This window comes from Triticum aestivum, chromosome 4D (assembly GCF_018294505.1).
Source record: "Triticum aestivum cultivar Chinese Spring chromosome 4D, IWGSC CS RefSeq v2.1, whole genome shotgun sequence".
Classification (NCBI taxonomy): Eukaryota; Viridiplantae; Streptophyta; class Magnoliopsida; order Poales; family Poaceae; genus Triticum; species Triticum aestivum.
The window spans coordinates 451,178,788-451,250,876 of record NC_057805.1 but is presented as its reverse complement, the minus strand read 5'-3'; the positions used below and the strand labels follow the sequence as shown (position 1 = coordinate 451,250,876).

The window sequence follows — 72,089 nt, the reverse complement described above, 5'->3', positions numbered from 1 at the left end:
GTGATAGCCTGGCTTATTAGGGATGATAGACTACTCATATCAATAAAGAATTCCTTTTTCGGAAGCCCATTTGGACAGAACTCCAAAGTTAAGCATGCTCAACTTGGAGTAGTTTCAGGATGGGTGACCAACCGGGAAGTTGCTCCCGAGTGCGCACGAGTGAGGACAAAGTGTGCAGAAAAGACTAGTATTGATCTGTGGGGCCAGTCTAGATCCCGCCAGGAGTAACGACCACCGGCGGGAGTGTCTGGGGCGTTACATGTAAACTACTAGCAACAGTATCAGTCTATGTTTCTTTTAAAAAAACATCAATTGGTGAGATTTGCCCTGTTTCATTAATGGATCTTCTAAGAAGGCAAGTGTGGCAGCTTTATTATGGTAATTATTGATCCTACTAATCAGTGGGGTTACATTTTCAAAAGAAGATAAAAAAATAGGAGCTAGAAATCAGTAACAAAAACACATAAGTGTCAACCGAACCAAAACTTGCAAAATCATCTTGCTCTTCCCGGTTCCTGTATCCATGAACAAGGTCAGTAGTTGCTAAAACAAGAAGGACGTACAAACAGGATTAGGATCTCTCAATAGTTAAACTAATCCTTGAGTAAAATTGTTTTAGAAAATTACTTGACAGATTTACAAGGGCAACCTACTTTTTATCATTGTTAGGTTCAAATTATTTTTTGCAGCTTCTCTATTAGTCTCATACAAGCTAAGTTTCACAAAAGTTTCTCTTTCTCCAGCCCTATATTATGTGCCACCTCTGCAGCTTGGATATCAAATTCTGAACAAAAGGTTTGACATCTCTGCAGCTTTACAACAAAGGACAGTATATACTTAAAAGTTTGAATTGATTAGTATCTACAAAGGAAAGGCGCTAAGCATCATACCTACCCATTGCCTTAGTTGCTATGACCGTTCTTGACTATATATATGCTAATTAGATTTGGACGGTGTAAAAAACAAACCATGAGGTAATCACACTGATATCATGCATATTTCTCTGTAAATTTTGGACCATTAAGTTCGTGCACCTTTTCATACAGAGACATGGGGTTTAATTTTCTTCTGTTATCAAATGGGTAGTGAAAAACTAGCAAACAACAACTAATTCTATGAGTAAATCATCCTCCGTCGTAGCAGCTACTAATTACTAGTAAGTGACTCTGCATCATGTTTGACTAATCACCCTTTTTAGAACAACACACTTAATTTCTTTCTCTTGTGTAGCAAACAGAGAGCCTACAATGGAATAGGAGCTTCCTCCTGGGGTATAATTTTACATGGTTGAGCCGGTCATCACTTGGTCGATCGACCAGGGTGAAGAATAAGTCTTCAACCTGGGTCCTTAATAGAGTTTGTATATATAAAATGGATTATGTTAACCTCTGAGTCCTTCATTTTCCATGCACGTGGGATTTCCCATGATTTATGCAGGGGCTAAACTATTGCTTTTGGGTCACTATCATACTGTTGAGCACTAGAATCATTTTGACCCTGTGTAATGTAAATATACACAATAATCCTAGCCCCTGCCTTCGGTCCTCAGTTTCACAGGAAGAAATTCATCTTATGACTGTATAAGAAAATTCAGTACATACTAATAAAGCAAATTTCACTCCCCAACTAAGATTTTTAATGAGGCCATCTTCGATAGTGATGCTATCAAGCATAATCAAATATTCACAATAATAGCAGGCAACCAACAAGTTGCACCATCAAAATGCATTTTTGGAACTACAATAAGGCGCAGAGAAATATGAACTAGGGAGTGGAAATTCTGCTCTTCAACTACAAAGGGTTAACAGTTAGTACTTAATAGCATCTAAGGCCTAATATAAAGGCTTGTGTGACTGACAAGTAAGAACAACCAATCAAAAAATATATTATTTTACTACAGAACCTAAATACTGTACAAGGAACATCTTATCTCTCATGTGAAGGAGACCCTATGCACAGAAGGTTAGACAAATTAAGTTTATATCACCGGAAGTAAAAGGAATGCACCTTTAGTTAAATGGGGGTGTTATGGCGCTGCTAGAAGGAGGCGCGAGAGGGCCGGCCGGGGGCCTTTTTGCCCACGGCCGGGCAAGAGGAAAGGGATTTCCTTCTTAATTCTTGCTTGATTAGATTGATACATCTCCTCTCTTTATATAGAGAGGTTTACTTGACTTCCAAGCAAGGCTTTATTTCACCCCTAAGCAAGCGACCCTTATCTCTAATTAACCCTAAGACTAACGGGCTATACCGCCAGACCAGGCCCATTAGGCCCATTACGTACTCTAACACTACACCCCACCTGGACATGCAGCTTGTCCTCGAGCTGCAGCCTAACCAACCTATAACCATGACTCGACGCAACACAAACCTAACACCTAAAAACAAGCCTTTTACATCTCGGCCTGTGTTATTACTCTCAACCTGAAATGGACCGGGACGCTTTATTTTGGACCCCTTAACAAAAAGTGGACACCATCCGCACGTCGAATGTGCACGTGTACAGCCACCTGGATCCCATGGACACCACCTAGACAAAAGGAGTGCATGTGTATAGCTGTTGGTCTACACCGCACAGGGAAGAGTGGAGGGCTTGCAATGGAGAATGACGAGGAGGGGTGCGGCCCCCCAACCGCCGATGTCGCAAACTTTGAGGTCGCTGCCCGCGGGGAAAACAGCATGCCCGCCGCCCGTGGGGGAAACCGCATGCCCAAGATCCCCGATGCAGCGGACGAGATCGAGGTCCTTTGCACAGCGAAGGGCAATTTGGAGGAGCGGCAGCTGCAGACCACGCATCTCCCGCACACGCCGACGCACTAGGAGGCCGCGCGAAGCAGCCTGCAGCCTCACCGCCGCCGACACGTGGCGGGCAGAGATCCAAGATGGAAGCGGTAACGGTGAGGGCGGGAACCGAACCTGGTGGATCGGGACTCCCGCCGGCGCAGGCGATGCGGGGCCGGAGCTGACTGGCGATGGCTGCCGCAGCTGCAGCGACTGCTGCGGTGTCGCGCCGGGCGCGGCGGAGGCCGCCATGAGCGGCGGCTGCGACTGCAGCCAGGGCGGGGTGGTGGTGGCGGTGGATGGCAGCTGCAGCGGCCCGGCGAGAGCGGCGGAGGCCGCCTGGTGCGGCGGCTGCCACGGCAGCCACGGTGGCGCGGCGGAGGCCGCCTGGTGCGGCGGCATGGTGCAGGCCGCCAGGAGTGGCGGCTGCCACTGCAGCCAGGGCGGGGCGGTGGTGGCGCTGGATGGCAGCTGCAACAGCTGCTACAGCAGCCTGGCGAGCGCGGCGGAGGCCGCCTGGTGCGGCGGTTGCCACAGCGGCACGGTGGCGGCAATGGGCAGCGCAGCCGGGTGTGGCCGTAGGACCCGTCCAAGATCAGGCGGATCTCCTGGACCGCCTGGGTTAGGTCCCGCAGCGCCCGGACACCTCCCTCGGGGTGAGGACAGCGGGGGCGGGCGCGACGAAGAACAGCGGGAGAGACGGGTTGGGCGGCGGTGAAGACATGATCGAACCAAAGCTAGCTGACAACAAATTGTTATGGCGCTGCTAGAAGGGGCGCGAGAGGGCCGGCCGGGGGCCTTTTTGCCCACGGCCGGGCAAGAGGGAAGGGATTTCCTTCTTAATTCTTGCTTGATTAGATTGATACATCTCCTCTCTTTATATAGAGAGGTTTACTTGACTCCCAAGCAAGGCTTTACTTCACCCCTAAGCAAGCGACCCTTATCTCTAATTAACCCTAAGACTAACGGGCTATACCGCCAGACCAGGCCCATTAGGCCCATTACGTACTCTAACAGGGGGATATCTGAAAAGCCTGCCTTACAGGAAGATTCAAAAGAATTATCAGGAAACCTTGATTTAAATCTTTTTAACTTGCTGATTGCTGGACTATCAAGGAGAACAAAGGAGAAGAGGGTCAACCAAAAATGGAAATAACTCCTCTTGGTTTGTGGGTTGGTTCAACCAAAAAAAGCAAATATTAACAGCCGTTCTCATTGCAATGGAAATAACTCTAACTGTAAACAGGTACCAGGAGCCAAGCATTGACAGCATGCACACAGACCAACATTTGAATTACTCATGTCATCAGATGGATAATCACAATAATTTTACTTATGCAGTTGGTTGAAGAGAGAATGGCAGGTTACTTCCATACACAAACTAATGGAGCCTAGCTATAACCATATGATCACTCAGCAAAATAACACATTCCCATCTAGTTTATTCTATAGAAATTAACAGGAAATAACCTGAATGAATAATGGGTGAGCGTCAGTATGACACTCTGTAGTTCAAATAAATCTAACTCGAATTCTGTGATTATCTAGCTAGTGGCAACTAAACAAAAGAAATTACGTGATGCATTGTATCTGGAATTCTGGTGTGAGAAGAGATTTGGGAGCATTACTGAAGAATACACACGTAATGAAATTAGATCCTTGCCAGAATCTCATACCAGCCTGGCCTGACGGTAGAGGATGGAACTGCAGCAAGGAGGGCTAGTAAAGGACTTGTGGGGCTGGATGCAGGTCTTCCACCGGTAGGAAAATGCCCAAATCCTCTGCAGTAGATTTCACACGCTGCTGCCCACCGCCAAATAACCTCAGGGCAGAAGCGGTGGCAGTGGAGACGCTGTAACTTGTCGTCGTGAAGCCGAGACGTCGATTCCTCCATGGCTGAAAGCCAATGCCGACGAGGGCGCCCAACGCGAAATCGCCCGCTCGCCGCCGAAACTGCTCAGCCCTCGCCTCCGATCTTGATACTGCTGGTAATGGAGCCCACGTTTTCCAGAAACTGCGGGGAGGGGGTAGGACTAGCTCGCAATACCTGCACCAAAAAAATTCATGCACAAATCAGAATATATGTGTACTGAAAGTTGAAAGAGATTCAAGCTACCAAATGAAAAGCATCGATAAAATAACTCAGGATGTTGCAATCAGCTGACATTATACTGCAACCTAGTGCTGCTGCTCACCATGAGACCTGTACTGAACCATGAAACAAAAAGAATGTGCGACCTGACATTATACTACAGTTTCTTGTGACCGGCAGATTAGGAATGCCGAGCATAAAAATATGGTGGATATAATGATAAATTGAATGACTGGAGCTAGCAAGAAGGGTCGTGGAATATGCATGTGCGACCTGAAAGTAGTTGTCATTTGTAAGACCACCCCTCAGTGTTCTGGTATGCATGTGCGACCTGGACATTGTTATGACGCTAAACATATTTTTCTTGTTAAAAAGATGAGTGGTTCCACAACTCTTGTATATTTATTTGAGTGGATGTCAATATTTTTTTAAATGAGACCAACCCAAGGGCTAACCCACGTTGGTATTTTTTATAGGAGAAAGTCCGCGAGCACCATGCGTCAAAGCTGGGGCTCGAACTCGGGTGAGGCTGGCAGCTACCCCAGCTACCCAGCCAACGGGTCGACGCCCCGTCCTCGATGTCAATAATTTAGATAGTCACTGTCTGGGAATAAGGCAGCTCAAATCATTAGTAAAATGTAGTAGCACAACTGATAAAAAATGCATTAAAACATCTCTGTAAAAGAATCAGAATCTGTTGTTCAAAGATATGGAATCTACTTAAAAGATAATCTTGGCTCTTGTAGATTGATTGAGGAGAGTAGTCATTAGAGCTCTACCCTGACATAGTGAACTACTTAGTTCTGTATCATATAGCAAAATCTAGGCATAATAGTCAGGCTACAAAACAACTATGAGGTGCACCAACTTCTTTTTGGAAAATACAAATACCCACTAAAGAACAACGAAGTTGCACTCGGCCAGCAGGGCATTTAACGGAAATGCATTGGCTAATGCCAATGATGTCTGTTTGTTACCTAGGATAGCCATGAAATTGTTAATCGTATGAAAGTACAGGGATGCAAAGAAACCATGATCATTCTACAATGGTGGAAGCAAGTTATTATGTTTCAAGAAATCCTACAGAAAAGAAGCAATGTAAAAAGGGGAAACAGCTAGGCACACACTAAGAAACTGACGAACAATATCTATTCAACTAAACATCTACACCTGATGAAATCAATGTCCTTGCGGAGGGCCCTATACAATTGGAACAGATTTTTTTTTCAAAAACAGTGCCCCTCTGTTATGACCATACTCTAGCAGATTAATTTAATACAATCTCGCTACTTGTGCTTTCTGATGCCTTGTGGCATTGCTAATGAAAATACCTTGCGAACCCATTTAAAGGAATTTGTACACTTTTGTTGATTTGGCAAAAGGAACATACTGTAATAACCAGGACAAGCACCTCTACAGAAGTTGGCATTAGAATAAGCTTAATGACCTTTCGGAATAACCTCTGTGGTACAAAAAGAGCTACCCTGCAATTACAGTCAACAGTTAATGGCTTCATTTTTAGGGGAGCAAGGAAAATAGGGAGCACAGATGAAAATGCTCATACAGGAAGATCGTCATCCATGGGGAGTGGGAAAGTGTTCTGCACTTGGAGAGCAAAGCCTGCAAAAATGTATAGAAAGAACATGAACTATTGACCTGTTGCCATGTCGTCGGCAGAGGCCATCGCCATGACCGAGTAAAAAAATATAGCCTATCCCAGCTTGACTGGATATATAGATTCCCAAGGAAAATTACAAGCCTATACTATACTAATATAGTGAATATCAAGATTCTTAGGAGAAATGTGTAACCTAAAATACTACTCCCTCCGTTCCGAATTACTTGTCGCAGGTATGGATGTATCTAGTTGTATTGTAGTTCTAGATACATCCATTTCTGCGACGAGTAATTTGGAACGGAGGGAGTAAAAAGGAATCATCATAGCCCATTCCAAAACGACTGCATATACATACAAAGATTTTCAGGAGTAGATATGATTCTAGCATATGTTCAAACCAGGAATACAAATAGTGAAAATGTTTAACCTAAAATTTGCTCTAAAACCTGACATATGTTTATTTTACAAATAGTAAAACATAAACATAAGCATTCCTTTTAGCATAAAAGAGGATCGAAACAGTTAAAGAAAGAACCACCTTTTTTGGTCAAACCATTCCTTTTCTGGGAACCTTTGTTAGGCAAGCCTTGTGGCATCTGTAACCCTGAAACCACACATAACTCCCCATCAGAAAATTGAAGTTTCAAGCTCCTATAAAGGGGCATTTGCATTCCTAACATACCCAGCAAAAATAATCAATCGTGCAATCAAGATATGTAGGTAAACAAATGAAAGAAAGCTCTTCACTGCAAATCTCATCTAACTTTGTCGTATTCTCTTCTCTCCCTCATGTAGTCATGTTTATAGCATTAAAATGAGAGAACAAATGTTAACAAGAGGGAGAAAAATCACCTTGATCTTCTTCAGTTCTTCTTGATGTACTCACTGAAGTGAGATTGGTACTTATTAGGTTCCTCATCAGCTATTGACTGAAATAGGGTAGGGCAGAAGTTAAAACGAGATTCAGTAAGCTGCTTCAGAAATAAGAACAAAGTACACTGCTTTAGGATACTTTATATGGGTGAATCAGGCCCAGATATATCTTCCAGAAAGAATTCATGTATACAACAATGATAGCCCTAGGGAATGAAGAAATGGCATTATAATACCATGAGGGCAATGGATCGAACTCACCTTCATGTAGTCAGCAACATGACCTTCATAGATGTATTTGAGATGAATCTCAACGCCCAGCTGTTTCTTATCCTTATTGAAGCCAGCAATTCTCTTGTCACTGTGCGGAAGATCAAGACCACCATCCAAAGCTCCCTGCAGTAGCCAACAGATTGAGCGGGTCTCAAACGGATAAACTGTATACTTCCTAATTCAATAGCTTAGAACCCCCCAAATATAGAATAAAAGAAACACACCTATGACAGGCAATAAATGTAGTCCAAGATTAGGCATACTTCAGGTCCATTGTAAGTAAGCTATATATTTTTCTTGGCTTTCCATGTTTACCAACTAAATCCTTTAAAATGTCTATAATTTAGATTTCTAACCTATCCAACAAAATTATCAATCGTGCATTCAAGATCTGTAGGTAAACAAAATAAAGGAGACTTTTCACCACAAATCATAGCATCAGAATAAGATAAAAAAGTTTAAAAAAGTGACAAAACAAAAGAAAATTAAAGCATTACAGCAGCAGCTCACCATGGCAATCCTGGAAAGCAAAGACTTGTCAGTGTAGAAGAGGTGTGTGAAACCCTCTCTGCCTGGTCTTCCTACTCTTCCTCGCGACTGCAGATGAAAAGAAAAACAGTGAACTTGAGGTCCAGATCTCAGATTCATACATCCAATTTTTTTGCCAAAAAAGGCAAAGTAAAAATCTGAGAACTAAAACCAACTGATACAGCTGTAGGAGCCCAAATAGTTCTGCATACAAGAATCTTTATTTCCCTATAAGAAAACTTCTTCATACCAAGTTGTATATTCTTTGACACTTTCAGTGGGAAAAGTATTTAGCAATAAAATTGATCATTGAAGCTAAAGCACCATTCACCTATGCAACAAGAACATAAATTAGTATCAGAGTTCTAACATCAAATGTAGGTGTAGTCCGTAGATAGGCTAACTACCTGGAATACCTAGCAATTTAAAATATATGCTTGAATGAAGCTGCAGAATGAGACAGAAAGGGGAGACCAGAGTGAGAGAGGGGGGAGAGAGGAGGTGAAGGCAAACCTGAACCGCCTCGGCATCCTTGCTCCTGCTCCTGCTGTGCCGGGAAGGAGAGGGTTGCAGGGCGCAGGAGATGCGTGGAGTCGCCATTGCGCACGAACCCCCGCACCACCACACTACACATGCTCCTCAAGGAAGAAGCGGAGCGCCGCCAAACTAACTCTCATAATCCACCATAAAATTTGATCCAAGATCACAGTCAGATAACTAAATCCAAATTGTTTCAAACTAATTAAATATTTGTTTATCCACCAATATTATAATCACCATGCGCATCTATTAGACCTAAAATCTCATAACCCATCAAACATCTTTGATTATCTTCTCAAGACACAATCACCTAACTAAATCCAACTAAAATCTCATGAATCACGAAGAAATTTGGTTCAATATCACAATCACCTAACTAAATGCAAATTGCCCAAGATTAATTAATACACCGAACATCTTTGACAATCTCCTCAAGATTACAATCAACTAACTAATCCATCAAAATTCTTATAATCCACCATAAAATTTGGTTCAAAATCACAATCACCTAACTAATCCAAAATTTTCCAAGTTTATTAAAAAATTATTTATTCACCAATATAATACCCAACATGCTCACCTACTAGACCTAAATTCGCGTAATCCACCGAACGTCTTTTACTAGCTCGTCAAGATCCAGATCACCTAACTAAATCCAAATTGTTCCAAACTAAATTAAATATATGCTTATCCACCAATATAGTAATCACCATGCTCATCCACTAGACCTAAAATCTCATAATCCACCAAACATATTTGATTATCATCTCAAGACACAATCACCTAATTAAATCCAACTAAAATCCCAAATAATAGAGAAATTTGGTTCAATATCGCAATCACCTAAATATATTCAAATTGTTCAAGATTAATTTATCCACCGAACATCTCTGACTATCTTCTCAAGATCATAATCAACTAAATCCATTGCAAATCTCCACCATGAAATTTGTACTAGATCACAATCGCCTAACTAAATCCAAATTGCTCCATGTTTACTAAAGACCCATTTATCCACCAATATAATAATCAACATGCTCACCTACTAGACCTAAATTCACATAATCCACCAAAAATCTTTTACTAGCTCGTCAAAATCACAATCACCTAACCAAATCCAACCAAAACCTTATAATCCACCGTAAAATTAAGTTAAAGGATCACAATCACCTAACTAAATCCAAATTGCAAACTAAATTAAATATCAGTTTATCTGTTTATCCACCAATACAATAATCACCATGCTCATATATTAGACCTAAAATCTCATAATCCACCAAACATCTTTGACTATCTTCTCAAGACACAATCGCCTAACTAAATCCAACTAAAATCTCATAATCATAGAGAAATTTGGTTCAATATCACAATCACCTAACTAAATCTAAATTGTTCCAAACTAAATTAAATATTTGTTTATCCACCAATATAATAATCGCCATGCTCATCTACTAGACCTAAAATCTCATAATCCACGGAACATCCTTGACTATCTTCTGAAGACACAATCATCTAACTAAATCCAACTAAGATATCATAAATCACCGAGAAATTTGGTTCAATATCGCAATCACCTAAGTAAATCGAAAATATTCAAGATTAATTAATCCACCAAACATCTTTGACATCCCCCAAGATCACAATCTACTAACTAAATCTATTGAAAATCTCGTAATTCACCGTGAAATTTGTTCAAGATCACAATCGCCTAACTACATCCAAATTGTTTCATTTTTACTGAAGATCCATCTATCCACCAATATAATTACCACCATGCTCACTTACTAGACCTAAATTAATAATTCACCAAACATATTTGACTATCTTGTCAAGATCAGGCACCTAACTAAATCCAAAAAAACTCAAAATCCACCGTAAATTTGGTTGAAAAATAACAATTACCTAACTGAGTCAAAATTGTTCCAAACTAAAATAAATATTTGTTTATCTACCAATATAATAATCACCATTCCGATCTACTAAACCTAAAATCTCATAGACTAGCCAACATCTATGACAATATTCTCAAGACACAATCACCTAACTAAATCCACCTACAATCTCATAATCCAGCGTGAAATTCGGTTCAGTATCGCAACCACTTAACTAAATCCAAGTTGTTCAAGATTAATTAATCCACGAAACATCTTTGACTATCTATTGAAGATCACAATCAACTAACTAATCCATCAAAAAACTCATAATCCACCATGAAATTTGGTTCAAGGTCACAATCCTCTAACTAAATCCAAATTGTTTTAAATTTATTAAAGATTTATTTATCCATCAATATAATAATCAACATGCTCACCTACTAGACCTAAATTCACAATAATTCACCGAACATCTTTTACTAGCTCGTCAAAATCACATTCACCTAACTATATAATAATCACCATGCTCATCTACTAGACCTACAATCTCATGATCCACGAAACATCTCTGATTATCATCTCAAGACACAAATCACCTAACTAAATCCATATTCTTCAAGATTAATTAATACACCGAACATCTTTGACTATCTCCTCAAGATCACAATCAACTAAATCCATTCAAAAATCTCATAATTCACCATGAAATTTGTTCAAGATCACAATCGCCTAAGTAAATCCAAATTGCTCCATGTTTACTAAAATCACTACTTCCTTGAGATTGAGGTTTCTTCTACCTCTAATGGTTTCTTTATTTCCTAAGAGGAGTATGTCCAGGATCTTCTTGCTCGTGCTGCTCTTACTGATGAGCACACTGTTGAGACTACTATGGAGCTTAACATCCACCTTTGTGTCCACCTCCGCTCCCTGTAAGTCCGGATGGGCGTCTGTTGCCTGGTGGCGGGTTGCTATGTGTGCTATCTTGATCCCACATCCCGTATTCCCTTGCTGGGCGGCACAATGGCGAGCAAGAGCTCAGACAATCGACGCATACCTGAATTTTACCCACGGGACGCGCCTGAGAACACGACGCTACCTATCGTCAAGGCCAAGGGCGCACATTAGGAGAACGTGGGATGCTTAATCAAGTGCGTGACACAAATCCGCAAACAGGACAAGGACACCAAGCGGGATCAGCGGGGAACGGAGAGTGCACTGGCAAGTAGGATGCTGGATCAATGTCCATCTACTGCCATCACCCCCAGTCTCTCCGCTTCTCTTGTCGTGTTTACCAGTTATTTTCAGTAGTGGCATCATCGCCTTGAGTCACTCGTGTGGCCCTTATTTCTACCCACCAATATAATAATCAACATGCTCACCTGCTAGACCTAAATTCACATAATCCACCGAACATCTTTTACTAGCTCATCATCAAAATCACAATCACCTAACTTAATCCAACCAAAACCTTATAATCCACCGTAAAATTAGGTTAAAAGATCATCATCACCGAACTAAATCCAAATTGTTTCAAACTAATTTAATATTTGTTTATCCACCAATATAATAATCACCATGCTCATTTATTAGACCTATAATCTCATAACCCATCAAACATCTTTGATTATCTTCTGAAGACACAATCACCTAACTAAATCATACTCAAATCTCATAGATCACAGAGAAATTTAGTTCAATATCACAATCACCTAACTAAATCCAAATTGTTCAAGTTAATTAATAGATCGAATATCTTTGACTATCTCCTCAAGATCACAATCAACTAACTAATCCATCAAAAATCTCATAATCCACCATAAAATTGGTTCAAGATCACAATCGTTTAACTAAATCCAAATTTGTCCAAGTTTATAAAAAATATATTTATACACCAATATAATAATCAAGATGCTCACCTATTAGACCTAAATTCACATAATCTACCGAACATCCTTTACTAGCTCGTCAAGATCCCAATCACCTAACTAAATCTAATCAAAACCTCATAATCCACCCTAAAATTTGGTCAAAAATCACAATCACCAAACTAAATTCAAATTGTTCCAAACAATATTAAATATCTATTTATCCACCAATATAATAATTGCCATGCTCATCTACTAGACCTAAAATATCATAATCACCGAACATCTCCGACTATCTTTTGAAGACACAATCACCTAACTAAATCCAACTAAAATCTCATAAATCACCGAGAAATTTGGTTCAATATCACAATCACCTAACTAAATCCAAATTGTTCAAGATTAATTAATCCACCGACCATCTTTTACTATCTCCTCAAAATCGCAATCAACTAATCAAATCCAACTAAAATCTTGTAATCCACCATGAAATTTGGTTCAAGGTCACAATCGCCTAACTAAATTCAAATATCTTCAAGCTTATTAAAGATCCATTTATCCACCGATGTAATAGCCACCATGCTCGCTTACTAGACATATTAATCCATCAAACATCTTTAACTACCTTGTCAAGATCACAAGCACCTAACTAAATCCAACCAAAACCTCATAATCCATTGTAAAATTAGGTTAGAAGATCACAATCCCCTACCTAAATCCAAATTGATCCAAACTAAATTAAATATTTGTTTATCTACTAATATAGTAATCACCTTGCTCATTTACCATACCTAAAATCTCATAATCCACCGAACATTTTGACTATCTTCTCAAGACTCAATCACCTAACTAAATCCACCTAAAATCAAATAAATCACCGAGAAATTTGGTTCAATATCACACTCACCGAACTAAATCCAAATTGTTCCCGTCGATCACGTGGCGCCTACGGTGACTTCGTAAAATCTCAAGATGATATGCCGGCTTAGTCTCTCGAGGGTGCTCATAGGGGTAGGGTGTGCATGTGTGCGTTCATAGAGGTGAGTGTATGCACGTTTATATAACACTTGCGCTTGTACTGTGTTCAAAAAAATATTAATTAATCCACCAAACATCTTGGACTATCTCGTCAAGATCTCAATCAACTAATTAAATTCATTTTGACTATCTTCTCAAGACTCAATCACCTAACTAAATCCACCTAAAATCAAATAAATCACCGAAAATTTTGGTTCAATATCACACTCACCGAAATGAATCCATATTGTTCCCGTCGACTACGAGGCGCCTACGGTGACTTCGTAAAAATCTCAAGATGATATGCCGGCTTAGTCTCTCGGGGGTGCTCATAGGGGTAGGATGTGCGTGTGTGCGTTCATAGTGGTGAGTGCATGCATGTTTATATAGCACTTGTGCTTGTACTGTGTTCAAAAAAATATTAATTAATCCACCGAACATCTTGGATTATCTCCTCAAGATCTCAATCAACTAATTAAATTCATTTAAAATCTCATAATTCACCATGAAATTTGGTTCAAGATCATAATCGCCTAACTAAATCCAAATTACTCCAAGTTTACTAAAAATCCATTTATCCACCAATATAATAACCACCGTGCTCACTTACTAGACATAAATTCTGACATAATCCATCAAGCATCTTTGACTATCTCGTCAAGATCACAATGACCTAACTAAATCCAACCCAAACATCAAAATCCACCATGAATTTGGTTAAAAGATCACAATCATCTAATTAAAATCAAATTGTTTCAAACTAAATTAGAGGTCTATTTATCAACCAATATAATAGTCCCCATGCTCACATACTAGACCTAAAATCTTAAAATCCACCAAACACCTTTGACATCTTCTCAAGATCATAATAACATAATTAAATCCACCTAAAATCGTCGTGAAATTCAGTTCAATATCACAATAGCCTAACGAAATCTAAATTATTGAAGGATAATTAATCCATTGAATATCTTTGAGTATCTCCTCCGGATCACAATCAACTGACCAAATCCATCTAAAATATCGTAATTCACCATGAAATTTAGTTCAAGATCACAATCGCCTAACTAAATCCAAATTTTCTTAAGTTTGTTAAAATTTACTTATTCACCGATATAAGAACCACCATGCTCACCTACTAGACCTAAATTCACATAATCCACCAAACATCTTTTACTAGCTCGTCAAGATCACAATCACCGAACTAAATCCAACCAAAACCTCATAATCCACCGTGAAATTTGGTTTAACTAGAACCACCTAACTAAATCCTAAATGGTCCAAACAAAATTAATGATCTATTTATCCACCAGTATAATAATCACCATGCTCATCTACCATGCCTAAAATCTCATAATCAACCGAACATTTTACACTATCTTCTCAAGATTAAATCATGTAACTAAATCCACCTAAAATAATTCATCATGAAATATGGTTCAATATCACAATCACCTAACTAAATCCAAATTGTCCAAGATTAATTAATGCACCGAACATCTTTAACTATCTCCTCAAGATCACAATGAACTAAATAAATGCATCATAAACTTATAATCCACCATGAAATTTGGTTCAAGATTATAATCGCCTAACTAAATCCAAACTGCTTCAAGTTTATTGAAGATCCATTTATCCACCAATACAATAATCACCATGTTCATTTACTATACATAAATTTTTATAATCCACCAAACATCTTTGACTATCTCGTCAAAGTCACAACCACCTAACTAAATCTCCACTTCATCTCCATTTTATATAACCTTATTTTCAGAATCATACCATGGGCATTAGTGACACCCTTAGGTTTTTGTAGAACATTTATGAGTAACAAAGATTCTTCCCAAGTCCTATGATTTATGCGACTAGCATGGCTAAGCATTACTGTCAAACTTGCACATATGACCCACATTTATTTGTGACCACTACATGGTTAGGAAGGAGGGGTTATCAAAGGAGGGTGTCAATATCAAGCACATAGAGCATAGCTAAACCCTAGCTAATTTACTTAGCATAAGAATGTCAAAGGGGTGTCAATATCAAGCACATAGGGCATAGCTAAACCCTAGATAATTTACTTAATAGCAATACTAGTAAACAATACTTTATGCATGAAAAATAATTCTAAGTGTAATGCAAATATGGGTTCAACATGATCAAAGTAGGTTGCTTTCCTCGCTCAGCAATGTCTTCAATGGTACTGGTCACTCCTCTAACTTCCTTGAATCTTTCGAAAGATAATGATTTCTACTCATTGGAAAAATAAAATTAACACACAATCAATAAACAATATGTGCAAAGGGCTCCAAAATTTACAGAAGTAGTATCATTGGAAAGAGGAAACTTTAGATGAATTTTGGAAGTACCCTGGATTTTAGAAAAAGAGAAATGGTGTTGTGGGCCAAAGATGTACAGAAATAGCAAACAAAAATTTGATAGGACAAGACCAGGTATATGAAATCCAATCATATAATCCAAATACAAAATAGTTCCTTCTGTTTCGATATAGAAAGACCAGGTATGTTCCTGGATGTATGTATTATATTCAATGGTATACTCCAATGGTACACATGAGACTTTTATACCAAAACAGAGGGAGCAGTTCATAATTTCATCTTTCATCCATCAGCGTCAAGTATATTAACACTAGGTAGTAAAAAATCTGCCTCCGGGATTGATGTGTGCAGCCCTCAAAACTAGTTACTGACACTAATTTGGCCTTATGTCAAGATAATGATCAATAGACAGTATAGCCTGCGATATATGGATAGCACCACAAGCACCGGTATGATATGTGGTGAAGACGTATAGGGTATATAAACCTCCCAATGGAAGTATGGATTTGCCAGTATTTAACTATGATTGTTCAAAGATTTCTAGTATCTTCATTAGAGAGACTACACAGAGTATAGCAGCTAATAACAAAGAGACTGCGCAAATTACAAATATAATTTCAGATTTGTTGTGCGTCTCTGAACATCTCAGAAGCAAGCACACAATTGTATAAAGTATACAATCATGTCAAAGCCATACTGCTGCTGCTCCATGACCACCTTGTTTTACAAGACAACCCGTTGAGATAACGTTTTGGACACGTACATTTTCACAAGAATATAGGGTAGATCATAACTAAAGAGATGAGTTTCACAAGCAAACAATGGAAAAGGAAGGTCAAGTAGAGAAATATAAATCGAGACAAAAAATACAGTAACATAAAAAATTTGATAATTAAACCCACATAATTTTAACAACACTGCAAGAATGCAAAAACCAAACGAGTAAACTCCCAAGTAGCATACCTTCCATTTGGGATATTGTCGGGGACATACCCCGCGGTATGACCCGGCCGGAAGTATGACCCGGCCGGACATGGCGCTTCACCGTGACCCGCCGGAGGCCTGGAGACTCACGGGTCTGGCGGCTCACTGTCAGACGACTCACGAGCCTGACGACTCACGGATGACCCCGACGGCGGGTCAGATAGAAGACTAGGCCCAAGGCCCAGAAGGCCGGCTCACGTTTATGATGGGCCGACTTAAGAAGAAAGGGATGACGAATATTTCCTCTATGAGGAAGCAAGACCTGGACTTGTAATTAACTTGTAAGAGAAGATAGACTAGTCCTAGTCCTACTAGGACTCCACATGTAACCCGCCCCTCTAACTTATATAAGGAGGGGCAGGGCACCCCAAAGAGGGACGAGCAACAAGAAACAATCTCTAGGGCTAGACACAAAGAGCCGGCTTACCGGCGACTCTCTCATAAGCATAATGAGACCTAGCCACAAACAGCATGTAGGGTTATTACCGGATGATGTTTCCCGGGGCCCGAAGCTGTCTAAACCCTTGTCTTGTGCGTTGATCCGCCCTGCGTCTCTCATCCCAATCAAACCCTCTCAAGCTACTACATAGATGCGTTGGCCTCACGACTAAGTCCTTACACCTAGGACATCTGACGTGTTAATTCCTCGACAGTTGGCGCCCACTGTGGGGCCTGCGCACGGTGGTGTTGAGTTCTGGGAGGGATCTCTCCAGGGATCGAGAAGCTTGCAATTTTCTGGATGAGCCAGTTTGGAAGGATCTACATCGACTACATGTTCATCAGACAAGATTGAAGAAGAAGAAAAAAGTTGCCTTTCTAAGTTCGTCGCTCGAGATGGAAAAATTATGCGGCGAAACAAAGTTCTGTTCGGATCTGTTGTTGCTAATACTGCCAAGCATCGACCGAACAGACAAAAGTTTTACTGCAGCCGATATACACCGTGTGGTAACAATCCTTATACAGCACGCGCCAAACACATGCACGGCTGCCACAATGAAGAGTAACCACTAGAGATATTCAAAGGAGCCGCTGGCGTTGTTTAAAAAAAAGGGTGGCCACGTCCTGAGGATGTGATCGTGGACTAGTCAACCACCCACGAGATCAAGTCGCCCAGCCTCGTCACTCCGTCCTTGCCAGAGCCGCCTCGCCTCCAGGAGCCGCCCTCGCCGGAGCAGTTTCGCCGCCAAGCCACCGCCTCGGCTTCACCTCCAGTTGACCGAACCGCCCTTGCGCCTCGTCACTGCACCGCCGCCCGTGGCCGCTGCTCGTCTCGAAGCCGGCCCTACCTCTGCTTGCGAGCCATATCCGACCCAGAAGATGCGGGGATGGATTTCGCCTCGCCTCCTCGACCACGACCTGGAAACGGAGCCGGCCGCGACCAGGAGTCCTCCATGTTGGGACCCCCCTGAGTGCCCCTGCCTCTGCAGAGTCGTCTGCGCCTGCTGTGTGCAACCCGCTTTAAGCTGCCGGCCTATCGTCTCCTTCACTGGTGTTGCCTCTGAGCCGCCACAATGAGCTGCGCCCTTGCTTTAAGTCGCCGGCATGTTGAGTCGCCGCTTCGCGCCTGTCCGAGCTGCCGCGGGTTTGCTTCGGCCGGCACTGTAAACCGCCGCCGTCTCAAACATAGCAGCGCCCATCTGCTGTCTGCCTCAAGTTGCCCGAACGCCGTGGCCTCGTCTGCGAGCCGCTGCTCTCGGCACCTGAGTTCACCAGTGCTCTAAGCCCTCTCTGCCTCCGCCCGGTTTCACTATTGTAGGTTGCCTCGGCCCTGAGCCACTGCCCAATCCCTGAGCCGCTCCGCCTTGCCTGGCCTGCGCCGCCCTGCCGCCGGCGCTCCGCCTTAAGAACCATGGCTGGCGGGTCTCTAGCGGATTCCTGCAGGGTGTTGTACTATTTGCGAGAAGATAAGCAGTGCCAGGCGGGCAGTTGTTGTAGCCCGCTGGTTCGTCTGGTTCTAAGGTGGAATATTGATGCTACTCACAGGGCGTCATTCAGTCAGATTGATTTGGTGCTGATCCAGCGCCAGCACAATTATTACATTCACCCAAGGTATTCTATGGGTATGGACACCAGCGAAGAACCAAGGACCAAGGGGTTTTGTCTGAGTAAAAAACTGGAATGGTTTGATCTGCATGTCGAAGCTTGGTTTGCCTGTTTTTGCAGCCATCTGACAAAAATATCAGGTGCTATCTTCACGTTTATTTAATTAAAAACACCTTTTTCCTCCGACAAACAAACTACTCTGCTATGTGGTATTTTTTTGCAGGACCATTATTCATTACAACAGTGTCGCAAAGGGGCCTGCGCCAATATCATTTTTGCATTAGCTCGTCCGTGCTGTGCTGCTGGACGGATACATGCGCACGTCGCCGCCCCCGCTACATCAACACACGCGACTGACTCATCGTCCGCGCCCGCAGCCGAGTCGCTTACAACGCCGCTGCTGATTCTCTCGTCCGCACCGTCTTACAAACGCCGCTGCCGGCTCTCCCGTCTGCACCGGCTCACAAATGTTGCGGCCGCACCCGACTTTCTCGACCGCGCCGACTTACAATACCGCGGCTGACTCTCTCGTCCGCACTGGCTTACAATGCTGCGTCCGACTCATCTGTTGTCCGGGCGAATCCGGTGACATCCCTCTAACAAAGGTGGTGCCGTGGTGTGCCTCTGAAGTGTACGTCAGCACCATCACGCACCGGCGTCTGCGCCCGCTTACTAATGGAACAGGTGTGCGTAAGTCACCACCCGTGCAGCTTAATTTACATCAACCCGCCGGAGCCGCGTTGAGCCGCCCTTGCCTCTTTGAGCCGCCGTGGTATATTAAGTCACCGGTCTGCCCGAGCCGCCGGAACTATATTAAGTCGCTGGTCTGTCTGAGCTACCTCTGTCGTGATAAACGGGTCATCCGTCGTCCAAACAAATCAGGCAATTATTTATGACATATTATACCGCGGAGATGGAGGCATGCCAACATCTTTGGGCATAGGTGGTCATCGTTACTCAACGGACTCCCGCACCGGCTTACAATGCCGTGGCCATTCTCTCGCGACCGCGCCGGCTTACAACGCCGTGGCAGTCAACCGCGACCACGCCGGCTTACAACAAGGAGGACAACTTGCCCATCCGCACCGGCTTACAACGCCACAGCCGGTTCATCTGTCTGTGCCGCCTCAGATGTTGCGGTCGTCTTTTCCATCCGCCTCTCGCGGCCTGGTCTGCATCAACGCACCGAGCCGCACCTCTCTGCATGAGCTGTGTATTGAGTATGAGCAGGTCACTACTTGGGAAGCCCGGTTTTCTTCCAACAAATTGGAGGCAAATTATCATATGTTATCAGCCGCCGTCTGCACTGGATGGTTCAATGGGCAGGCGCACAAATCGCCGCCACTATAGTTCGGTTAACTTCAAACAGCCAGTTGGAAGGAACCATTGGCCGAGTTGCTGACACGGCTCATACGGGATCATTTATAACCCGCCACAGTCACTTTCAACCTTCTGTGGATTCACATCGCGCTATCAACGCCAATGATACACAGCTTCTGCTATGGTCAAATATGGGGAATCTCAAGCCAACTCCTTGAGTCGTCTTGAGACTCGGGGGCTACAATGACATGACTCAACAAATCGTGCCAGTTTCAGCAGGCTCAAGAATTCCGGGTCATTGGAGGAAAAAAATAACCCGGCCCTGGAGATTACTGCTCTATCGATGCAAATTTAAAGGCCGTCAGAAAAATATCCGGCTTAAAATAAAGATTCCGGTTTAAAATCCGGTTCAAGAGACATCTCTCTCCCGCAAAGCTTTGAAGCTCTCAAATCCGGTTCAAACATCCGGCTCCAGGTAAATTTGTCTCTTACAAAGCTTTTAAGCTCTCAAATCCGATTCAAAGTTCCGGTTCAAAAAGAATTAATCTCTTGCAAGATTTGAGTTCTCAGAAAAAATTAAAGGTTGCCAAAAAGAACTTGCTGCCATGATGCGCGGTTCAAACATAGGTATCCTGCCTTACGGCTTATCTTATTATGGTCACTTGGGGGTTTCCTGCTCATCGGGCATAGCTATCAGTCCCCTCTTGATCGGTGCAATGCTTAAACTTATATGGTCATTTGGGGGCTTCCTGTTCAAACATAGGTCGTATTCGAACCAAAGAGAACATAGCTATCGATACCCTTTTGATTGGCAAACTGCTGAACCTATTTGGGGGCTTCTTGATCGTATCCGAATCATAGCTCAACCCCTTTGGGAATCGACGTGGAACGTATTCGAATCAGCGTCGCTAAACAACTCTTAAGGTCATTTGGGGGCTTCCTGTTCAAACATAGGTCGTATTCGAACCAAAGAGAACATAGCTGTCGATACCCACTTTGATCGGCAACGCCAACGCCACTGGGGGCTATATGATCGTATTCGAATCTTAGCTTAACCCCATTGGAACGGTTTACTGATCGTATTCGAATCAGAAGCCTAATTTTTTTTATCTGTTTCTCATACAGTTTTTGTAATCATAAATATTTGAGTTGTCACAAATATCATGTGTGCCGGCTTTTACAGAATTGGGTTCTCACCCTCACTGTCCGGGTCACATAAACCGGCGGTATTATTCAAGGGATCATAGGGATCTTGTGATCTACTTGTGTGCAGGGTAAGACTACATTTGGGTGGTTACCCGCCCTGGCTTTTGACGTTAAGTCGCCAGGGCATATGTTATTTAAACTCTGTGCAGGATTTATAGAGCTATGACTTACATAAATGATTCAATTCAAGCCCATCATCGAAAGATTGACATTGGTGTCTCAAAAGGGTTATCAATTCTTGATTTTCTCAAAGGCTATAAATAGCCGGGTTATAAAAATTCCGGCTTACAATGGAGGCGTAATAAATCGCCATCGGCCAAGAGCCGCCGGGTATTTAAACTCCGGATTTACTTGTCAACAGATAAGGTATTTGAAATCTTTAAATAGCCAAACTTGGCTGGATTTTCATTATGATTTGAATGATTGAGGTTTTCCAACCGGGTTAGTCAAATCTTTAATAGCCAACATGGCTGGATTTTTATTATGGTTATCAGAAACTAATATTATGATTGAGGTTTTCAAAGTCTCTTCAGCGCAATGGCTATTATTTTATCAATGGATATGATTTACTCTACAATGGAAGGAATAGTCCCGAGTCGCTGCAGGCTTACAACCCGGCACTTGGGGGCTACATTATTCAAGTTGAGATTACATCAAATATGCAAGTCCCATGACACTGCCAGCATGCACCATGGCACTTGGGGGCTAATGCAAAGTCATTTTTTGCTCACCTCATTGAAGACCCGACTCATCACATCGTAATGAGCCGACCCTTGGGGGCTACCAATTGCTCCTGTTAAAATTCAAGATACACAAGCCTTATTACATTATATTGAAGGATCCACTGCTCAGTTGGTAAAGCACAAAGCTAATAACCTTGTGGACGTGGGTTCAAGCCCCAAGATGGGGGTTACATCATATGATATTATTTCCAATGAAAAGTCCCAGCTAAGTATTATCTTACTAAGCCGGCCCTTGGGGGCTACACGTTACTGCTCAAATTTACATCATCATATTTACAAAGTCCCTGCTCATTATTACATAATGACCCGACACTTGGGGGCTAATGTATATTGCTCTCTGCTGAAGACAATTCTAGGATGACCCGGCTACACTACTATGACTATAGCCGACTCATGGGGGCTACACAACTGGATTTTATTTAAAGCCATGGTGATAAGTTCCGGATTATTCATGCTGATTAAACCGGCTCTTGGGGGCTACAGGTAATATGGATATAAGGGAGAAATATCTTCAAATTCTCAGTTTTGAGTAAATCAGATTGACCTGGTGTCTGCAAAAATCATAAACCGGCGTCGGCGACAATTATGACTTGGCATCATCTATTTATAACCCGGCAATTTTGGTACTCATAAACCGGCAAGTTTTATATCTTTAAGCCGGCTGAATATAAGTTGAATATTTGAAGACCAATATTTTTGTCAAGTCAGAGTATTGAAAGCCGACTCAAGTGGATTATCTTTTACAATTCAACAAGAGATCAATGTCAGCAAATTGACTCTGAAGCTGGCCTGTTGACCCGGATTTTCAAAGGAAGTATCTGGATTTTTTGCATTGGCAAAATTTGAACATATCTTCTAAAGAGATTTGCTATGAGATTATGGATACATATCAAGAAGGAAGATGACAAGGACTTAAGGATGATCAAGTGCCGGCTTACAAATAATATTTAACTCGGAACACAACCTGTCAAATTTGTTCTTGTGTTTATATTGCAGATTAGTTTAATATGGATAAACCCAAATTAAACTGGGGGCTAATGTCGGGGATATACCCCGCGGTATGACCCGGCCGGAAGTATGACCCGGCCGGACTTGGCGCTTCACCGTGACCCGCCGGAGGACTAGAGACTCACGGGTCTGGCGGCTCACTGTCAGATGACTCACGAGCCTGATTACTCACGGATGACCCCGACGGCGGGTCAGATAGAAGACTAGGCCCAAGGCCCAGAAGGCCGGCTCACGTTTATGATGGGCCGGCTTAAGAAGAAAGGGATGACGAATATTTCCTCTACGAGGAAGCAAGACCCGGACTTGTAATTAACTTGTAAGAGAAGATAGACTAGTCCTAGTCCTTCTAGGACTCCACATGTAACCCGCCCCTCTAACTTATATAAGGAGGGGCAGGGCACCCCAAAGAGGGACGAGCAACAAGAAACAATCTGTAGGGCTAGACACAAAGAGCCGGCTTACCGGCGACTCTCTCATAAGCATAATGAGACCTAGCCACAAACAGCATGTAGGGTTATTACCGGATGATGTTTCCCAGGGCCCGAAGCTGTCTAAACCCTTGTCTTGTGCGTTGATCCGCCCTGCGTCTCTCATCCCAATCAACCCCTCTCAAGCTACTACATAGATGCGTTGGCCTCACGACTAAGTCCTTACACCTAGGACATCTGACGTGTTAATTCCTCGACAGATATCAATCTTTTTTGTTGTACTACCACTCTGGTATCCACCACCATATGAAGAATACTGATGTGTGTTTCCTTGAGAAGATAAGGGTGGGATGGAAGAACCATGCCTGGAAACAAAACAACAACTCATTATATTACTGATAGCTGTAGATCTGTTTAGTGAGAAAAACCTTCATGTGGACAACATAAAACAGGACAATAATGTCAGTACATAAGTAACAAACTAATAACATTCAAAGGTGACTGAAATTATTACTGGAAATCACATCATCTATGTACTACAAGAGATAATCAAATATTTGGCTCTATGCCGATAGACAATCGTCAATGCAGTATGTTACCATTTTTTGCATGTTAAAAAGGAACCACAGAAACTATTGTCATTTGTTGCATCTAGCAAACAGGGCCAGTTCCATGAGACATTGAATAAAATATTGCATGATATAACAAAATGAAACTATGGATACTATTGATCATCTACACAAGATATACTTGCCAGAATTATTAACAAACTCTACTAGCCATCCTTATAAGCCCGTAATAATATTGGAGCTCATTATATGGAGATCTAGACTCCCTAACGAGGATAAAGGAATTGCTAGGCGTTTTCTTGTTGCCTAGATCCTAGTACGGTTAACCTTCGCATAGGCGGGCTATTTTCTTCCACTGCTTCCTAAACATATCGCTAAATCGCATGGATCGCATAGCAGTACTCAGCAGCTAAGGCCCACTTGGTGGCGAGAGAGAGAGAAAAGGGAGAGGATGACGGGTGGGAGCCAGCTGTGTAGTATGTATATGTATAAATTTCATGTAGATTTGATGAGAAACTAGTGACACTATCTTTTGACTTGGGTTGGGTTTGATTTGTGGGGTACGGACAACGGTAGCATCAAGACCAAGTTATTAAACAGGAACTCAACATGTATATAATTTGACTGCCATGCACATGCACATACTATATTCAAACTCAGCCTACAAGAACAACCTAAACCTCTGTTTTATTCTACACAAGAGTAATCAAACTTCTAGTCATGTTAAACTCGGCGCGAAAATAACATATATACACTGAGAAAAATACATGTAACTGTCATACTTATTAAATCTTGTCACTTGCTGGGCACAAACACTGAAAGTCATATACTGTAAATTTATACAAGAATATTTTCACATGGTATAATTTTTGTTGAGCTTCTCAGGGATGAGCATGCAACTAAAAATTAATTAATGTGCAGTGTTAAGTTTCATACTTTCATTGTCTGCCAGGACCATCATCGTACTATTCCCAAACCAATACAACTATATTAGTAGGAGAGGGTCGATAACAGAAACTTTATATGATAATGCAGCAAGTTTGCAGCAAAATGCTGACCATCAACATGCATATGGGTAATTGGGATATTCTAAGAAGCATGTACAACTACACGGACTTTAGCGTCGACTCTACTAAACCTTAGTATCAGGGACTAAACAAAAAGGGGAGAAGAAGCAGGAGGAGAACATTAAGGAGCTTACTGTGGTTCCATGAGGTTGGCCAGTACTCCAACAAGTTGAAGATTGTGAGGTGGCAGAAGCTGTGGCATGCGACATGCTAGGACCGAAGTCATGGGCACTGCGACCAGGGGTATGGTGGCACACAAGAGTTAATTAAGTAGTATGACACCAGGTCGACCTCACAGAATATCGTAGTTGTTGGAATCACACTTGCTTATATTCAACCTTTAGTTCCGATGCTTCTCAAGCCAACATACTTGCACCTGAAACATAAGTTTTATGGTAAGCTTCACATGAACATCATTTGGAAAGATGGAATATTGAAGTTGACAACATGACACATGCAATCAGCTATAGCCTTGTTATGTTCCTCACTTACAGAAAATAGAGACCGTTGAGTACAATGATTTCTGTTGTGCATTGCATCAAACACATGATGTGTACATTGTTAAGGAAATCAAAGCCTGAATTGTTTACAGATTTTTTATATATAAAGTATGAAGACTTCACCGGGAAGAGAGACTTGCCTAGAGCAAAGAATGGAGCGTTCAGACACACATTGTGGCCGTCTTCTCTGCTTTTCATCATGAATGCTCCCTCTAGTACATGAATGAAAGCTTCTCCCTACAATGAGAATGAGATACTAAGTATAGTTAACAATCAGTATAATGAACACCAATGGAAGCCATGGCTGGGCTGCAGCCTCACCATGGTCCTCCCCTAACGAGCTAACTTCTTATTCCCCTACATCATTGTAATCATGAGAAATAAATTTTATATAGTGTGCATGCCATAAATTGAAGAAGAGAAATAAGACATATACATTCAAGAAGAAATCTGAATCGAGCATTTCATCGAACACAAGACTCGGAAAATCTCGAGCAAAAGGGGAAATCCAGTAGCATGAAGGAGAAGCAATTACGATTGGACTGTTCTTAATGCTGAGGTGCGAGAGAGACTGAGCGACACACACATGCACGGGCGCGAGAGGCACGCAGATGACGCCGAGGAGCAACCGGAGGTCGTAGTGGGCTGCATCAGCGCCAGCCGCCTTGCAGACACGACGCCGGCGTTCGCGTGAGATTAACGCCGACCAACCGCCCCAACCTCCCTGTCAGGACCTAACAAGATTCAGCACAAGTGGGTTCAGTTATCGTACTGTCGAAAGCAGCTCAAGCTACGAAGATCTAACGGCTCACATTCGCTCACCGTTACTGTACCGTTTCATTTGTCGCCGTTACTGTTCTGTTTCTGAGAAGGCTATATATAAGCCAGCGCAGTGCGCTTGTAACCATTCATTCCGGTTAAGATCATTCCAAAACACTTGTATACATTAAACCTCCCTCTGTGAGGAATATACTTGGCATATTCGAGTCAATACAGCTCAGATCGAAACCCTAGTTCCTATTCATCCGCCCAAAATTCCCCTGATCTGGTTTGGGTGTGACAATTGGTATCATGAGCAAGGCATTTCCTCGGCGGCGAGATCGATCGGTGTAGGTGAAATTTTTCCCCTCCCTTTCCCACCCTGATTCGGCGGCGGCGGTGACCGGTGGTGCAGGCGGCGGTGAAATTCGACGGCAACTCGGACGGCAGTGATGGTTACTGGGACATCCTGTCTCAGTGGTAAAATCCCAGGTACGTGCACGAGTGGTGATGTTTGGAGGCGATCTTGTGGGCGGCGGCTGGTTCGGTTGCGTGGATCGGGTTGCCGTAATTTGCGGTGGTAAAATTCCTCTCCGCGTGATTTGAACATGGGACGTTCGAAGCCAAGCATCGATGAGGCAGATCTGGCCGAAATCATGCAACTCAAGGAAGATTTGCTCGCAAATCGTGAAGAAACATCAGATCTCATGGCGAAGTGGATTTGTTGCGGAAAGAAGTACATGGCACAAATTCTAAGCAGGAGGAGATGACTACAGTGATGACAACAGTGCAGAAAGCAGTGTTTTCACTTCGCGAGCAGCTTTCTACCATCACTGATGTGTTGAAGACGCTCAGTACTCCAGGAGCCTCAAGCTCTAACCCAACAACTGGTAGAGAAACAGAGCAATTTGCTCCTCGAGTGGAACAAGCAAATGGAATTCAGACGAACAGTGACCAGCAGAAGGAGGTACCAGATCAGACAGCAACAAGACCCTCAACAGAAGAACTGAGAAAGAGACTGTTATTGGAACATGAGATAACTAGACAGTACACTCAGATAAATGCAAACAGATTACCTCCTATTCAAGTGGGACAGAAATCAGCACCTCCAGGATTCCATAGGGGCAACACTCAGGAAATACAATCTGAACAAGTCAATCCTACTGCCCTTATGAAAACTGCTCGCACTTCAGCTTTCCCCCTGTCAAATCCACCTGAAGTCAATGTTATTTGGGATGAATACTCCAGGAATTATGAAAAATAAATGAGAACCCAGTTTCTCAAGAACATTACAAAAGGTCCTAGGATGGATTTCCCTAGGTTTGATGGGGAAAACCTTGGTGGATGGATTAGACAGTGTGAAAGATATTTTCAAATGTCAGGGGCTCCTAATGACTATAAGGTTTCATTGGCCCAACTCTATTTTGTGGACAGAGCTGATGTTTGGTTAAGAAGATCTGGATTGCTTAAAAAACATCCAACTTGGCCACAGTTCTGTGAAGAAGTACTGAAGAGATTTTCTCCCACCAGTTCTTATGATTTGGCTGACAGGTTTAATGCTTTTAAACAGGGAAACTTAACCATTGCAGAATATAATGACCAATTTGAAGTGCTGATGGAAGAAATGCAGGAAGAAAACCCATCTCTGTCAGAACAATGGTTCATCAAGTGTTATGTAAATGGAATGAGATCTCATATCAAATTCCAACTCAGGCCCCTGAGACCTCCAACACTTACTGAAGCCTATTGGTTGGCAGTGGACATGGATAAATCACTTTCTCCTAAGAAGACCTCTTTTACTTCCAACAGTGGCTATCAGAAAAACAACTACAATGCTTTTAAAACTACTGCTGCAGAAACAAAGCTACCTGATCAGAAGTTACCAGCCAACACTCAAAGACCAAGAGAACCAGGAAAATGTTGGAGATGTGGAGATGTTTGGTTTCATGGCCATAAGTGCAAGAAAGCACCTGTGATAAACATGCTCACTGGGGAAGAACCAACTGAACAACCAGAGGGCATTGACACTGGTTCAGAAGAGAAAACAGAAGAACCCCCTGAAAAGCAAGAAAAATGCATGAAAATTTCTGCACAAGCAATGGATCCAGATAGTGTAAACACCATATCTATACTGATCCAAATAGGAGGAAAACAAGCAGTTGCTTTGATAGACTCTGGCAGTAATTCCGCCTTCATGAACTTGCAATTTGCACTAAAAACATCTTGCACCATCCTCAAGGACAAAAGCAGATCTGTATCTGTAGCTGGTGGGGGCAAGTTGTGGTCTGGAGCTTATATTCCTGACACATACTTCACTGCAAACAAACACCAGTTTCTGCAAACTTTCAGAATATTGGAGCTGCGAGGGCATGATGTGGTACTAGGTTGTGACTGGCTTGCTAAGAACAGTCCCACCTCTTTTGATCATGTACAAAGATCAATTACTGTATACAAGGACAGGAAGTACCCTGTTACCTTACCAGCATGTGACACTATTGCTAATGCTATAGAAGTGGATGGAGAAGAAATGAGCAAAATTCTGCAAAAAGGGGCTACAGGTTTTGCTCTCTACTTAATCAACACAACGCTGGAAAAGCCCAAGAAGTCCAGTTATATAGCAACAGTTACATCAGCAAAACAAGCTAGCACTGTCCCTATAGTTACTGGAAACAGTGTTGTAGCAGAAATACCAACTAAACAAAAGGGGGCAAAAACAATAACCAAATACCTACAACTGCCATTTCCACCCAGAAATAGTCTGATTGCAGTAACTACAAGTTTTTAGGAAGTACTGACATTCCCCTGTCCATAAGTGAACTGCTGCAAAAATATCCTCAGGTATTTGCAGAGCCTAAGGGCCTCCCACCTGTTAGATCTTGTGGTCATGAAATTCCTTTGCAACCAGGGTCAGTACCACCTGCTTCCAGACCCTACATAATACCTCATAAGCAAAGACATGAGATGGAACACCAAATACAAAAACTCCTGATTAATAGAGTTATTAGAGAGAGCCAAAGTCCTTATGCTGCTCCTGCCATTTTAGTTGCAAAAAAGGACAACACCTGGAGGTTGTGTCAGGATTTCAGAAAATTAAATGCCCTGACAGTGAAGAACAAGTTTCCAATTCCAGTAATTGAGGATTTGTTGGATGAATTACATGGAGCAAAATTCTTCACTAAATTAGACCTCAGATCTGGATACGACCAAATTAGGATGAGTGAAAAGGACATCCACAAAACTGCTTTTATTACTCATTTTGGGCATTTTGAATATTTGGTGATGCCTTTTGGACTGGCCAATGCACCTGGAACTTTTCAAGCTCTCATGAACAAAATTCTAGCTCCTTATCTCAGAGTTTTTGTCCTAGTTTTCTTTGATGATATCCTCATTTTTAGTGCTACTTTGGAAGAACATGTGAAGCATGTGGAAATCATCCTGGATATCCTCAAAAAGGAGCAGTTATTTGTGAAGATGTCCAAGTGTCTGTTTGCTGTCCAACCGGTGGAGTACTTGGGGCACATCATATCTGGTGATGGAGTTGCTACTGACCCAGCAAAGATTGAAGTTGTAGCTGATTGGCCCACTCCTACTACTGTCACTCAACTGAGGGGATTTCTAGGATCGTGTGGTTATTACAGAAGATTTGTAAAGGATTTTGGCCCTATTGCTAGACCATTACATGATCTACTCAAGAAGGACAATTTCCATTGGACATATCTGCAAGATCAAGCATTCCAAACTCTCAAACAAGCCCTAATCACTGCACCAGTCCTTGCTCTGCCAGATTTCTCCATTCCTTTCACACTTGAAACTGATGCCTCTGGTACTGGATTAGGAGCAGTGATTATGCAAAATGGAAAAGCCATTGCTTACTATAGCTCAAACCTCAGCCCTAGAAATGCTGCACTTTCCACATATGAAAAGGAAGCTCTGGCTATAGTGGAAGCTTTGAAAAGATGGAGACACTATTTTGTGGGACACAAATTAGTGATCAGAACAGACCATCAGAGTCTGAAGTTTATGACTGACCAGAAACTCTCTACTGGCATTCAACACAAACTGATGCTCAAACTGCCTGAGTTTGATTTCACATTGGAATATAAAAAAGGAAAGGAGAATATTGTAGCTGATGCTCTGTCCAGGAAATATCAAATCAATGCAATATCTCTGGTTACTCCTCAATGGACTAGTGAGGTGGAAAAATCCTATCTTCAAGACAGCAAAACCAAGGAACTTTTGGAAAAACTCCTGTTAGCACCTCAAGTGAAAGTGGAACATGACTCACTCCACAATGGACTGATCAGACATAAAGGGAAAATCTATATTGGCAATGTGGAAGAATTAAAATATAAACTCTTTCAAGCTCTACACTCCTCTGCTTTGGGTGGCCATTCTGGGAGGAAAAGCACTTATGAGAGAATCGAGAAGATTTTCTACTGGCCTGGACTCAAGAAAGATGTGGAGAAATGGGTTACGGAATGTCCTGTCTGTCAGAAGAATAAAGGTGAAACATGTCATTACCTTGGCTTGTTAGATCCTCTGCACATACCTGACATGGCCTGGACACACTTGAGCATGGATTTCATTGAAGGCCTTCCCAAATCTGAGGGAAAAGATGTCATTTTCGTGGTGGTCGACAGATTGACCAAGTTTGCCCATTTCCTGCCTCTGTCTCACCCTTTTACTGTCAAAAGTGTTGCTCAAGTTTTCATTGACAATGTTATTAAGCTGCATGGTCCTCCAATTGCTATTGTTTCTGACAGAGACAGAATTTTCATAAGCCAATTGTGGAAAGATATTTTCTCAGCTATGAAGATTGAACTGCGATTTAGTTCTGCATACCATCCTCAGTCAGATGGCCAGACTGAGCGTGTCAACCAGTGTATTGAGAACTATCTAAGGTGTTTAACTTCAGAACATCCTAAACAGTGGGTCCACCATCTCCCAATGGCAGAGTATTGGTATAACACCTGTTTTCACTCCTCATTGCAAAAGACACCATTTGAAGCCCTTTATGGTTATCCCCCTCCACAACTTAGCGAGTACATTATCCATGACAATGAGGCCAAAGAGATGTTGACTGACAGACAATAGCTGTTAGCTACATTGAAGCAAAACCTACAGCTAGCCCAGCAGTGCATGAAAAATTTCGCTGACAAGAAATGTGTGGAACGTTCTTTCCAAGAGGGCGACATGGTGTATCTTAAAATGCAGCCCTATAGACTAAATGCATTTGGTGCAAAGACCCATATTAAGCTTCAGAGTAAGTTTTATGGCCCGTTCAAAATCCTGCACAAAGTGGGAAATGTGGCTTACCACTTGCTTCTTCCTGAGGGGACAAAGATACATCCGGTCTTTCATGTCAGTGAGCTTAAACGACACATTGGTCCGACCGTGGTCCCCTGTGAAAATCTTCCATTAGTCACAAAGGGTGGACACATCAAGCAAGAGCTGGTGCTGGTGTTACAGACGCGTCTGATACCCAGGAACAATCTCCCAGTGATCCAATGGCTTGTTCAATGGGAAAATCTCCCTCCTGAAGACTCTTCTTGGGAAGATGCAGACTTCATCAAGCATACCTTCCCTCACTTCTTCAAGAAAACAGTAGAAGGCTGGCGCCAAAACAAGACTACTCCTTGAGGACAAGTTCGTTTTTTCGAGGGGGCATTGTCAGGACCTAAGAAGATTCAGCACAAGTGGGTTCAGTTATCGTACGGTCGAAAGCAGCTCAAGCTACGAAGATCTAACGGCTCGCATTCGCTCACCGTTACTGTACCGTTTCATTTGTCGCCGTTATTGTTCCGTTTCTGAGAAGGCTATATATAAGCCAGCGCAGTGCGCTTGTAACCATTCATTCCGGTTAAGATCATTCCAAAACACTTGTATACATTAAACCTCCCTCTGTGAGGAATATACTTAGCATATTCGAGTCAATACAGCTCAGATCAAAACCCTAGTTCGTGTTCATCCACCCAAAATTCCCCTAATCTGGTAGTTGGGTGTGACACTCCCCTTCCTCCCACACCGCGGCCCCCGCCATCAGCGACTCCAGCTTAAACTCCCTTCCCACGCTGCCAGGAGGGCCTCGCCTTATTGAGATGGGTGAAGACCGTGACCGGAAGCAGAGGAGGTACCATGGTGCTTATCCAGATCGTCGGGGCGCCGCGAGCGGGATGGTTGGGCAGCGCGCGGGGGTGGGAATGCTGGGGTGCGGTGGCGGTGGGTGGAGCGGCTAGCGGTGGCCGCGGGAGGCGCTTGACTGCCGGCGGCGGTGGGAATAAGGTAGATTGGGGTTGGTTAGATAAATGGCTGCGGTGGGCAGAACAAGCCCAATTTACCGGAGGGCTCCGTTTCGGCGTTTCCAGGCCGGCCCATATTTCTTTTTTTTTTCTGTTTTAAACACCCCAAAAAAGGTGCGATTCGAACTCGGGACCCTACGTACGAAGGTACCTTCTCAAAAAAAAATGTACGAAGGTAACAATTGTCTAAAAAAAACGTATGAAGGTAACAGCAGTAACTCCAGGCTGAAGCTACGACGTGCAACAAGGCCATTGAAGCCGCGGGCCAGATGGGGCTTCATCAAGTGATTTTTGAATCCGGCCCTTTACAATTGGTTAATGCTATCAATTCTGGAGACTATGATCTTTCGTCCATTGGTGTTCTGTTGCGGGAAGCGAGGAGCATGTGCTACGCATCCTTGGATGCTTTTGAATTTAATTTCTGTACAAACGTTCTTGTAACACTGTAGCTCATAGTTTTGTTGCTTTTGGTTACCGTATGGTGTGTTGTGCACCTCGTGGAAGGAACAAGTTCCAAAATTGTAGAAGACCTGGTGGCTAACGATTCTGCTGTGCAGGTTTAAGGTTTGGAGTGGATATTCCAGTTCAAAAATAAAACAGCAGTAACCACTAGGCTAGCTACCCCGCTAGGTGCACGTTTGCTTTTTTTCTTCCTTTTATTACCTTCCTCGGTGAACTTTTTCAGTTTTGATGTTTTTTTAAAAATCTATGAACTTTTTGAAAATTTGATGAACTTTCTTTCAAAATTTGTGAACTTATTTTCAAATTCTATGATTTTTCCAATTCGATGAACTTTTTCTACAATTCGATGAATTTTTTCTAGATTTCGATGAACTTTTTTCAACTTCGATGAATTTTTTTCAAATTCGATGAACTTTTTCTCAAATTCTAATGAACTTTACTCAAAATCGATGCACTATTTTCCAAATTGATGATTTTTTTAAATTTGTGATTTTTTTTGAAAATCAATGAATTTTTTAGTTCGTTATATTTTGAATTCGTGATTTGTTATGAAATCTGTGAACTTTCAAATTTTCTTCCAAAAAAAATCACATTTTCCCAAATCTGTGTGCAATAAATAGCGTGGCTTTACTTATTCTTAAATGTTTCATGCTGAAAGTATTCACGAGTGATTGGTTGCTCTAGTGGTTAGTTGACTAGAACGGGGACTTGACGTCGCGTGGTCGAATCCTCACGGGAGCAACCCTTTTTAGTGGATGTTTGCGCTATAGATAAGGCGTGTTGTGGGCAAGCCCAGCAGGCGTGGCTGTGAGCACGAGATTAGTTATTTAAAACGGGCCTTCTGCCTTGGATTGCTTTGGCCCATTTGACTGGATTCCCAGTATGGCACCTTGCCCATAAAAGCTAACTACTAACTTCGGTGAAGGAAGAAGCAAGTTCCCAAGAGAAGTGAAGTCATCAACCTGGTATTAGTTTGCCAATCTAAAAGTCAAGTGATACAGGTCGGGATGGGAAGAAAGAAGCGATTTCCTCGAATTTGCTTTCGAAAAGGTGTAGCTGCATGGAACAAAATCCACATTACCAGTTCTCAATTATGAGTAACTTGCAGGATGAAAGATTCTTATTATTGTTAGCACCTCTGCTCTACCTTTTCAGGCTAGCTTCCCATCGCTCGAAGTACACTTCCGGTGCACTTCTCACTGGTCAAGCACTATCGCTTGATTTCTCTCATAACTCTTCCACCTACTCCTTTGAGTAAAGGAGAAGATTGTTGGATTGATCCCTCGATTTGGACACTGTAGGGAGCTTCTTCAGTCAGTGGGCAAGGAATTCTGCGGCTCAAGTCTCTGAGCTTGATTGCACATAGGGTGAGAGAAATCTACCTTCTACTAAGGTGTACTGTGTGTAGGGCCCTGCTAAGTCTTAAAGACCAACTTGAGGACTCAAGCCAACCGCTGACTGACTTCTCGATGGCCCGAGAAAAGCAATTCGAAAACAAATCTAAGTAGTTCCACACACAGGGCTTTGTTTGAAAGACAGAGGTATGTTCGTAAAGGTAGGCTAGGCGCAGCGCAATCCTTAGAAAGCATACCTAGATTCAAAGCCCACTCTTTCCTTCAGCTTCCACCGCTGTCTTATGCGGCAAATAACCACCTAGGGAGTAGAAGTTTCTTATTTCGGTCTTTTTTTCGCCTAGTTGTCTCTATTTCGATTGCATTCTATGTCAATAGGTTCGTTTTTGCTTTATCGATAACTATCTCCTCTTGATGGAAGAACAGAAATCTCATTTGATTCGCTAGGAATAGGAAAAATTGGAATAAGCAGAAGGGAGATTGGATTGGGACGACCAGTCGGTATTCGAAGATCCTTTGGGCTTAAATGAAATAGACTAATAAAGACATTCGCACAGAGCACACGATTCGCTAACTAGTCAGGATTCAGATTTGGTGTAGCATAGTTTGGATCAGTGATATCATGACCTGAGCAGGCATCCTTCACCTCGGAATTTCCCATATTATGAACAGTCAAAGTTCACGTGGATGCTGCTTTCTGTCTCGGGTACTGGAATTGGCGCAACTGGAGCAATTATCCGAGATGCGGCGGGCATGTTCATTGCGGCTTGCTGTGTTATGCTCCCTCGGGCAATTGACGCGACATCAGCGGAAGCAAAGACAATATCTGTTGAGGGCGAGCCCCGCTCCCGAAGATACCTGATGATAAGTATGTTATCGAAGCGTTAAAGCGAGAATTCACATCTGTAAAAGATTCCCACATTCCGTGAGATTCGTTGCCTACCAAAGAAAGGTGCAAATAAGCCATTTTATTCGATTTTGCCTCTGCTGATCCTGCTCATGCTTTTTTTTATCAATTGGTAAAGTCTCTCAGCCTTGCAAAGTGGAAAAAGAGATGGGCGTCGGATCCATGTTTCGCTAATCCCGAGCTTGAAGAGAAGTGAATGCCCGTGGGGAAACGAAGAAGGCCTAGGGTTATCTATTGAAAACCATGCATGCCCAGATCTATTACGAAAGTTGGAAAAACACAATGGCCAAATGCACTTATTTTCGAAGAAGAATGAGGCAATCGATCATCCGGACGAAAGGGATATGGAAAGTGGGCTTGTTCTTCACTCTATAACTCAATATAACAGGCATCCATGGTTAACAAGTAGAGACTTCGCCTTTCTCTAAAGAGCCCAGAGGTCCTGCTAAATAAGATGTATTGTGAGCACAAGATGGACCTGAGCTCCTCTCTTAAACCAAGGCATACTCTACTGGCTTTCCCGTGGAAGTTTTAGAAGGCGGTTAGGTTAAAGATAAAGTGGTTGATCAGTGAGAAGTGCACCGGAAGTGTACTTCGAGCGATGGGAAGCTAGCGTGAAAGGTGCTCCAGCTTGCTTGCTTGGTCAAAACAGGCTTTAAAGACAGCTTTCTCTTTCGCTATCTTACTTGGATAGTTTAGGCTTTCTTTTCCTTCCTCATTCACCAATCTATCATGACCGTCTTCTTTTCCTCCCTGAACTTATTTGAGTTGGTTTCGGTTGGTGAAGTCACCGGTATGGTATGATGGTTTAGTACCGTGCTCCTATAGTCCCATTGCCATCTCTTGGCTTAGAATTTGACACTTGATCATCGGTCTTCTAGGTCAAATGGGTGTCATCCCTTCTTAGCTTCTCACTTGAAGAACTATGAGATCTCTTGGTTCCAAACGTTAGTTATCCTGTTCTCGAACTTTTTTTTGCCTGCTTTGTCTCAACGAAAGCTTTTAGCCCATCCAGCTCGAATGAAGCTAGCTCTTCCCCTATAATATGCTTTCCTTCGGGGCAGGTTCTTTAAAAAGAAAAGAAGAAAACGTGAGACCGGTTGACTTCTCCGTCCTCAGCTTGTTGAATTGCATGGTGGAGTTAGGGCTCCCATATAAAACGTATAGTCAGTGGGTTGAGTGCTATCAACCAGATAAGATGCTGATAGTCTCGCAGAAGTACTTAACCTTGAAGATCAAATAGGATTTACCATTTCTAGATCAGACCCGGGGTCAGTTCGAAATACGACTCCCGTAAATAGATCTGGTCGAGGAAAGCATGTTGAATATCCGGTTTCATAAAAATAACTACATTCTCGCATTTCTCGATCAGAAAACGAATAAGATTTAAAACACCATCATTCTTATTTTAGAGAGGTGTCCCCAGAAGAAGATTTCTTCAGTATTAGCTGAATGTCTTACTTATGGTAGGAAGCTGTAGTTAGGGACGCCCCTACTTTATTTACAAGATGAAAGAGATCCGTATCAAGAGCTTATTCTTTTGGCTTTAAGCATGGCGTTTTCATTCATTTGTAACTATATAGATATATAGCCCTTGCAACCATGTCCCGGTCTACCCTTTTCCCTGATCTTTGGACCCGTCCACTTAACTTGAGCTTACATCTTGACCCTTGTATGTAGATTTCTGATTTCCTTCGCAATGAACAATCTATTCTCCACTTTTGAATCAAAACACCAACCACAACCGACCCAATAGTAGGAGTAGGCGGCAGTGAAAGTGCCACAGCCAGGGGAAGTGCCAGAGTCTAGAACCGAAGGTGGTTGCCACCTGATAAGATCCAAAGCGTAGCAAAGCCCCACGAAAGCAAACAGTACGGGTGGAGGAGTTACCGTGGGCACCGTGTTGGTTCAATCTCTCTATAGGTAGTGTGAAAAACCCTCAATTCAAGAGTTCCTGTTGACGGTCCCATTCCTTACTCTCTTTTTCAACTAACTTAATTGTAGTCCGCATTTCATTCTGCTGAGGATTTTGCGTATCACAGCTTTTGATCGACCAATACCCAATCCGCTATTAACAAGCAGTTGGATAGAGCTTCACCAGAGGGATTTGGTGTAACAACCCCCTTTACTGCACACTCAATTATAAGGAGATTCTTTCGGGTTAATGCAAAACTAAGTTCTTTTCTCATAAATCAGGTCAAAATCTTGAAATCATGCCAAAAAAACGGGGGGGGGGGGGTTACGCAACTTTTTCCAGTGAGATCATCTATTCCCTTCTCTTTGGCGGATTCAATCATGCCTTGGTAATTGTGGCTTGGCCTAAGCGCTCACCTGAGAGTCCAAGAAAGAAGGCAAAACAGCTATATAGAGCCCCTCCCTCGAGTCGAGCAATGAACAAGTAAGTAGAGACAAGGAAGAGGGGAAATGTAGTATCGTTATGTTATAGCAAGATCATCAGATCATGGGTGAAGCAATCGATCATCAAAAAGTTCTTTATCAGCCGGCGGAAAGCGTGGTAATTCATTCATTTCATCGGAAAAGGATCGAACAGGAGTCATCGCATCGTTTCTAGATCTTCGATACCTCTATATTCTGAAGAATAGGTCCTAAAATGGTCAATCGATTGTTTTCTCAACGGGAATCGAGGAAATGGCAAGGGTTTGAGTATAGCGAGCAGAGGAATAGTTTCCTTTATCAAAAGAAGCCTATCGACTTGGAAACAGAAGATGTTGTAACTTAACTGCACCCTTCCTCTTCTGCCGATCTTTACAACGCTATGCACATCTCCTTCTTAGTTTTGAAAAAGAAAAGGGCCTCTTTCCTTTTCCCAATACTTGACCAAGATTTCTGTTTAGTTCAGTTCCAGATTAGGAAGCAATAGATGTTCCATTGGCCGAGAAGGAAACCAGTAAGCAGATTGAAGAGATAGATTGAATAACAGGCAGATTCCCCTCGTAACAGGCATATAAATAAGTCCCATTAAATTGATTGATAGACTACGCATCGATGGTGTCGAGTCAATCCTTGTAAGCTAAATACTACACAACCCTTACGTATCCGTATTTTGTAATCACCTTTCCCTTCCCGTCGCTTCCTTATACTAGAATTCTGATGACGCGTGCAACCCCGGCTACTTCGCTACCCTACTATTAACAATTACGGAGTTTCGATTGTTTATCCAATGCAGCTTAATATGGTTATGCCAGCAAGGAGCATGAACTGAAGCTGGTTATTTACTTAGAAGAGGAAACGGCTAGTCAGCAGAGCAGCGCAGCGGAGTCATCATATTATCATATTCTTGAGTCTCTCCCCACGGGATGACCGCTTCCACCAGACTCTATTTCTATTGGTTCACCTTAGATTTCTTGGTTGTCTACATCCGTCTAATCCTTATCTATAAGAACATAATCGCTAAGCTATGGATGCTTCGGCCGCACTCTCTACTCAGCTATCTGTTTCTACTGCGTTGCGTTTTGAAGGCCCGATACAAAAGAAAGTGGCCTTCCTTATTAGTAGTGATGGAGACGTCAGGTCCGAGAAGGAATAACCTAAAGCCAGTGATAGAATCTGTACAACCGGCAGGAGCGATTGATCAGATATCGCAGGAAGAGTGAACTAGTAGGCTTCTTGATCCTCCAATCAGTGGTAGTCACAAAGCCCGCACATTCCAATTCGATCATAACATGACTAGTTTCCTAAGGCATGACTTATCTTCCCAGAATAGCAAGCATATCGTAGCTATTTCACATAGTGTCCCGAGATATCAGTAGCTCTAGTCAATGCTGGCCTTACTCTTCCCTTTCCTTATGCTAAGTGGCAACCTCTTGTTTAAGAGTGCGGAATCCTATTTGTGTATCAGAAGACTATGGTGACCCGTAGATCTTCTATTTCGCCGGAATTCATTGATTGTCATTTACAATGTTCGTTGTAAGATCACTGAAGGTCCTAAATTGGGAGAGTTTGCTTGCTATCGAACAAATAGTGGAATCTAAAAAAACAATGAAATCCATTCACACAAGCTGGACCATTGCCTTCGGCAACGCCCTAATTCCTTTCCTATCTTTCTTCTTTTTCTCAAGGACCTGTAAGAAGAAGCAAATCCCTTTCTTGAATGGCCGAGGAAGAGGCGGCACTGAACAGAACAAGATCCCCCGCTACCTATCCTTGGGGCTGTGCGCATTCTTAAACTTGAGCTGGGTAGGACTCAGGAGAAGGGTGCCTCGGGAGATAAGTAGTTCCTCACCTAAAGCCCTCGTAGAGTCTAAGTAGTGGACCAGAAATATGACATCCTTCCCGCTGTACTAGATTTTATCTGGTTAAAGCCAGGTGTGCACATTATATTCATTATAGAAGATATAGAAGATACTGCCATGCCAGCTGTTTCTTATTGGTAAGCTTGCTTTTCGTCGAATGTCTCTAAAGAGAGAAGATTGGCTCGAACGTAAACTACTGATTGCTCTATCCAACCAGCACATACCGTTTGCTATGATATTGTTTTGCTCATATTGTTTTATTGCCCGGGCATTGCTGCGGAAGAGTGAAATGAAAAACTCTTCTTGAAGAAGAGGACTCTTCTGCTTGATCTTTTGATACGGTGAGGGAACAGGTTTGATGCGTTCTTTGAGCAAATGGGGAAACAAACTGCTGATACAGAAATCTTTCACTTTGACTGCCGAAGGCACAAGAGAGACTATAGCTAGGAAGGATAAGCAAAGGAATCCAGATTCAATCGATTGTTTGAAGCCAAGGTCTCGAGCTAGTCCATCTTTCTATACGAATTTCTTTAAAGAATACTTCTCTTATGATCTACTACGAGAGTGTCAAGCGGCGATGGAAGTTGAGTAACTGTCTTGGAAATAGGTAAGTCGGGCACATATTCTAGTTCCGATTCTAGGCTATCTATAGAAGAATGGAGTGTTATAAATTCTACTATTTAAGCTGTTGGTGCAGAGGTAAGCAAGTCAGTCTCGGGTGGGAAGTCAGCACTATCAACTCAGGCGGGTCTTCAGTCCAAAGAAAAAGAAAGCGGTGGTCTGTACTTGAAAATAGGACTCTACTTTTTGATTGAAATAGGACTGTACTAGCATCTGCAAAAGGCAAAGCATGACCTACCGGAAAAAGAAGATTTTGGACTTTCTGCCCACGAAGAAATAGTAGCATTTGAAACTGGAAAGATTGACTTTGGATAGTAAATCCCCAAGGAAGGGCTATAATCCAAACAAAGGAGGAGCTAGCGGACAGTTCGAATTTCAACGATTAGGGAGGGGAATGAAACACTTGTCTTTCACAATCAATTCTTTCTTTTTTTTATGTTTAGGACACGCGAAGCGAGAGCGAAACTCGCTATGAGGAGAAGACTCGGCAAGAGAGGTTTGAACAAGAGGAAATGCCGTCTAGTTGAGTTTGATCATTCTCTCTTTCTATCTCTCTTTCTTTCAAGAGCTGAATAAGGGCATATCCGCAAAGGAGAGAGAAATCGGACTTTCTTCTTTACCCCCCTCATTATTCAAGACGTGAATATAAAGTGTATTGTACTCCCTTGGATCTTTTCCGGGATCTTTACTCGTCGTTGATCAAGGAAGCTAGAAGGAAGATGGGTGGTAGGGTGAATGGACATTCGTATCCTCTCCGACTCGTCGGTTAGGAGAGTAGCGACCAAAAAGAAATCATTATACAGGATAACTGCTGTAGAGATAAAATGTAGGAAGGAGAAAGTTGGTTTCAATGAGTCATGTGAATTGTAGAAGAAATAGGTAAACAAGGCGGGTTAATATATATACGTTGAAAAGCAAGGGGATAAATTGAACGAAATGAAGAGCAATCCAGAATCCTATTTTGTATACTATAAGAAAAAGGCACTGAAAACTTGGAAACGGAAGATGTTGTAACTGATATGGGTAGTCACACATTAGGCAAAATGGTGTAGTGGTTGGGCCAGGTAGCTTCTTCTTTTGAACAGCATTTCATTCTGTTTTGGATGCTTTCTACTATGTTTCAAGTGATCAAAGAAGAGTTTATTTCCCACTACTCATATCACATCTTATGTGTTGATGCAAGCTGACTAAATCAATGAGATGGTATTCGTATTTGATTAGACAAGATGGTATTCTTCTTTATTCCGGAGCACAACAATCCGGATCTCTATCTTATAGCTTATCCTTCCTATTCTGTATGTATTACGGTCATGTCAAGTCAATGGTCTGTCTGCCCTGCAACCGGTCTTGAATGGCTTCAGTGAATTGTTTGCTGAGCCTACAGAGTGACCTCCTAGGAGGACAATAGACCACAAAATACCCTTACTACCAGGCACTAAACCTGTCAATCATTAGAGAAGGGACAGAGTTCAAGATAAGACTATCTTGCCTGTTTGGTAGAGAGAGTACCGGGTATTCCGATGGTTAAAGATTCAAGTCTTAGTGGCAAAGGGGGACAGCTTTGGCCTGCAACCGTTTCCACTTTACGGCCCACAGCTTGTGTTCTTCGGTATTAATTCGGTTTCTGTTTGTTTGGCTTGTCTCGTGCACCACCTGAATTGAATCATAGTAATGGGACTTTGGTAATCCAGTGATGAAGTCAATGCTGATAATGGACCATGCTTCATCAGGAATGGGTAGAGGATCGAAGAGGCCAGGGAGTTTTTAATGTTCTACCTTAGCTTGCTGACAGATTTGACACTTGTTGACAAAAGATTCCACTGATTGAAAGATTCCTGTCCAAGCAAATAGTGCCTTGATGCGGTGATAAGTAGCAGTAATGCCAGAGTGGGCACCAATACCACTGGCATGAAGTGCTTGCAAGATGTTTTTTTTCATTTAGAAGTTTGCACCAACCCATACTCTTCCTCTATATCGAATGACCCCATTATGCAATGAATATTTGCTATTCTTGTGAGTGCTCAGGACTGCCAATTCAGATAGTAAATTCTGGGTGAATGTGTCTTTGCTGTACCCTGCAACAATATCAGTGAGCCATTGTGGTTGACAGGAAGTAATGGCATTGAGTTCATCTGGCTCATGTAATCTAGATAGTGGTGCATCAGCTGCCCTATTCTCTGAGCCTTTTATTGGATGGTATATTGTAATCCCATGAGCTTGAGGAAAGGAAAGCTTTGTGCTGCATTGGTGTTTTAAGTCTTTGAGCAGTCAAATGAGCTAAGCTCCTGTGAATGAAACGCCTGTCCTGCTAAGCCCAAACTCTAATGTGCTTGACTTGGAAGTAGGCCACTCTTTCACTGTGAGGATCTTCTTTTAGTCTGTAGCCACCCCTTGCCCACTAATGACATGACCCAGGTATTCTATCTGTGGTTGAGCAAATGAACATTTATTCAACTTCACATATAGTTGATTCTGCTTCAGAAGGTCAAATACTTGCTGCAAATGGGTGACATGATCTTGCAAGGATTTGCTGTAGATTAAGATGTCATCAACAAAAACAAGTACACAAACCCTAGTCAGCTCAGCCAGAATTGTGTTCATAGCACTCTGGAGGGTGGGTGGTGCATTTGTGAGCCCAAATAGCCTAAAATTCATAGTGACGTGGGTCTTGAATGCCGTTTTGTATTCGTCTGCTTCATGTAATCTTATCTGATGGTAACCAGCTCTCAGATCCAGCTTAGTAAACCAAACAGCACAAGATAACTCATCCAACAATTCTTCAACTACAGGCATTGGGTATTTTATTAGACGAATCCATCTTATTTCCTTATTTCTCTGTTTTGGTAGCAGGAGAAGTAGTTTGTTCAGCCCGGACTTCAAAGTAGTCTCCCCCGTTGACCTTCTTTTTTAGATAGAATCCTCAATGAGTGGAAAGGACTCCCAGACTTGCTCCACAGTACTATACCATACAGAGCCGCGCCCTTGTGATATGATAAGAAGAAAAGGGGCCAGGCCGCCCTCTTTTCTTTTCCGCACCAAGCCTTCTTGTAAAATCGGGTGTATAGCTCAGTTGGTAGAGCATTGGGCTTTTAACCTAATGGTCGCAGGTTCAAGTCCTGCTATACCCAAAACAAAAAAAACCACTCTTGTATTCGTAAGGATGCATAGTAGCCTTCAAAGAGCACTCTTTGGCCTTGAGAAAAGCCCCTTTCTCATCAACATCTCGACTTTGCTCGTTGTTTGAGGTAAGTATAAAGGAGATCAGACTGGCTCGGTCATTGATAGGCCGGCCTTCTCCTTATTCATTGGATAGGGCGCGGGGGAAAGTCAAGTCAAGCACTAGTTAGTTGGGGTGGGACGCACCAAAGCAGCGTTCGTTGCACTAGCGCCTTATCTTTTGAAGCTAAACAGAGGCTCGAAAGACGGAGTACGTCCGAAGTCGTTGGCTGCCTTTTTGTAGTGCGCAAGTCAGAGTGAACTTCTTCTTCTGTTCTGCGAATCTACTAACGAGAACTGCCGTACAGTCCTATCTTTTTTTAAGAAAGATCGTAGATGAACGTTTCGTTTCGTTACCTAAGTAGTTGAGCAATTCATTCCAAGGTAAACAAAGAGGTATTTCCTTTTCTCGTTCAGTCCTTCTCTCCTTCCATCCCAGTAGGCCTATTCATGCTTTTTTGCTATCCATCTTGATCAAATAGAAGAAGGGGAAATTCAGACTAGGCAAAACACCTCAAAAAGTGAAAAAAAGATAAAACAACTTTCTTATTGTCAAGTAGTAAACCATAGTTCTCATCCTAGGAAACCATATCGATCATCGGTTCAGAGCTCCCAACTACGAAGCTCTTTTCTAGAGCGAGTCAACAATTCGTGGATCCATGGTTTGGATGAAGCTATGTACCCGGGTAGAGATGATTTGTCTCAAAGATGTTCCGCTCATCCAAGAATCTGAAACTTCATCTACATAAACTCATAAATAGCCCTTTCCTTTCTTTTCTTGACTTAAAAAGGTAATCAATCCTTTCTTTTCATCTTTTATCAAGTCTTCCTCTTCCTGATTGAGTCAATCAGGGATAGAAATTCGGATCAACTATGAGGAGTAGGGCTGCTGGGCAAGTGAATGAACTCTGTCCTAGGCATTTCCAATAAGTTCAGTGAAGTGAGGGCGAAGCCTTTTTTGAGAGGGAAAATACACTCCAAATGATATTCCATAATGGAAGGAATGAGTGGAAGATTTACTGGCAGAAAAAAATACGATACTTTTCTAGTCGTAGGTAGGGCTACCTATCTAGTTTCGTGCTTCGGGCGTACCAGATTCAATAGGCTAGGTTATAGCTGACAGATTTCTTTAAGAACTAGCCGCCTATAAGCCTCGCTAGTAGTATTCCTGCCCAGTGCCGGAGTAGTGACTCACAAGGTAAGTTCTCCTCGATGCATTTCCAACACTCTCTTTTTCTACGTACACTTTTGATTCCTCAGTAGGTAGGGACAACGTTCGAGATCTCATCCGACCGTCTATTTCTCACTGATTGGGAGATTGGATTGGAATCCGAGGAGAACTGATTGGATGTCATGGAACGAATGGGGCACTACGTTGGTTACCCACTGCTAGCCTAGCGGAGATTTCTCTATTTGTTGAAAGTGGAAAGGAGTCATATTTGAATCGGAAAGTTGGGCTCGTTCACTCACACCTTTCTTTGATTATCGATGACTTGGCTTCTTGCTCAAGTAAGCACCCGGCATACCAATTCATTATCCTTGGGGCTCGGCTCGCTCCTTCCTATCTACGTTATTCTTTCTTTGTTACTCTCGTAATGACGTTCCGAAAGAAATCAAGGTTACCAGGTCACAGCTCTGATTCTTCTTCCCTTATAGAACCTTCCCGCAAGAAATCAGTGGAAGTGGGTCCGCCCCTACAACTCATCAAATCTGCCTTCTTTTCTGTTCTGCGCTGTACATATTCTCAAGTTATGAGAAAGAATGGATTTGAATGCAATTTGGAATTAACAAAATAAACGAATGAAGAATATTTTTACCTCTTATCTGATAAGCAATCAAAGCATTTGAACTGCTCAATGAACAATAAAGAAAGAGCTAAGGTAAAAAAGTATATGTGTTACTAATAGTAAACCAATTTTATTTGGAGTTTGCTTTCAGCTGAACATGTTATAACTACAAATGAGGTGAGGCTTGATTAGGTGGCTTTGCAAGAACTAGGGAGGAACACAAGTTATGTACTTTAGGCTAAACATATGAATTTAGAAGATCAACTTTTCCAATTGGACATAAACAAAAGCAACCAATAATATATATATATATATAAACTTCCATAATATTTTCTCTATGGTGAAGTAATTTCATCGATAACCACTAAACGATTAAGTAGCGATGTATGCAAAGCTAGACAACGAACATTTCATAATACACTCGTTCTGCATATCTTTAGGATAAAAGATAAAACTGCGAAAAAATCCGTTTTCCTAAATAAAAAGATCAAGAAATCTATTTTGTATGGTTCTTATTTCGTTGAAAACGTTTCCATGAGACTTTCTTTCATTGAAGAAGTCCATGACTTGTTCTAGGTGATATGAGGTTGAACAGGCTTTAGAAAAAATGCAAAGAAGGGTACATGAGGGTGGAATAAAAATCAAAAAGATGACCCCTTCTTTCTTCCTGAGCATTACCGATAAATATTCATTCTTTATACGTTAGGTTGGGTTTCAGATGTATATCATTTATTATATGAAACCAAAAAGAAGAAATGACAAGAAAGTTGTATATAGATGGAGGAATAAATTATGATGTGGAAAACAAGGCAGGGGTTCAAATCCTGTCATCCCTACCTATTACTTCTCCTATGGGCAGTAACGAGGGATCAATTGAGATCGATTCAAATTGGACAAAATTCAGAGTTTCATTTTTCTATATGCATGCGGTACAAAAATCATCCTTTTCTTTACTGCTTTATCTCCCGGAAAGCGCTCTTAGTTCAGTTCGGTAGAACGTGTGTCTCCAAAACCCAATGTCGTAGGTTCAAATCCTACAGAGCGTGATTCTGTTCTTGTTATGTCGAATCCAAAAAAAAGAACTTATATAAATATAAGAAAATGAGACAGTAATGAGGTCCATATCGTCATCGTAATAAAAAGAAAGATCTGCAAGCATTCTTTATGGGAGTCGGGGCTTTCTGATTTGAAGTTGCTGGAAAAGGACCTCTGTGATCGGTTGATCATTAGTCGTTTTTTTAAGGTAAGTAGGCAGGGGTGTCTTGATCGAAACCGAACTTCAATTCCACCCAGCTCAGATTCTATGCAGCAGTGGGGAAGACCTGTTTATACTTTTATTGAGAATTCCATTTCTTCCTGCCGCACCCCAATTCTTTCCCAGCAGTTGAAAATTGATATGAGATCTTGAACCCAGGGGGCTCCTATGTTCTGGGCAGAGGCATTGATGCGGGCTATTAGAATAAGGTGGTAAGGTCCAGGCATCTTCAAACCCCACATATGCCCTCTTTGATCTAGTAAGGGGAATGAAAGAAACAGGAATGTTGCACAGTAAAGTGTCAGCACTCATCCCCAAACTCCATAGGCCCCGCAATAGAAAGAGTTTACTTCGGTGCCGGAGAGCCGAAACCGCTAACCGAAACAAGACATATTCACTTTGACCACAGCCACCCGCACTTGCCTACCCGACTGGCTATTTTAGCTATTCTCTCTTCAACCTTCCTCTAACCTAAAATAGTCGTACCGCTCCCCCTTTAGAGATAGATTTCTTTATTCTCTAAGCTAGCTAAACGCCCGAAACATAATAAGCTAAGCCTCCGTCGATTTAGCCAAAGCAGGCCTGGAGAAAATAATGGGAGTCGGTGTCCCTTAAACGCCTTGTTTCCTCTTCTTTACGGTGGCTTCTTCTTAAATGAAAGAAGATCTCTGCTGCGCTTATGCCTTCAAACCCGAAAACAGTGGTTATTACGACACCAGGTGAAATAGCTGCTTTTTCTTCTCTTCCTCCCCTCGACCTATTGAAGTTGCGCTCACCCGCAGCCCTAAGCCCTACAGTTCCTTCGCTTACCGCCTAATCTTAATCTATTGCCCTGCCTCCAAGAGAAGAAATGGCACCAACCGATACAATGGCAGCTAGTTCCAGGGAAGCTGCTTCAATGGAAGTTGGATTGCCTAGTTGCTTTTGAGTTCGATTTGAACTAGTTTCCAAGCTTTTTTTTCATCCATGCCTATAAGTATAATTATCTTTTCCAATCCGAGTGTTCCATCGGACTTACTCCATTTGCTTCTAGGGATAGATAGGGCTGGAGTCGTCAGTGCTAGAATGAAATGTGAATGAGAGCATAGATTGATTGTCTCACTGCATGTACGTATAGTAACCGGTTAATAATACTAAGGGTCCCTAATACTAATCTCGACATGAGAGGAACGTGTCCTCTCGGCCTTGATATATACTAACAAATATGGTTTTTTCACTCAGACATGAGAGGTGAGATCGATTATATGATGGAGACAGATGGAGGAGCAGAAAGTGAGAGATTGTGGCGTGAAGCACATGTAAGGTGTACAACTCTTGAGACGGATGCATCGAGGTGCCGGCCTGTGAGAACGCTCGTCATAGCGTTGCGCCATAATTTTGTGATGGGTCTTTCGTTTTAAAAATAGGAGTTTTTCGGGTCTAGTTTACCGGTCCGTCAATAAATGCGTATGAAAAGTGAAATAGTTGATGTGATGGATGTGCCCGGTATCGATCAATGAAACATCGGCTCGACGCAGGATTTCAATAGAACGAAAAACATCGTAAGTAGTAGAGGGATAGGTACTTATTCCCGGCCAGCGGTATCATTGCTGCTCCCCGCCTAATGCGGATCATTGTGCAATGCTTATGTGAAATCTCAATCCAAAACTTCTTCGTTTCGTTGGAAAAACCAACGCCGACGTCAAGATCAGTCTCCTTTCCTTTCAAAAGTGAGCGAGCAGAGCTGAAAAAGATGGAGTTACCTGGAGATGAGATTTCTTTCTACGGATATGAAGGATAGAAATATGCTATTTGCTGCTATTCCATCTATTTGTGCATCAAGTCCGAAGAAGATCTCAATCTATAATGAAGAAATGATAGTAGCTCGTTGTTTTATAGGCTTTCTCATATTCAGTCGGAAGAGTTTAGGTAAGACTTTCAAAGAAACTCTCGACGGGAGAATCGAGTCTATTCAGGAAGAATTGCTGCAATTCTTCAATCCTAACGAAGTAATTCCGGAGGAATCCAATGAACAACAACGATTACTTAGGATCAGCTTGCGAATTTGCAGCACCGTAGTAGAATCATTACCAACGGCACGCTGTGCGCCTAAGTGCGAAAAGACAGTGCAAGCTTTGTTATGCCGAAACCTAAATGTAAAGTCAGCAACACTTCTAAATGCCACTTCTTCCCGCCGCATCCGTCTTCAGGACGATATAGTCACAGGTTTTCACTTTTCAGTGAGTGAAAGATTTGTATCCGGGTCTACGTTCAAAGCTTCTACCATAGACCTAATTCGAGAAGGCTTGATAGTCCTAAGAAAGGTGAGGGTGGGGGGTTCTATTTAGGAAGAATAAGAAGAATCTCATTCATGTGTTCATGCTAACAGAAGAGCGGATCCAATACACATAAGACTTTTTTTCAGGAAATTCCTAATGTAAATGATGAATTTGGGATGTCATGCCCCACAAGTTAGTTGCCCAAGCGCTCCCTAGGAGGGCAGTCTACCACAAGATAGAGTTTGAGCCTGGAGCCAAAGCCCCAACCCCTCCATTTTAGGTTTTTATCAGGAAAGAATTTCAGGAAGTCATATCGGCCAGATAAGCCTCTGACGGCTCCATATTGATTTTTCCCCAGTTTTCTTTCAGAAGAAGCGGGAGCCATTTTGCATTGAAACTCGGTATCAGCAGAGTCATCTCCTGAGAAAGACTTCTTTCTTATTTATACAAGATTTCAGAGAACATAGTGAAGCCCTCAAAGCGCTAACAAAGTCGTAAGTAGAGAAGTTTTCCAAAAAGATACCTCGTTTTTCCATTAAGTGTGCGTTGTCTGATGAAGAATAACGGGGGAGCCAACTCAATAACCTAGCGGAGGAACCGTCCGGACTTGAAACAGCGGATGCAACCCTTGCATTTCGTTCTTTTGTTCTTTACTCTATTTTCGCTTTGGCACTCACTTCCTTTGGAATAAGGGCATTTTTCTTCTCTACTCGTTCCGTTGACCATCAAACAGTTTCTTAATTATGTTATGTCAAATGATGGGAAAAAGGAAGGAGTAATCAAAAAAGACTAGAACTACCCGATCCGTTGAAATACGATACGAAGGAAACGGACTTCAATCCCTCATTCTTATTGTTTGTTCTTCTGATCCCCTTGTTTTTCACTCGCTTAATTCGGAAGAGGAAAACGACAGCAGCTAAAGTGAGAAATAAACAACTGCTCGGAAAGCTTCGGTTTGAGCGTTGGTTTTGATGACAGTGAAGAAAGCTCGCCCAAAAGACGTACGTGGAACCAATGATACCAAAAAAAGAATCAAATATGAGGAGAACTGGGTGCATTGGTAAACGGCTCCGCCATAGCTTGTACGACTTCTGAATCCTATTAATGGCGCTCTCCGAATAAATAAGTAGATACAGGCGGACTACATACACGTGCTCTCCGAGTAGGGAAAGTGAGAAATCTACGGTCTTCCATCCGCGGATGTGACAAATCCAATCCAATTTGGTCTTGTCCCGTGGCTCGGACCCGGTCGCGTAAATGCAGCTACCACTACGACGGGATACTCTAGTTATTTACTCTGTTTCAATCCCTATTTGGCCATTCAACAGTAGCGTACGGCCTTTGGAAAGCATCTCTTCCTAGAGGGGACTCCCGCTTGTGATCTTCTTCCTTGGGTCGGAGAAAATAGAACTTACCAATTGGAAATGGAAATGCCGAATGAATTGAACCAAACTACGGAAACTGTGGTTGAGCTTGCCTGTCATCAACGAAGGATGGTTGTGAAGTTGGTGGAAGAAAGCAAACCAATGAATGCAGCTAGTCACCCCGAAAGGCGAGCCCATGTCTTTTGAGAAACTGACACAACCTGTTGTGTTGACTTATCTTATACTAAGGGTCCGTCCCAGCCAACAAGGGATTTCTCATAATTCTAGGATGAAACAGCATCATATCTCAGCTTGATTATGAGAGAGATTGAAGTGAAAGAACCCGGTTTCAGAGCGTGGAAACGGAAAAGAATGAGGTGAAAGGGCCGACCCATGCGGCCCACTTAGAATGTGCTTTGACTTCCCCAGGTTGTACAATAGCACTATTTTCTGGACCCAAGTTCGAAAGGATTAGGGCACTGGATTGAAGAATAGCTCAGTCCGATAGAAACTTAGGTTGGGCTGGCGGAGGGATGAGTGGAGCTTCTGTATGACATGTACTGGTGTTTCATTAGTCCCTTGATCGGGTACCCGAAGCTCGCTTTGAGGAAGCAGTGCCATTTGGTTCTTCCTTCTTTCACGTCCATCCGCGAATGATTTGAGAATTCTTTTCATCACTGTTTGGATCGCAGACTTGACCGTTGTCTATAGAAAGAAAGTGCTCACTCGTTTTCTGTTTGTTTTCATGTGCGCATACACTCAGCCTAATTTAGTAAGTGTGAAGTGGAAGGGCGAGTACGGGTGAAAGCCCACTACCTTCCGGATAAAAGATATGCTCGATTTATAGATAGCTTTGCTTCACTATATAGCGTGGGACGAATTGATAAGCTCTGAATGCAGGAAGGGAAACCTTAGAGCTTTCTTCGCTTATCTTCCCAAGCAGACCATATGATTCTCATTATTCTATTTCTCTGTCTTTCCAACCAGCATTCCCGCTTATTCTGATTGGAGTGATGTGTGGTACCGGGGATAATGCAATTGATGGTGCTTGTGGCCCCACGGAATGACCGTATAAAAGGAAATAGGCAGCAAGGGAGTTGGGTAGACTAAAGATACTGCCTTTAGCCCTCTGCGGCCTTTTTTTTGAAGTCGAGTCGTAAGGAAAGATCGATAGGATTTGGTCCATTTGGTGTCCTTCCAGACGGAGAAGCGAGAACCCTTTCTGCTTTGACCGCTTGCCCTCCTGGCACAGATGTGGAAAAGGTCTCAGTTGCGGAATCAAATATGAATGAAGTTAGAACAATCAGCGTAAGCTCTTTCTCTAGGGCCACTATCAATAATGACAAGAACTCTTACCAACTAGCTTAACGCATCCGGTCTCCTTCTCCTTCGTACCCCTAGCGGATATGAATAATAGGAAGAAACAGGTCCTTTCTAAAGGCGGGCATTAGACCAGAGTTTCGTGAGCCGGAGAAGATCGATAAAGCTTAGAACTTGCTCGTTTGCAGGAGGAGGCGGTGGTATGACTCCGTCCGTTGAACGAGCATTTCGTGCCACCTGTTCGGCGTCCACATCCACTACCATTTTCTGATCCCAGTATCTATAGCAAAATCGCTATTTGCCTCACTCTATAGAAGGCCTCCCGTATGTAAGATCACCAACCAAGTTCCTTTCTTCTTTTGTTTGTGCCATCTTTACCAACTTCTACTTCTTGGCTGGCTTGATGCTTACAGGTCTTGCCTCTGCTGATACTGGTCATGGGGACAAGAACTCCGTGGGAAGAGAGCAGATACCAATCCTAAACAACCCTTAGAATGGCCTCATCCAAACGGATGATTGTCATTGATAAGACGGGCAGGTGGTATGTTGATACTGAGCCGCTTCCCCTGTAGTTGTTAGCTCGTTCTTGACAAATCCGATCGGGTCTTCATAATCTGGAGTAAAAGGATTCGAACCTTTGCATGCCGATACCAAAAACCGATGCCTTACCACTTGGCTATACTCCAAACAAACGGTAGGTTCCTGGAGAACCGTGGAAACTAGTTAGTTCAAATCGAACTCAAAAGCAATGCGCATTATCTACGCCTTTTTTTGATTCACCAAGACCCGGCTGATACAAACGAATAGTGGGAGTTCTTTCTTACGAATATAAATGGAGGAAATATCCCTAGTACCTTTGTCCTCTGCAAAGATCATAAGATCAGATGGAGTTGGATTGATTTCTCGCATCTACTAGATCAGAGATCAGAGTCAGGGGAGCTCTCGTAAGTGAGCCTAAGTAAGTAGTGTGGTTCGAGCGGATCAGTCACCGCTGAGTTCTGCTTTCCTCGCAGAGTTGGTTTTAGCCGGAACCGCGCTCTTGCCTTCTTCTTGTGCCCCTTGATTATTGATCTGAATTCAAGTTAGATTAGAGAATACCGGTGCCTTTTGATCCACCCTTAGGTTTGAAAACTGTGGAGGTTCAGTTACAAAATGCAGTTTATGAGGCTGCTTTGTATGCCAGTGTGCAGGAAGGAGAGTTGGAAGATATACCTAGATCCCCCAATAGAGAAAAGAGCGAGCAGGTTACCTACTCTTGTGGTGGATGGCGGCACTAGAAGTTGATGCTTTTTATGGACGGACATAGAAATTCGATTTCCAATAGAGCTGCAAATGCAAAATGGCTCCCGCTTCTTCTGAAAGAAAACTGGGGAAAAATCAATATGGAGCCGTCAGAGGCTTATCTGGCCGATATGACTTCCTGAAATTCTTTCCTGATAAAAACCTAAAATGGAGGGGTTGGGGCTTTGGCTCCAGGCTCAAACTCTATCTTGTGGTAGACTGCCCTCCTAGGGAGCGCTTGGGCAACTAACTTGTGGGGCATGACATCCCAAATTCATCATTTACATTAGGAATTTCCTGAAAAAAAGTCTTATGTGTATTGGATCCGCTCTTCTGTTAGCATGAACACATGAATGAGATTCTTCTTATTCTTCCTAAATAGAACCCCCCACCCTCACCTTTCTTAGGACTATCAAGCCTTCTCGAATTAGGTCTATGGTAGAAGCTTTGAACGTAGACCCGGATACAAATCTTTCACTCACTGAAAAGTGAAAACCTGTGACTATATCGTCCTGAAGACGGATGCGGCGGGAAGAAGTGGCATTTAGAAGTGTTGCTGACTTTACATTTAGGTTTCGGCATAACAAAGCTTGCACTGTCTTTTCGCACTTAGGCGCACAGCGTGCCGTTGGTAATGATTCTACTACGGTGCTGCAAATTCGCAAGCTGATCCTAAGTAATCGTTGTTGTTCATTGGATTCCTCCGGAATTACTTCGTTAGGATTGAAGAATTGCAGCAATTCTTCCTGAATAGACTCGATTCTCCCGTCGAGAGTTTCTTTGAAAGTCTTACCTAAACTCTTCCGACTGAATATGAGAAAGCCTATAAAACAACGAGCTACTATCATTTCTTCATTATAGATTGAGATCTTCTTCGGACTTGATGCACAAATAGATGGAATAGCAGCAAATAGCATATTTCTATCCTTCATATCCGTAGAAAGAAATCTCATCTCCAGGTAACTCCATCTTTTTCAGCTCTGCTCCCAACTTAAGAGAAAGGAAAGGAGACTGATCTTGACGTCGGTGTCGGTTTTTCCAACGAAACGAATAAGTTTTGGATTGAGATTTCACATAAGCATTGCACAATGATCCGCATTAGGCGGGGAGCAGCAATGATACCGCTGGCCGGGAATAAGTACCTATCCCTCTACTACTGACGATGTTTTTCGTTCTATTGAAATCCTGCGTCGAGCCGATGTTTCATTGATCGATACCGGGCACATCCATCACATCAACTATTTCACTTTTCATACGCATTTATTGACGGACCGGTAAACTAGACCCGAAAAACTCCTATTTTTAAAACGAAAGACCCATCACAAAATTATGGCGCAACGCTATGACGAGCGTTCTCACAGGCCGGCACCTCGATGCATCCGTCTCAAGAGTTGTACACCTTACATGTGCTTCACGCCACAATCTCTCACTTTCTGCTCCTCCATCTGTCTCCATCATATAATCGATCTCACCTCTCATGTCTGAGTGAAAAAACCATATTTGTTAGTATATATCAAGGCCGAGAGGACACGTTCCTCTCATGTCGAGATTAGTATTAGGGACCCTTAGTATTATTAACCGGTTACTATACGTACATGCAGTGAGACAATCAATCTATGCTCTCATTCACATTTCATTCTAGCACTGACGACTCCAGCCCTATCTATCCCTAGAAGCAAATGGACCCTAGAAGCAAATGGAGTAAGTCCGATGGAACACTCGGATTGGAAAAGATAATTATACTTATAGGCATGGATGAAAAAAAAGCTTGGAAACTAGTTCAAATCGAACTCAAAAGCAACTAGGCAATCCAACTTCCATTGAAGCAGCTTCCCTGGAACTAGCTGCCATTGTATCGGTTGGTGCCATTTCTTCTCTTGGAGGCAGGGCAATAGATTAAGATTAGGCGGTAAGCGAAGGAACTGTAGGGCTTAGGGCTGCGGGTGAGCGCAACTTCAATAGGTCGAGGGGAGGAAGAGAAGAAAAAGCAGCTATTTCACCTGGTGTCGTAATAACCACTGTTTTCGGGTTTGAAGGCATAAGCGCAGCAGAGATCTTCTTTCATTTAAGAAGAAGCCACCGTAAAGAAGAGGAAACAAGGCGTTTAAGGGACACCGACTCCCATTATTTTCTCCAGGCCTGCTTTGGCTAAATCGACGGAGGCTTAGCTTATTATGTTTCGGGCGTTTAGCTAGCTTAGAGAATAAAGAAATCTATCTCTAAAGGGGGAGCGGTACGACTATTTTAGGTTAGAGGAAGGTTGAAGAGAGAATAGCTAAAATAGCCAGTCGGGTAGGCAAGTGCGGGTGGCTGTGGTCAAAGTGAATATGTCTTGTTTCGGTTAGCGGTTTCGGCTCTCCGGCACCGAAGTAAACTCTTTCTATTGCGGGGCCTATGGAGTTTGGGGATGAGTGCTGACACTTTACTGTGCAACATTCCTGTTTCTTTCATTCCCCTTACTAGATCAAAGAGGGCATATGTGGGGTTTGAAGATGCCTGGACCTTACCACCTTATTCTAATAGCCCGCATCAATGCCTCTGCCCAGAACATAGGAGCCCCCTGGGTTCAAGATCTCATATCAATTTTCAACTGCTGGGAAAGAATTGGGGTGCGGCAGGAAGAAATGGAATTCTCAATAAAAGTATAAACAGGTCTTCCCCACTGCTGCATAGAATCTGAGCTGGGTGGAATTGAAGTTCGGTTTCGATCAAGACACCCCTGCCTACTTACCTTAAAAAAACGACTAATGATCAACCGATCACAGAGGTCCTTTTCCAGCAACTTCAAATCAGAAAGCCCCGACTCCCATAAAGAATGCTTGCAGATCTTTCTTTTTATTACGATGACGATATGGACCTCATTACTGTCTCATTTTCTTATATTTATATAAGTTCTTTTTTTTGGATTCGACATAACAAGAACAGAATCACGCTCTGTAGGATTTGAACCTACGACATTGGGTTTTGGAGACACACGTTCTACCGAACTGAACTAAGAGCGCTTTCCGGGAGATAAAGCAGTAAAGAAAAGGATGATTTTTGTACCGCATGCATATAGAAAAATGAAACTCTGAATTTTGTCCAATTTGAATCGATCTCAATTGATCCCTCGTTACTGCCCATAGGAGAAGTAATAGGTAGGGATGACAGGATTTGAACCCCTGCCTTGTTTTCCACATCATAATTTATTCCTCCATCTATATACAACTTTCTTGTCATTTCTTCTTTTTGGTTTCATATAATAAATGATATACATCTGAAACCCAACCTAACGTATAAAGAATGAATATTTATCGGTAATGCTCAGGAAGAAAGAAGGGGTCATCTTTTTGATTTTTATTCCACCCTCATGTACCCTTCTTTGCATTTTTTCTAAAGCCTGTTCAACCTCATATCACCTAGAACAAGTCATGGACTTCTTCAATGAAAGAAAGTCTCATGGAAACGTTTTCAACGAAATAAGAACCATACAAAATAGATTTCTTGATCTTTTTATTTAGGAAAACGGATTTTTTCGCAGTTTTTTCTTTTATCCTAAAGATATGCAGAACGAGTGTATTATGAAATGTTCGTTGTCTAGCTTTGCATACATCGCTACTTAATCGTTTAGTGGTTATCGATGAAATTACTTCACCATAGAGAAAATATTATTGAAGTTTATATATATATATTATTGGTTGCTTTTGTTTATGTCCAATTGGAAAAGTTGATCTTCTAAATTCATATGTTTAGCCTAAAGTACATAACTTGTGTTCCTCCCTAGTTCTTGCAAAGCCACCTAATCAAGCCTCACCTCATTTGTAGTTATAACATGTTCAGCTGAAAGCAAACTCCAAATAAAATTGGTTTACTATTAGTAACACATATACTTTTTTACCTTAGCTCTTTCTTTATTGTTCATTGAGCAGTTCAAATGCTTTGATTGCTTATCAGATAAGAGGTAAAAATATTCTTCATTCGTTTATTTTGTTAATTCCAAATTGCATTCAAATCCATTCTTTCTCATAACTTGAGAATATGTACAGCGCAGAACAGAAAAGAAGGCTGATTTGATGAGTTGTAGGGGCGGACCCACTTCCACTGATTTCTTGCGGGAAGGTTCTATAAGGGAAGAAGAATCAGAGCTGTGACCTGGTAACCTTGATTTCTTTCGGAACGTCATTACGAGAGTAACAAAGAAAGAATAACGTAGATAGGAAGGAGCGAGCCGAGCCCCAAGGATAATGAATTGGTATGCCGGGTGCTTACTTGAGCAAGAAGCCAAGTCATCGATAATCAAAGAAAGGTGTGAGTGAACGAGCCCAACTTTCCGATTCAAATATGACTCCTTTCCACTTTCAACAAATAGAGAAATCTCCGCTAGGCTAGCAGTGGGTAACCAACGTAGTGCCCCATTCGTTCCATGACATCCAATCAGTTCTCCTCGGATTCCAATCCAATCTCCCAATCAGTGAGAAATAGACGGTCGGATGAGATCTCGAACGTTGTCCCTACCTACTGAGGAATCAAAAGTGTACGTAGAAAAATAGAGTGTTGGAAATGCATCGAGGAGAACTTACCTTGTGAGTCACTACTCCGGCACTGGGCAGGAATACTACTAGCGAGGCTTATAGGCGGCTAGTTCTTAAAGAAATCTGTCAGCTATAACCTAGCCTATTGAATCTGGTACGCCCGAAGCACGAAACTAGATAGGTAGCCCTACCTACGACTAGAAAAGTATCGTATTTTTTTCTTCCAGTAAATCTTCCACTCATTCCTTCCATTATGGAATATCATTTGGAGTGTATTTTCCCTCTCAAAAAAGGCTTCGCCCTCACTTCACTGAACTTATTGGAAATGCCTAGGACAGAGTTCATTCACTTGCCCAGCAGCCCTACTCCTCATAGTTGATCCGAATTTCTATCCCTGATTGACTCAATCAGGAAGAGGAAGACTTGATAAAAGATGAAAAGAAAGGATTGATTACCTTTTGAAGTCAAGAAAAGAAAGGAAAGGGCTATTTATGAGTTTATGTAGATGAAGTTTCAGATTCTTGGATGAGCGGAACATCTTTGAGACAAATCATCTCTACCCGGGTACATAGCTTCATCCAAACCATGGATCCACGAATTGTTGACTCGCTCTAGAAAAGAGCTTCGTAGTTGGGAGCTCTGAACCGATGATCGATATGGTTTCCTAGGATGAGAACTATGGTTTACTACTTGAAAGAAAGTTGTTTTATCTTTTTTTCACTTTTTGAGGTGTTTTGCCTAGTCTGAATTTCCCCTTCTTCTATTTGATCAAGATGGATAGCAAAAAAGCATGAATAGGCCTACTGGGATGGAAGGAGAGAAGGACTGAACGAGAAAAGGAAATACCTCTTTGTTTACCTTGGAATGAATTGCTCAACTACTTAGGTAACGAAACGAAACGTTCATCTACGATCTTTCTTAAAAAAAGATAGGACTGTACGGCAGTTCTCGTTAGTAGATTCGCAGAACAGAAGAAGAAGTTCACTCTGACTTGCGCACTACAAAAAGGCAGCCAACGACTTCGGACGTACTCCGTCTTTCGAGCCTCTGTTTAGCTTCAAAAGATAAGGCGCTAGTGCAACGAACGCTGCTTTGGTGCGTCCCACCCCAACTAACTAGTGCTTGACTTGACTTTCCCCCGCGCCCTATCCAATGAATAAGGAGAAGGCCGGCCTATCAATGACCGAGCCAGTCTGATCTCCTTTATACTGACCTCAAACAACGAGCGAAGTCGAGATGTTGATGAGAAAGGGGCTTTTCTCAAGGCCAAAGAGTGCTCTTTGAAGGCTACTATGCATCCTTACGAATACAAGAGTGGTTTTTTTTGTTTTGGGTATAGCAGGACTTGAACCTGCGACCATTAGGTTAAAAGCCCAATGCTCTACCAACTGAGCTATACACCCGATTTTACAAGAAGGCTTGGTGCGGAAAAGAAAAGAGGGCGGCCTGGCCCCTTTTCTTCTTATCATATCACAAGGGCGCGGCTCTGTATGGTATAGTACTGTGGAGCAAGTTTGGGAGTCCTTTCCACTCATTGAGGATTCTATCTAAAAAAGAAGGTCAACGGGGGAGACTACTTTGAAGTCCGGGCTGAACAAACTACTTCTCCTGCTACCAAAACAGAGAAATAAGGAAATAAGATGGATTCGTCTAATAAAATACCCAATGCCTGTAGTTGAAGAATTGTTGGATGAGTTATCTTGTGCTGTTTGGTTTACTAAGCTGGATCTGAGAGCTGGTTACCATCAGATAAGATTACATGAAGCAGACGAATACAAAACGGCATTCAAGACCCACGTCACTATGAATTTTAGGCTATTTGGGCTCACAAATGCACCACCCACCCTCCAGAGTGCTATGAACACAATTCTGGCTGAGCTGACTAGGGTTTGTGTACTTGTTTTTGTTGATGACATCTTAATCTACAGCAAATCCTTGCAAGATCATGTCACCCATTTGCAGCAAGTATTTGACCTTCTGAAGCAGAATCAACTATATGTGAAGTTGAATAAATGTTCATTTGCTCAACCACAGATAGAATACCTGGGTCATGTCATTAGTGGGCAAGGGGTGGCTACAGACTAAAAGAAGATCCTCACAGTGAAAGAGTGGCCTACTTCCAAGTCAAGCACATTAGAGTTTGGGCTTAGCAGGACAGGCGTTTCATTCACAGGAGCTTAGCTCATTTGACTGCTCAAAGACTTAAAACACCAATGCAGCACAAAGCTTTCCTTTCCTCAAGCTCATGGGATTACAATATACCATCCAATAAAAGGCTCAGAGAATAGGGCAGCTGATGCACCACTATCTAGATTACATGAGCCAGATGAACTCAATGCCATTACTTCCTGTCAACCACAATGGCTCACTGATATTGTTGCAGGGTACAGCAAAGACACATTCACCCAGAATTGACTATCTGAATTGGCAGTCCTGAGCACTCACAAGAATAGCAAATATTCATTGCATAATGGGGTCATTCGATATAGAGGAAGAGTATGGGTTGGTGCAAACTTCTAAATGAAAAAAAACATCTTGCAAGCACTTCATGCCAGTGGTATTGGTGCCCACTCTGGCATTACTGCTACTTATCACCGCATCAAGGCACTATTTGCTTGGACAGGAATCTTTCAATCAGTGGAATCTTTTGTCAACAAGTGTCAAATCTGTCAGCAAGCTAAGGTAGAACATTAAAAACTCCCTGGCCTCTTCGATCCTCTACCCATTCCTGATGAAGCATGGTCCATTATCAGCATTGACTTCATCACTGGATTACCAAAGTCCCATTACTATGATTCAATTCAGGTGGTGCACGAGACAAGCCAAACAAACAGAAACCGAATTAATACCGAAGAACACAAGCTGTGGGCCGTAAAGTGGAAACGGTTGCAGGCCAAAGCTGTCCCCCTTTGCCACTAAGACTTGAATCTTTAACCATCGGAATACCCGGTACTCTCTCTACCAAACAGGCAAGATAGTCTTATCTTGAACTCTGTCCCTTCTCTAATGATTGACAGGTTTAGTGCCTGGTAGTAAGGGTATTTTGTGGTCTATTGTCCTCCTAGGAGGTCACTCTGTAGGCTCAGCAAACAATTCACTGAAGCCATTCAAGACCGGTTGCAGGGCAGACAGACCATTGACTTGACATGACCGTAATACATACAGAATAGGAAGGATAAGCTATAAGATAGAGATCCGGATTGTTGTGCTCCGGAATAAAGAAGAATACCATCTTGTCTAATCAAATACGAATACCATCTTATTGATTTAGTCAGCTTGCATCAACACATAAGATGTGATATGAGTAGTGGGAAATAAACTCTTCTTTGATCACTTGAAACATAGTAGAAAGCATCCAAAACAGAATGAAATGCTGTTCAAAAGAAGAAGCTACCTGGCCCAACCACTACACCATTTTGCCTAATGTGTGACTACCCATATCAGTTACAACATCTTCCGTTTCCAAGTTTTCAGTGCCTTTTTCTTATAGTATACAAAATAGGATTCTGGATTGCTCTTCATTTCGTTCAATTTATCCCCTTGCTTTTCAACGTATATATATTAACCCGCCTTGTTTACCTATTTCTTCTACAATTCACATGACTCATTGAAACCAACTTTCTCCTTCCTACATTTTATCTCTACAGCAGTTATCCTGTATAATGATTTCTTTTTGGTCGCTACTCTCCTAACCGACGAGTCGGAGAGGATACGAATGTCCATTCACCCTACCACCCATCTTCCTTCTAGCTTCCTTGATCAACGACGAGTAAAGATCCCGGAAAAGATCCAAGGGAGTACAATACACTTTATATTCACGTCTTGAATAATGAGGGGGGTAAAGAAGAAAGTCCGATTTCTCTCTCCTTTGCGGATATGCCCTTATTCAGCTCTTGAAAGAAAGAGAGATAGAAAGAGAGAATGATCAAACTCAACTAGACGGCATTTCCTCTTGTTCAAACCTCTCTTGCCGAGTCTTCTCCTCATAGCGAGTTTCGCTCTCGCTTCGCGTGTCCTAAACATAAAAAAAAGAAAGAATTGATTGTGAAAGACAAGTGTTTCATTCCCCTCCCTAATCGTTGAAATTCGAACTGTCCGCTAGCTCCTCCTTTGTTTGGATTATAGCCCTTCCTTGGGGATTTACTATCCAAAGTCAATCTTTCCAGTTTCAAATGCTACTATTTCTTCGTGGGCAGAAAGTCCAAAATCTTCTTTTTCCGGTAGGTCATGCTTTGCCTTTTGCAGATGCTAGTACAGTCCTATTTCAATCAAAAAGTAGAGTCCTATTTTCAAGTACAGACCACCGCTTTCTTTTTCTTTGGACTGAAGACCCGCCTGAGTTGATAGTGCTGACTTCCCACCCGAGACTGACTTGCTTACCTCTGCACCAACAGCTTAAATAGTAGAATTTATAACACTCCATTCTTCTATAGATAGCCTAGAATCGGAACTAGAATATGTGCCCGACTTACCTATTTCCAAGACAGTTACTCAACTTCCATCGCCGCTTGACACTCTCGTAGTAGATCATAAGAGAAGTATTCTTTAAAGAAATTCGTATAGAAAGATGGACTAGCTCGAGACCTTGGCTTCAAACAATCGATTGAATCTGGATTCCTTTGCTTATCCTTCCTAGCTATAGTCTCTCTTGTGCCTTCGGCAGTCAAAGTGAAAGATTTCTGTATCAGCAGTTTGTTTCCCCATTTGCTCAAAGAACGCATCAAACCTGTTCCCTCACCGTATCAAAAGATCAAGCAGAAGAGTCCTCTTCTTCAAGAAGAGTTTTTCATTTCACTCTTCCGCAGCAATGCCCGGGCAATAAAACAATATGAGCAAAACAATATCATAGCAAACGGTATGTGCTGGTTGGATAGAGCAATCAGTAGTTTACGTTCGAGCCAATCTTCTCTCTTTAGAGACATTCGACGAAAAGCAAGCTTACCAATAAGAAACAGCTGGCATGGCAGTATCTTCTATATCTTCTATAATGAATATAATGTGCACACCTGGCTTTAACCAGATAAAATCTAGTACAGCAGGAAGGATGTCATATTTCTGGTCCACTACTTAGACTCTACGAGGGCTTTAGGTGAGGAACTACTTATCTCCCGAGGCACCCTTCTCCTGAGTCCTACCCAGCTCAAGTTTAAGAATGCGCACAGCCCCAAGGATAGGTAGAGGGGGATCTTGTTCTGTTCAGTGCCGCCTCTTCCTCGGCCATTCAAGAAAGGGATTTGCTTCTTCTTACAGGTCCTTGAGAAAAAGAAGAAAGATAGGAAAGGAATTAGGGCGTTGCCGAAGGCAATGGTCCAGCTTGTGTGAATGGATTTCATTGTTTTTTTAGATTCCACTATTTGTTCGATAGCAAGCAAACTCTCCCAATTTAGGACCTTCAGTGATCTTACAACGAACATTGTAAATGACAATCAACGAATTCCGGCGAAATAGAAGATCTACGGGTCACCATAGTCTTCTGATACACAAATAGGATTCCGCACTCTTAAACAAGAGGTTGCCACTTAGCATAAGGAAAGGGAAGAGTAAGGCCAGCATTGACTAGAGCTACTGATATCTCGGGACACTATGTGAAATAGCTACGATATGCTTGCTATTCTGGGAAGATAAGTCATGCCTTAGGAAACTAGTCATGTTATGATCGAATTGGAATGTGCGGGCTTTGTGACTACCACTGATTGGAGGATCAAGAAGCCTACTAGTTCACTCTTCCTGCGATATCTGATCAATCGCTCCTGCCGGTTGTACAGATTCTATCACTGGCTTTAGGTTATTCCTTCTCGGACCTGACGTCTCCATCACTACTAATAAGGAAGGCCACTTTCTTTTGTATCGGGCCTTCAAAACGCAACGCAGTAGAAACAGATAGCTGAGTAGAGAGTGCGGCCGAAGCATCCATAGCTTAGCGATTATGTTCTTATAGATAAGGATTAGACGGATGTAGACAACCAAGAAATCTAAGGTGAACCAATAGAAATAGAGTCTGGTGGAAGCGGTCATCCCGTGGGGAGAGACTCAAGAATATGATAATATGATGACTCCGCTGCGCTGCTCTGCTGACTAGCCGTTTCCTCTTCTAAGTAAATAACCAGCTTCAGTTCATGCTCCTTGCTGGCATAACCATATTAAGCTGCATTGGATAAACAATCGAAACTCCGTAATTGTTAATAGTAGGGTAGCGAAGTAGCCGGGGTTGCACGCGTCATCAGAATTCTAGTATAAGGAAGCGACGGGAAGGGAAAGGTGATTACAAAATACGGATACGTAAGGGTTGTGTAGTATTTAGCTTACAAGGATTGACTCGACACCATCGATGCGTAGTCTATCAATCAATTTAATGGGACTTATTTATATGCCTGTTACGAGGGGAATCTGCCTGTTATTCAATCTATCTCTTCAATCTGCTTACTGGTTTCCTTCTCGGCCAATGGAACATCTATTGCTTCCTAATCTGGAACTGAACTAAACAGAAATCTTGGTCAAGTATTGGGAAAAGGAAAGAGGCCCTTTTCTTTTTCAAAACTAAGAAGGAGATGTGCATAGCGTTGTAAAGATCGGCAGAAGAGGAAGGGTGCAGTTAAGTTACAACATCTTCTGTTTCCAAGTCGATAGGCTTCTTTTGATAAAGGAAACTATTCCTCTGCTCGCTATACTCAAACCCTTGCCATTTCCTCGATTCCCGTTGAGAAAACAATCGATTGACCATTTTAGGACCTATTCTTCAGAATATAGAGGTATCGAAGATCTAGAAACGATGCGATGACTCCTGTTCGATCCTTTTCCGATGAAATGAATGAATTACCACGCTTTCCGCCGGCTGATAAAGAACTTTTTGATGATCGATTGCTTCACCCATGATCTGATGATCTTGCTATAACATAACGATACTGCATTTCCCCTCTTCCTTGTCTCTACTTACTTGTTCATTGCTCGACTCGAGGGAGGGGCTCTATATAGCTGTTTTGCCTTCTTTCTTGGACTCTCAGGTGAGCGCTTAGGCCAAGCCACAATTACCAAGGCATGATTGAATCCGCCAAAGAGAAGGGAATAGATGATCTCACTGGAAAAAGTTGCGTAACCCCCCCCCCCCCGTTTTTTTGGCATGATTTCAAGATTTTGACCTGATTTATGAGAAAAGAACTTAGTTTTGCATTAACCCGAAAGAATCTCCTTATAATTGAGTGTGCAGTAAAGGGGGTTGTTACACCAAATCCCTCTGGTGAAGCTCTATCCAACTGCTTGTTAATAGCGGATTGGGTATTGGTCGATCGAAAGCTGTGATACGCAAAATCCTCAGCAGAATGAAATGCGGACTACAATTAAGTTAGTTGAAAAAGAGAGTAAGGAATGGGACCGTCAACAGGAACTCTTGAATTGAGGGTTTTTCACACTACCTATAGAGAGATTGAACCAACACGGTGCCCACGGTAACTCCTCCACCCGTACTGTTTGCTTTCGTGGGGCTTTGCTGCGCTTTGGATCTTATCAGGTGGCAACCACCTTCGGTTCTAGACTCTGGCACTTCCCCTGGCTGTGGCACTTTCACTGCCGCCTACTCCTACTATTGGGTCGGTTGTGGTTGGTGTTTTGATTCAAAAGTGGAGAATAGATTGTTCATTGCGAAGGAAATCAGAAATCTACATACAAGGGTCAAGATGTAAGCTCAAGTTAAGTGGACGGGTCCAAAGATCAGGGAAAAGGGTAGACCGGGACATGGTTGCAAGGGCTATATATCTATATAGTTACAAATGAATGAAAACGCCATGCTTAAAGCCAAAAGAATAAGCTCTTGATACGGATCTCTTTCATCTTGTAAATAAAGTAGGGGCGTCCCTAACTACAGCTTCCTACCATAAGTCAGACATTCAGCTAATACTGAAGAAATCTTCTTCTGGGGACACCTCTCTAAAATAAGAATGATGGCGTTTTTGATCTTATTCGTTTTCTGATCGAGAAATGCGAGAATGTAGTTATTTTTATGAAACCGGATATTCAACATGCTTTCCTCGACCAGATCTATTTACGGGAGTCGTATTTCGAACTGACCCCGGGTCTGATCTAGAAATGGTAAATCCTATTTGATCTTCAAGGTTAAGTACTTCTGCGAGACTATCAGCATCTTATCTGGTTGATAGCACTCAACCCACTGACTATACGTTTTATATGGGAGCCCTAACTCCACCATGCAATTCAACAAGCTGAGGACGGAGAAGTCAACCGGTCTCACGTTTTCTTCTTTTCTTTTTAAAGAACCTGCCCCGAAGGAAAGCATATTATAGGGGAAGAGCTAGCTTCATTCGAGCTGGATGGGCTAAAAGCTTTCGTTGAGACAAAGCAGGCAAAAAAAAGTTCGAGAACAGGATAACTAACGTTTGGAACCAAGAGATCTCATAGTTCTTCAAGTGAGAAGCTGAGAAGGGATGACACCCATTTGACCTAGAAGACCGATGATCAAGTGTCAAATTCTAAGCCAAGAGATGGCAATGGGACTATAGGAGCACGGTACTAAACCATCATACCATACCGGTGACTTCACCAACCGAAACCAACTCAAATAAGTTCAGGGAGGAAAAGAAGACGGTCATGATAGATTGGTGAATGAGGAAGGAAAAGAAAGCCTAAACTATCCAAGTAAGATAGCGAAAGAGAAAGCTGTCTTTAAAGCCTGTTTTGACCAAGCAAGCAAGCTGGAGCACCTTTCACGCTAGCTTCCCATCGCTCGAAGTACACTTCCGGTGCACTTCTCACTGCTCAACCACTTTATCTTTAACCTAACCGCCTTCTAAAACTTCCACGGGAAAGCCAGTAGAGTATGCCTTGGTTTAAGAGAGGAGCTCAGGTCCATCTTGTGCTCACAATACATCTTATTTAGCAGGACCTCTGGGCTCTTTAGAGAAAGGCGAAGTCTCTACTTGTTAACCATGGATGCCTGTTATATTGACTTATAGAGTGAAGAACAAGCCCACTTTCCATATCCCTTTCGTCCGGATGATCGATTGCCTCATTCTTCTTCGAAAATAAGTGCATTTGGCCATTGTGTTTTTCCAACTTTCGTAATAGATCTGGGCATGCATGGTTTTCAATAGATAACCCTAGGCCTTCTTCGTTTCCCCACGGGCATTCACTTCTCTTCAAGCTCGGGATTAGCGAAACATGGATCCGACGCCCATCTCTTTTTCCACTTTGCAAGGCTGAGAGACTTTACCAATTGATAAAAAAAAGCATGAGCAGGATCAGCAGAGGCAAAATCGAATAAAATGGCTTATTTGCACCTTTCTTTGGTAGGCAACGAATCTCACGGAATGTGGGAATCTTTTACAGATGTGAATTCTCGCTTTAACGCTTCGATAACATACTTATCATCAGGTATCTTCGGGAGCGGGGCTCGCCCTCAACAGATATTGTCTTTGCTTCCGCTGATGTCGCGTCAATTGCCCGAGGGAGCATAACACTGCAGGCCGCAATGAACATGCCCGCCGCATCTCGGATAATTGCTCCAGTTGCGCCAATTCCAGTATCCGAGACAGAAAGCAGCATCCACGTGAACTTTGACTGTTCATAATATGGGAAATTCCGAGGTGAAGGATGCCTGCTCAGGTCATGATATCACTGATCCAAACTATGCTACACCAAATCTGAATCCTGACTAGTTAGCGAATCGTGTGCTCTGTGCGAATGTCTTTATTAGTCTATTTCATTTAAGCCCAAAGGATCTTCGAATACCGACTGGTCGTCCCAATCCAATCTCCCTTCTGCTTATTCCAATTTTTCCTATTCCTAGCGAATCAAATGAGATTTCTGTTCTTCCATCAAGAGGAGATAGTTATCGATAAAGCAAAAACGAACCTATTGACATAGAATGCAATCGAAATAGAGACAACTAGGCGAAAAAAGACCGAAATAAGAAACTTCTACTCCCTAGGTGGTTATTTGCCGCATAAGACGGCGGTGGAAGCTGAAGGAAAGAGTGGGCTTTGAATCTAGGTATGCTTTCTAAGGATTGCGCTGCGCCTAGCCTACCTTTACGAACATACCTCTGTCTTTCAAACAAAGCCCTGTGTGTGGAACTACTTAGATTTGTTTTCGAATTGCTTTTCTCGGGCCATCGAGAAGTCAGTCAGCGGTTGGCTTGAGTCCTCAAGTTGGTCTTTAAGACTTAGCAGGGCCCTACACACAGTACACCTTAGTAGAAGGTAGATTTCTCTCACCCTATGTGCAATCAAGCTCAGAGACTTGAGCCGCAGAATTCCTTGCCCACTGACTGAAGAAGCTCCCTACAGTGTCCAAATCGAGGGATCAATCCAACAATCTTCTCCTTTACTCAAAGGAGTAGGTGGAAGAGTTATGAGAGAAATCAAGCGATAGTGCTTGACCAGTGAGAAGTGCACCGGAAGTGTACTTCGAGCGATGGGAAGCTAGCCTGAAAAGGTAGAGCAGAGGTGCTAACAATAATAAGAATCTTTCATCCTGCAAGTTACTCATAATTGAGAACTGGTAATGTGGATTTTGTTCCATGCAGCTACACCTTTTCGAAAGCAAATTCGAGGAAATCGCTTCTTTCTTCCCATCCCGACCTGTATCACTTGACTTTTAGATTGGCAAACTAATACCAGGTTGATGACTTCACTTCTCTTGGGAACTTGCTTCTTCCTTCACCGAAGTTAGTAGTTAGCTTTTATGGGCAAGGTGCCATACTGGGAATCCAGTCAAATGGGCCAAAGCAATCCAAGGCAGAAGGCCCGTTTTAAATAACTAATCTCGTGACTTTTGCTACCGGGGGTAGGAAGGAAGCAGTGAGATCCAGGGAGAACAAGCAAGACCAAGAACAAGAATGAATGCTAGAGCATATGCAAACCCTAGATTATTGTGATGGCAGCCCGGTCAACCGCACGCTGGAAGCGGATGGCATTCCCAATACAAGCCTGCAGATCCCTGGACTCTATTTAAACATTGGGAAGTCCTTGACAAGAATGCTACATTAAGCACTTGCCACACTGACATATTGATGAGCAAGCCCAGAGCCCGAATCCGGATGCATGCTTAAGTGCTCGGAGGGCAGAGCCTGGGCCCCGATCGAGCCAATATGTCGATCGATAACGTTTAAGCTCCTTGTCCCCAAGATCTTCCATATATTAAGACTAGTTCGATCTGCCTTAGATAAACATATTCCAATAAAAAGGTTAAATAACATATATAGGTATCTGCGGGCATTGTGAATCAACTAATCTATCTAGAAGTGAGTCAATATGTGTTCATGAGTGATTATGCTGTAGGTGCTTCCCCTCTGTCGAGGCTGGTATGTATAAATGGAGTATTGACCTTAACTTTGAGTGTGGGTTCCGGTTTTGAGTGAATGGACTGATTGCATTGTTGTTAAGAGTGGGCTGGCCTGCTTGAAACACCAATGTGCTATAGATACAAGTACCCTTCCCTTGGGGATCGATTAACGGATTACTCAGTATCGGATGGGTGAAAGCCTTATCCATCACCTTTAAGCTCCTTGTCTTTAAATAAAAGCCATCAATAACCTAGATCGGTCTCAATAGCACTGCAGGGCATTTATCTCCCCTACTATATGGGTCTACCCACCTGGGCATTGTCCACTTGACCAACCATCATGGCTATATAATCTATTTTAACAAAGAAGTAAATAACTCGAGTCTCCCTCTGGGGGGTTGTTACGCGACCTATTCCAGACAAGGAGTCCGAGCCAGGAAGAAAACCGGGGATACCTTACTAAGCATTTCCTAGATCTTGAGTTAGGCGTAGCTACTTCCTCCCCCCATGTTCTCCTGATTCCCCATCCTTCCGCTGAAGCTAAACCAGTATCAGTTGATGGCGAGCATAGTAGAGGCGGCTTTCGAGTAAAAAATAACTTATAGAAGCACTTGAGCGTGGTTTCGGCCTATAGCCGGAGGGAATGTTTTTCAAAATCGACCCTGGGAATTCGTAGAGGGGAAAGACAGCCATGCGATAAGCGAGGGAGAGGTCTGTCTTCCCAAAGTAGCCATTCAAGGAGACAAGTTCTACCATTGTACCTTGACCTGTGGAACTGGAGAAGCTCCTTTATTGCTATAGTTCTTGTTGAACCTTTTCTAAAGTCAACAATTTCTGCAATCAGGGAGGAGGCATCGCCTTACTTGCTATACCTTAAACCTCATCAAGAAAGTAAGCCCAGCGAAACCGCAATCCCAATCAAATAAAAGATCAGATGGGCTGATCCCTGAGATCGATCGTTGTTGATTTTCTAGTTTTTTAGCTGACTCGGGACCTTCCATAGAAAACCGAGTACGAGCAACGGTCGGGTCTGCTGCCCCTTCCTTCTCAGCGTACAGCTGCAGATTGGATAAATGGTTTATCTTCGAATGTATGCTACAAGAAATGGGCTGAACCGATCTACAGGGAATGCAATAGCGAAAAGAATTCCACTCTATCTCAGATTTTTGTATCCTTTTCAAGGGCCAACCCTGGGCCAAGGTGAGCGCATCCGTATGGGCCTATTGCTCTTGACCTCTTCAGTTGTGCAGGCACAAATATGAACTGGTCTAAGTTTGTTCTTGACGATCCCCACAAGCTTCTCTTATCTACTTGAATGCAAATCAGAAAAGAGGAAGTCGCAATGCATTTTATTTTTAGAAAGAATCAAAGACACGTGGATGGTATCGATCAAGAGACATGGCTAAAGGATGGAAGTGAATTAGAATCAGATGGTCGTCGAACGAATTCCCAATAAATGGAAGATCTACGTGCAACGAATTTCGTATAAAAAGTAAAGTAGGCGATTTCACCGAGAGGCCTATTGAACTAGCTCCCATGCATGGATCTGCATTGTGTGCTTTCGCCGGGGCGAGAGTGAAAAAGAAATGTACCAAGAGTTCCGTATGAATTAGGTTTGCCTTTCCAAAGAAATGAGATAAGGAGCAGTAAGGCCTCGCAGAGCGTCAACACCGAGACATTGTAGAGCAACGTCTTGCAACTATGTACAAAGCCTCCATTCCCCTGGGTGTCGTGTTTGAAAGCACAGTCTTTGTCATAAACCGATTACCCTCCGCTCCAAATGGCTCTACCAAGGATCCCACAAAGTTCCCGAAACCAAGTTTCTCAGGAAAGGCCTGGTATCCATCTACTCACAATAATTTGAATGTAGAACTGAAGAAGCACAATTTCCTTCTTCGAGAGGAATCCAACCGAAGAGAAGCGAGCATCATAATAGCTTGATAAAAAGATATTTAGTATAAGAGGACGTTCGCGTCAATTATCACGCCTCTGACTGCTGAGGACGAGGTTCGGGTTAATGATATTGTGAAAGGTGTCATTAAACCGGGTCTGCCTCTGTTAGTTACGAGGTATATGCCATGGATCTCATCTATTCCCCTTAAACAAGGGATAACGTGGGTTCCGACCTGGAATCTGGACCCCCAATTAGAGTGTGTTTAAAGAGATTGGAGGAACTCTTCCTCGGTCTCCGTATCCAAAGATACTGGTAATTAGAGCTTCAAGTGTTCGGTTCTACTCTCCGTTTTATTCATAGTAAGGGAGAGCAGTTCAGTCCACTTGCTCTTTGGCCGCATCGGTTGAGGTTTGCTCTGTTCAGTTCAGTTAAAGAAGTGAAGTCATCAACCTGGTATTAGTTTGCCAATCTAAAAGTCAAGTGATACAGGTCGGGATGGGAAGAAAGAAGCGATTTCCTCGAATTTGCTGTCGAAAAGGTGTAGCTGCATGGAACAAAATCGACATTATCAGTTCTCAATTATGAGTAACTTGCAGGATGAAAGATTCTTATTATTGTTAGCACCTCTGCTCTACCTTTTTAGGCTAGCCTCCCATCGCTCGAAGTACACTTCCGGTGCACTTCTCATTGGTCAAGCACTATCGCTTGATTTCTCTCATAACTCTTCCACCTACTCCTTTGAGTAAAGGAGAAGATTGTTGGATCGATCCCTCGATTTGGACACTCTAGGGAGCTTCTTCAATCAGTGGGCAAGGAATTCTGCGGCTAAAGTATCTGAGCTTGATTGCACATAGGGTTAGAGAAATCTACCTTCTACTAAGGTGTACTATGTGTAGGGACCTGCTAAGTCTTAAAGACCAACTTGAGGACTCAAGCCAACCGCTGACTAACTTCTCGATGGCCCGAGAAAAGCAATTCGAAAACAAATCTAAGTAGTTCCACACACAGGGCTTTGTTTGAAAGACAGAGGTATGTTCGTAAAGGTAGGCTAGGCGCAGCGCAATCCTTAGAAAGCATACCTACATTCAAAGCCCACTCTTTCCTTCAGCTTCCACCGCTGTCTTATGCGGCAAATAACCACCTAGGGAGTAGAAGTTTCTTATTTCGGTCTTTTTTTTGCCTAGTTGTCTCTATTTCGATGGCATTCTATGTCAATAGGTTCATTTTTGCTTTATCGATAACTATCTCCTCTTGATGGAACAACAGAAATTTCATTTGATTCGCTAGGAATAGGAAAAATTGGAATAAGCAGAAGGGAGATTGGATTGGGACGACCAGTCTGTATTCAAAGATCCTTTGGGCTTAAATGAAATAGACTAATAAAGACATTCGCACAGAGCACACGATTCGCTAACTAGTCAGGATTCAGATTTGGTGTAGCATAGTTTGGATCAGTGATATCATGATCTGAGCAGGCATCCTTCACCTCAGAATTTCCCATATTATGAACAGTCAAAGTTCATGTGGATGCTGCTTTCTGTCTCGGATACTGGAATTGGCGCAACTGGAGCAATTATCCGAGATGCGGCGGGC

The 72,089-nt window shown here is 42.5% G+C and overlaps 2 protein-coding genes, 1 long non-coding RNA gene, 4 other non-coding genes and 1 pseudogene across 8 annotated transcripts; 4 read left to right on the top strand and 4 right to left on the bottom strand.

Moving 5' to 3' along the window:
* Positions 1–6,428: 6,428 nt before the first annotated feature.
* On the bottom strand, positions 6,429–8,762 carry LOC123100275 (60S ribosomal protein L5-like; annotated as a pseudogene).
* A 34,611-nt stretch (positions 8,763–43,373) lies between these two features.
* TRNAK-UUU (transfer RNA lysine (anticodon UUU)) lies at positions 43,374–43,446 on the top strand. Its single transcript has one exon. It is a non-coding gene; the product is annotated as a tRNA-Lys (tRNA).
* A 2,847-nt stretch (positions 43,447–46,293) lies between these two features.
* On the top strand, positions 46,294–46,367 carry TRNAW-CCA (transfer RNA tryptophan (anticodon CCA)). The gene has a single exon. It is a non-coding gene; the product is annotated as a tRNA-Trp (tRNA).
* Positions 46,368–48,290: 1,923 nt separating this feature from the next.
* On the top strand, positions 48,291–48,984 carry LOC123098534 (ATP synthase protein MI25). Its single transcript, XM_044520564.1, has one exon. It carries the CDS (start codon positions 48,325–48,327, stop codon positions 48,901–48,903), a length of 579 nt encoding a protein of 192 aa, XP_044376499.1. The 5' UTR covers positions 48,291–48,324; the 3' UTR covers positions 48,904–48,984.
* A 1,001-nt stretch (positions 48,985–49,985) lies between these two features.
* On the top strand, positions 49,986–70,927 carry LOC123098536 (uncharacterized). Of its 2 annotated transcripts, none has more exons than XR_006447817.1 (3): positions 49,986–49,996; positions 63,308–63,311; positions 70,436–70,927. It is a non-coding gene; the product is annotated as an uncharacterized lncRNA (long non-coding RNA). The 2 variants fall into 2 exon arrangements; XR_006447816.1 differs by lacking the exon at positions 70,436–70,927 and adding an exon at positions 63,456–63,587.
* LOC123098535 (ATP synthase protein MI25) lies at positions 53,093–53,780 on the bottom strand. Its single transcript, XM_044520565.1, has one exon. The coding sequence runs from the start codon at positions 53,750–53,752 to the stop codon at positions 53,174–53,176; it is 579 nt and encodes a 192-aa protein (XP_044376500.1). The 5' UTR covers positions 53,753–53,780; the 3' UTR covers positions 53,093–53,173.
* On the bottom strand, positions 55,728–55,801 carry TRNAW-CCA (transfer RNA tryptophan (anticodon CCA)). The gene has a single exon. It is a non-coding gene; the product is annotated as a tRNA-Trp (tRNA).
* Positions 58,641–58,713, bottom strand: TRNAK-UUU (transfer RNA lysine (anticodon UUU)). The gene has a single exon. It is a non-coding gene; the product is annotated as a tRNA-Lys (tRNA).
* Positions 70,928–72,089: the final 1,162 nt, after the last annotated feature.

Excerpts from the sequence above, each read along its gene's own strand:
- LOC123098534 (XM_044520564.1), top strand. The coding sequence starts at position 48,325 with ATGAGATTTCTTTCTACGGATATGAAGGATAGAAATATGCTATTTGCT.
- LOC123098535 (XM_044520565.1), bottom strand. The coding sequence starts at position 53,752 with ATGAGATTTCTTTCTACGGATATGAAGGATAGAAATATGCTATTTGCT.